Below are 70435 nucleotides of genomic sequence, written 5' to 3'. Positions count from 1 at the left end.
CCGTGGGCCGTTTCCAAAAAAAACGTGGGCCGCAGCGTTCAGCAGCTCCTGTTCGAAAACCGCCACCGCCGCCGCCGCCAAGCGTGCGCGGTAAGAGAGTCGCTCGGGGCGACCGATTACGCTCTGCGGCGGGATGCTGTGTTTTCTCTCCACAGATGTATGGTTTACGCAGCATATTCCTCTTATGAACGTATGAATAAGTCAATTAATGCTGTGGATTTACACACAGCTGAGACACAGAGCTGGCGGCTATCCGCTAATGTTTATACAGCTCGGATCGTTAGACCGCACCGTACATCTATTACAATCTTCTGTGTTCAGCAGCCGGGTTAATATTAAAGGAAACATGGGAAAGTACCCCTCAAAAAGATGATTGAATCTCATGTATCAATTGCGGGAGTATCCAAAGGCCCAATGTGTGTTGTAAATATTTAAACACGCAGTACACACAGGTTTATTTTTCTGGGATTGTAATTAGTCACAGTTGCAGGGTTTGCACCAGGCTTTCTGAGTGTGTGTTTGTGTGTGTGTGTTTTGAGAATATGAGCTCATAAATCAGTCATTCTCTCTCGTCTCCCCATAATGCACTGCTCTCTCTACAGGACTCATTCGCACACATCCTAGATGGGTGATTTCCCCACATCCCCCAGGCTCATTCCGCTCAGCACCAGCTGTGCCATTGTACGCAGTGTGGAGGGGCATTATGGGAAATGAAGGGGAACTTGGAGCCGATGCAGGCGAGCGTGGCAGAGCCGTTCATTTTGTCTTTCTTGCCTCGGGGCGAGGCTCGTGTCTGTGTGTGTGTGTGTGTGTGTGTGTGGTGCGCACTCGCATTTATATGCAAATTTGGACTTGCGTTGAACTGTGTGTGTGTGTATACAGTATGGGTGTGTGTGCGTGCGTCCGACAATAACAAAATAGCACTGACACGCAAACCTACGACGCCACATTGCGTGCAAAGCAGAGTTACAGCAGCGGACAGCGGACAGGCGATAGCGCTTTAAGTACCAAACGGAGAAGGGAGAAGTAGTTCGCATTTTTGCGTTGCGACAGCTGCCATTTTGGTTCCTGATTGGCGCCTGGCTGAAGACTGTGGGCAGTGCCTGTGGATGTGGTAACAGCAGTGCCCGGTTCTTGCTCTGTGGTGTATGTAGCTGCTGATAAATGTTTGCAGGTTTGCAGTCATGCTGCAGGTAGCGGGTCGCGTGGGCAGAGTTTTGGGGGTATGGAGAGGAGGCCCTGATGAGATGCCCCCCAAAAACAGCACCCCTGGAGGCAGACAGAGGCAATAATGGCGGCTTTCTCTCTTTGTGATCTTTTTGCTTTGCTTTCCGAATTTGCAGGTATGCATACAAGCTTTGTACACACTTTTTCTTGGTTGTTCTCTTGCTCCCCGCAGCAATACAGTTAAAGCTAAGGAGTGTGTTTCTTCTTCTCTGTTCTGTGAAATGCTCTGTGACAATTCTTTTGTCAGAAGTATTGATTTGCCTTTTTGTACTTCATTTATGCTTGCAGCAGTTCAGGACGATTTCTCCTGAACTTCTTCTTTCAGAAGTGTTATTTGAAAGATTCCTTTTTGTTTAAAAAGTCATTTCTAAAAGTTTCAAAAAATTTCCCTTGCTGTCCTAATGCCTTTTCTATTCCATCTATGAGCCTGTCCTTTATGCTCTGCATGGCTTATCCTGCGAAGAATCAATGTTCTGCCATGACTCCACCCCTAAACATCTCTGACTCACTGACTGTGAAGGTTCTGCTGTGACTCCTCCCCTCTTTGACAGACTGACCGACTGTGAAGGTTCCACTATGACTCCACCCCTCTCTGACTCAGTGACTGTGAGGGTTCCGCTGTGACTCCGCCCCTCTCTGACTCAGTGACTGTGAGGGTTCCGCTGTGACTCCGCCCCTCTCTGACTCAGTGACTGTGAGGGTTCCGCTGTGACTCCTCCCCTCTCTGACTCAGTGACTGTGAGGGTTCCGCTGTGACTCCTCCCCTCTGTGACTCAGTGACTGTGAGGGTTCCGCTGTGACTCTTCCCCTCTGTGACTCAGTGACTGTGAGGGTTCCGCTGTGACTCCTCCCCTCTCTGACTCACTAACTGTGAACGTTCTGCTGTGACAATTTGCAAGTATTGGATAGAAACAGCTTACCGCACAACCGAGTCATTACCACCACCACCAGGCACAAGCCACGGGGCTTGACTGGACATTTGTCACGTCCACGCTGTAGGCTGCTGTTACACTTTGTGTTCAGGCACCGGAGGATTGGCTGGGGCTGCTCCACAGCGTGACAAACAAGAAAAATCTTACCTCCCCACCGAGGCTGCTCCTCGCTAACGAATCCTCTTTGTTTCAGAAAGAAAAGGTAGTACGAGACTGCACAAATGCAGATCTTTATCTAGAATGAGGAGCGAGTTTGTGTGTGTGTGTGTGTGTTTGTGTGTATGTATTTGTGTGTTTGTATATGTATGTATTTGTGCATGTGTTTGTGTGTGTGTTTGAGTGTGTCTGTGCGTGTGTATGGGTGTGCATGCGTGTGTATGTGTGTGTGCATGTGTGTGTGTGTGTATGAGTGTGTGTGTGTGTGCATGTGTGTGTGAGTGTATATGTTTGTGTGTGCATGTGTGTGGTGTGTGTGTGTGCGTGCATGCATGTGTGAGTGTGTGTGTGTGTGTGTGTGTGTGTGTGTGGTGTGCATGTGTGAGTGTGTGTGTGTGTGTGTGTGTGTGTGTCCATGTTTCCCTATCCTCACACAATTTCCCTGTATGCAGGCTGCAGTAAACACACAGAGTGCTCACACACATCAGCAGGAAAGCCCGTCTTCTTCCACTGCAGCAGTGGTGCCTGTCTCCCCATGGACACAACGCAATAGCCCAACAGCCACAGGACAAACCCCTCAACCCTCACCCCCTGCTTCAATCTGCAGGTACAGCTCCCAGTACACAACCTCACATGACAACAAAAACATATATTATATACCATTTTTCTCTATCTGTGCCATGACATAAATTCACATGACAGCACCTATGGAAAACAAAAATCTGAGAAAAAAGAACAGCAAAAAAAGATCAGGACCGCCACAGGTAATGAAGATTGTTATTGGTTACATTCTCCACATCATCTGTTTGTGTTCCCCCGTTCGTATTTCATCATAGCCAATCTATTCCAGAACTACACTGAGGTATCACAGTCCCCAATCAAGCCAACGGCAACGGCAAACAGCTACGCTACGCTACGGACAACGGCAAGAGCACACGCTCGCCTTCTCTCCAGGAGCCCGTAAATCACGCGATGGCATCGTTTCTCATATAAATGGTAATCGTTGCCACTTTCCAGATGAAAAGGCGCCCGTGGTTACAATTCATTAGTGAACATTCCATTCCATTCCATTCCATTCTGAGAGCTCCTTCCTTAACTGCACACGAACCGCTGAATTCCGTAGGTTCTAGAACTGAGCGTGCATTTGATTGATTGAAAATGTTTTTTTTTTTTTTTTTTTAAATCAATGAGAGATAGGTGAGACCTACCTCAGTGCAGCCAGATATTTCTTTGTCTTCAGCCCATGCAGTGAACCGGTGAAGTGCTGGAGAGAGAGAGAGAGAGAGAGAGAGAGAGAGGGAGGAGGGGAACGCTTGTGGACGAGAGGGGTAGAATCCAGCATCCCAGACTGAAGCATCCGGCGAGTTCAGCTCCCACGCGCGGTGTGATGCAAGAACACAGCCTCCGATCCTGTGGAGTCAGCCCTAGCGGTCGAGAGACAGAGAGCATTAGAGGGGGAGAGAGAGGGAGGGAGAGGGAGGGAGGGAGGGAGGGAGAGGGAGAGAGAGAGAGGCAGATGAACGACCGACTGCACACGTGGTTGAGTGAGTTGATCTGTGTACGCTTCTCCACGCTCTGCTGGTCGTGAGTGTGTGCTGTGCATGTTCCGTACTGATTATGTTCTGAGTGAGGGATCTCTCAATTACGTGCCTGTGTGCGGTTTGACAAAAAATTTTTAGAAGCATAAAAATATATATTTACACATGTATCTGTATGGACCCATGTAGTGCCTGCAGAAATGAAATTCCTATGGGAACATGGGACTGAATATATCATATATTGTAGAGTTTTTCTCCCCTCTCTTCTCACCTTTTCTTTACTCAGCCTTTTCCCTCCCTCCCTCTCTCCCTCTCTCTATCTCTTTGTCGCAGATGGAATTGGAGCTCTGTAATCCCACTAAAGCAGGGTATTTATGCCTCTGCTGCCTCTTTAAGTGTCTCCTGCAAAGGCTAAGCTTTCAGCGACTTTTGAAGTGCTGAGCAGCGACAGCGACTTGCTCTCCTTCTCTTCTACTCCCTCCCTCTCTCTCTCCCCCATCTCTCTTCCCCTCTCTCTCTCCCTCCCTCCCTCCCTCCCTCTCTCCCTCTCTCTCTGTCCCCCTCTCTTTCTCTATCTCTCTCTCCCCCTCTCCTTTTCCCGTTTCTCAGCTACACTACGATGTCGGGGCTGGCTCACGGGGTCCTAGAGCCTGTGGGTTAGCCTCGCTCCCCTTGCATGGGGCACAGTGAGGACCTGGTCCCCTCGCTGATATTCCCACGCAGCTGAGCTCCACCAGCACCGATGCTACCGGCTTCCTCGGCTAACCCTGGACAGGACGACTGACACCGGTGCAACCGGGCACCCAGTGAGCTCTCAGTCTCTGTTTCGGCAGAAATTATATTGAGAGCTGAATACTTTTTTTGTGACAGAGAAACAGCAATTCAATCTGTGTAATAAACACAGCACAGTTAGATGTTTTACGTGTATGATTTATTCATGCTTTGGCAGTACTGGACCAGTTGTCCTGCCAATGCATCAGCATTAAGCCGTGCATGATTTCAATCGTGAGAGAGAGAAAGAGAAGTGAAACAGTCAGAGAGAGTGAGAGACAGCAAGCGAGGGAGAGATAAAGCAAGGGAGAGAGAGAAAACAAGCGTGAGAGAGCATGGGATAGATGGAGACTAAGATAGGGCGAGAGAGATAGAGTGAGGTAGAGAGACTGAGAAAGGGAGAGAGACAGAAAGCAGGGAACAGAGCAAGAAAGCGAAGGAGCGATAGAGCGAGGGAGAGAGAGAGAGACTGAGAGAGACTGTTTGTCTGGATTTATGTTTTTGTGTTCCTTTGTACATGTTTGTGCTTTGGCAATATTAGAAATATCTTGTCATCCCAATAGAGCATTCTGAATTTGAATTTGACTGAGAGAGGGAGGGAGAGTATGAGGGAGAGAGACAGAGAGGGAGAGAAGGGGGGATGTTCGGTAGATGAGAGCTCCGTGCAAGAACGGCTGTACCAGTCCGTCTCGTGCATGCGCCCTGAGCAGACCGAATTGCTTAGTCATTTCGCTAAAGCATAACGCGTAATACGCACTGATGACGTCCTACACTATGTATGCCCCAGAGCGAGTATCCAACACCCGAGCCCTTGAGCCTGTCCGTTGACCCTCCCGTCCTTCACCAGAATTAAGGCTCACGTTCAAAAATAGACGAAGGAGACACGGAGAAGCGCACTGTCCCGTCGTCTCGTTGGCCTGTCCTTTAACTGTCTGCTCCTCTTCCCCCAGAACAGCTCGTGCTCGAAACGCCATTTCTCACGATACCTCATCCGTCCGCAATTACGTTCTTTTTAATTTCAGTTCTTGCTGTTTTTCAAAATTTTGCTTTGGTCTGAATTCTTGATTAGAGCTTCGAGAAACTGCTCGTTCGCTTCAGGGTTACTGCACCGTCTTCTTTGTCGTTAAGATTATTTAGTGTTAACACAACGCAGTCACACGATTTCACTGGTACAGCCGCGTATGCAGTGCGTAAGGCAGCGACTACGCATGGTTAATCCTGCTTAATAATTCTGGTCCTGAAATACATATGATTTGCATTCTGCGAGGAATTGGCCGTTGACTGTCGCTGGTTTTCATCCCACGCCACTTCGTCATCGCCTGCTAGCGTAGAAGATGACGTCGGCTGGGGGTGTCGGTTGGGGGTGTTGGATGGGGGTGTTGGTGGGGGTGTTGGGGGGGGGGGGGTGTCGGTGGGTGGGCGGGGCCATGTGTGGCCTCGTTCAGCAGATTCCGGATGCGTGCGCATCTGCACAACGTTTCAAGGACCGTAGTCTGTTTTGTTCGTCAGACTGTGAGTCATCGCACACACAACCACAAACCACTTCACACTTACGTTATTCAGAGAAAGGGAGAGGGGAAGGGGGAGGGGGGGTTGAGTTGATTAAAATTACACTAAAGCTGGCCTTTATTCGGTCTGTGATAACAAGGTAAATACAATCAGCTGATCAGTTATCTAGACTTACTCCTGAATGATGTTGGTGCAATGGAGTCGTTGCAACATTAAGCCAATCTGGTTAATATTTTAATGCACACGCGTGGCCTATATTTTAAAGTTTACTTTACTTCTGCTGATTTGACAAAAGTGTCGCTCTCACTGTGTGATTTACCTGGTCAATATCCTATCCCAGGGGGTCCCACTCCAGCCCTCCAGGACTGGAGTTAAACCAGCAGATGCTGCAGCCCTCAAGAACTGGAGTTAATCCTGCAGACACAGCGCCCCCTCCAGGACTGGAGTTAAACCTGCAGACACTGCAGCCCTCCAGGACTGGAGTTAAACCAGCAGATGCTGCAGCCCTCAAGAACTGGAGTTAATCCTGCAGGCACAGCGCCCCCTCCAGGACTGGAGTTAAACCAGCAGATGCTGCAGCCCTCAAGAACTGGAGTTAATCCTGCAGACACAGCGCCCCCTCCAGGACTGGAGTTAAACCGCAGACCTGGCCCTCCAGGACTGGAGTTAAACCTGAGACACGCCCCTCAGACTGAGTTAACCTGCAGACACTACAGCTCTGAGATGATTTATGAATGCGGGCCCTGGTCTGGGCGTGCTGTGCTGAGTTGGGTGAGCCACCCGGACAAGCATCCTCTATCAAGCATCCTCTATCAAGCATCCTCTATCATGCATCCTCTATCATGCATCCTTTATCATGCATCCTCTATCATGCATCCTCTATCATGCATCCTATCATGCTCCTCTATCATCTCTATCATGCATTCTCTATCCATCTCATCATCATCTCTATCATGCATTCTCTATCATACCCTCTATCATCATCTCTATCATGCATCCTCTATCATGCATCCTCTATCATGCATCCTCTATCATGCATCCTCTATCATGCATCCTCTATCATGCATCCTCTATCATGCATTCTCTATCATGCATCCTCTATCAAGCATCCTCTATCAAGCATCCTCTATCATGCATTCTGTCATAAATGCTCTGTCATGATCATCTATCAGGTGAGATTTAGGAACACTAATTAAGGCACAACATTCATTTTGGTACAAAGGAAAATGAATGGAAATTGAATGCGCTTCCCTTTGCCGAACTGTGTCCTGTTCTCGCTTTTGTCTTCAATCTGACGCTGGGACGCTTGCTGTGGAGCTTCGCTGGCGTCTGATGTGCTTTATTGCGATCATGACTGATGAGAACTCTGCTCTGTTCCACTCTAATTACCAGGAAGTAAGATCCGAAGCGAGCGGGAAAGAGGAGGAGGAGGTGATGACATCACTGATGACACGCGATCCGAACCGGTTGAGGTCACGCGCTGTCGTAGATCACGCGAAAAACACACAGTATTACAGCGAAACGCTATAGTTCCGCAGAATCCGTACGGCGTGAAACCAACCTAGAGATGATGACAAAAGAACAAAACAAAAAACACTTTGTTTAATTTAATGCAAATGTCAAATATGTAAACAAAATCAAACCCATCCCGGTACTGTGAACGCCTGAGGTTGCTCTCCGCCTCAAGAGCTCAAGAAATTAACTGGAAATGACTCAATACTGGACGTGCACAACCTGACACGCGGGCGTCTGAGGACAATTCAGCGGTCCGGGCACTTCCACAGAAAGGCACTCCGCACACCCATTCTCTGGAACACACCTTACGGATATACCCCCCGGGCTATCGCCAGCCAATTAAAACCGCTCCCGGAACATTCTGCAGCCCTCTGTGCTCGACACAAACGTGCCGTTTGTTTACTGCAAGCTGCACAAACAAGTGAGCAGCACTGTGCCGTTAGCATTCAGTAGATGAACACTATAAAAGAACTGAACAGTTGTGTTAGCATTCAATAGGTGAACCTTATAATACAACATCACTATAGTGTTAGTTGTCCACAGATGAACACTATAATATAACAATACTGTGGTAATGGACCATTTAAACCATCTCAGGTTTCTTACCTGAGAACAGGCCACAAGGGTGCATTTCTACAGACTACAGGTGCGAATGAAGACATGGCTCGTGGTCGTCAGAACGTCACATGACTGTTATAGCTCTGAATGATTACAGAAGGAGCATTTGGAATGTGTGAGGATGCCTCAGACGATCGCGGCTGCATTCTTATCCTGATGACATAGACTGATGACATTTTATTTAAAATGAAAAACAAACAAACACTTAAGCGGCTGGATTATTAAATGAGGCATGTCAGGTTAAGCACCTTACTGGAGGGTTACAGAGACATCACCCCTGCTGGGGAAATTAAACCCACACCCGTTGAGTTGCAGGCCCAGGTCTGTAACAACTCTGCTTCACTGCAGTCCTGCTGGAACTCCAGCGAAGGCCGATGATGTCACAAACAAACAGAGAATCGGAATGATGTCATACCAGGAGAAATTCCTTGCTTGGATGACTGACAGGCATCCCTACCAAGTTTTTAGCAATTACAGGGATTAATGAATAAATATGTCTGAAATTTGAACAACAGGTAATTTAAACAAGCAAACTGTACCGGCAAAATGTATTTTTGCACAAGACTAATGATTTCTAGAATGGCCTGCTTGAGTTGCCAGTTTCCTCTTTTTTTGTCCGGGCTTAATTGGACAGGGCTTGGGAGTGCTTTTCCCCGAGGGCAGTGCCGTTCCTGGTTTTTGTTTCCACCCATTACCACGGTTCAATTACCCGATTAGCCGAGCGCACCGACGCCCGCTCGCTCGCGGATTAGGTCACGGTAAATCGCCTCGCACAGGGAGACGAGAACAGTCCTCGGCTGTCGCTGACAGCTTCATCGGCGAACGTCGCCAAAATGACAGATCGCATAAACGATGGGCTTAATTGCTTAATTAAGCGCAGAGGTAGGCGTGAAATCCAGAAATGGATACGGCGCTCCAGGAAACAGGGCTGCCCCCCCCCGCCACCCGCCCACCCCCCACTCCCCGGCTAAAGGAAATAATCTGTGTGATGAGCGTAGGTTAATTCCACCCCTGCGATAAGCCCCTGTGAGCGCGGTAAACTGCGAGCGGGTAGCGGCTCTAGCGGCTGTACGCTCTGGTCACACCGACCCGCTACCTCCGGCACTCTGAACATCCACCGCGGCACCGCGGCGCATCCACGCATCATTCATTTATGGTCCCGCCCCTCTGTCCTACATTCCCTCGTCACCTAGAAAAAAAAAGGGGATAAAATATTTACTTTGTGGGATTTTTTTTTTTTGAGAGAGAGAATGTTGGAAAGAGGAGCGCTTTGTTTCTGTGGTGCCTCTGCATGCGATGTCATTTCCTCCCAACCTTTATTTCTCCTCGCCAACCTGCTTCTGTGATCTGAAAGACATCGCAAAGGAGTTCTCCATCTTTCTGCCTCTCCCTTCTTCTCTCTGAAGCCCCACGAGAAGAATGAAAACACATGCATACCCATAGCCTTGCACCACGAGGCACACACACACATTCACACACACACACACATTCACACACACACACGCACACACACATTCACACACACACACACACACACACACACACACACACACACACACACACACACACTTGCATGCACACGCACACACACACACACACGTGTGCACACACACACACACACACACAGATACACACACATCACCAGGGCAAGAGAAATCACTAATGAATGAAACATAAGAAATGCTAAATGTGCACTTCCTCCCCTCTCAATGAACGATATCACCAAACTTGCGCTTAATGTAATTAAGTGCATTATTCAGCGAAGTAATTTAGCGCTCAGAAATTTCACCGGCTCAGTGCTCTTGGAGATGTTGCCAAGTAACCATACCATGGATTCAAACCTGAAATGGAATCATGAAACTGAACAGACTGAGAGGCTCGCACTCCAGGTAGTGCATTGGTCCATTACTACTTGTTCTGCATGTTGCCAGGAGAGAGGGATGGAAAATATGGAAAAGATTAAAAGAGAAAGACAAACAGGAAAGAGAGAGAGAGTGAGTGAGAGAGAGAGAGAGAGGGAGAGAAAGAGAGAGGAATTATATTCCCACCGGGGAGGGTTAATGTACTGGCAAATCAATTACACATTGAAGTGCACAGGGAGTGGGAGGGAAGAGGGGGAACAGCGGAGGGGAAAAGAAGGGGAGGCAGGAGAAGAACGAGTGGGCAGAGAAAGGGGGGAGAGAAATGTAAAATTCAGAGGAGAGAGGGAAGGATCACCCTCACGGAAAACGGCGCGTACAGAAATGTACTTACACGCAAGGCATTTTCAAGATTTTGGAACAACTGGATTCGCTATTTATGGGCAGACGGGGGAAAGAGAGAGAGAGAGAGAGAGAGAGAGAGAGAGAGAGAGAGAGATGGGGAGTGAATAAAGAAGAGACAGAGGGGGAAGGGGAGAGCATTAAGTCATTAAATCAAGAAAAGCAAGGATAAAATTAGAAAGCGCTTAAGTGGAGTGTGTTACACTCTGCTAAATATTCATATTCATATTCATATATATATATATATATATACATATATAATATTCCCCGCTCCCTGACATGTGATGAGTGTGCAGGTCTCATTTCCCCTTCTCCTCTGCTGATAGGAGCCATTCACACCTGTGCTAATTGAGAAAATGGTCACACCTGAGCTAATTATGAACTTCTTTCCCGTCTGTTTTGGAGCCTGTAAATGTTGATCTGTCCTCTTTCCCAAGAGCTGGTCTCTTTCACATCCTGCTGCTGTTGGCTGCAAAGGGCACGCAGGTATTTATTTATTTATTTTCTTTTGTTGAACGCTCTCAATTGCCTTAGTGAACTTTCCTCTGTTTTCAGGATTGTTTTAGTTCTTTGTGTTTTGGTTGTTGTAGGCTGGTTGGGGGTGTTTCGGGTCTGTCTTCCCACCATGGGGAGGCCTCAACTACCCCCTTTCCCACCTCCCAACTCGTGCTGTTGGTCCACGTCTGCTAGCATTTGTTTTTTTTAAAAACATTCTTTTTAAAATATTTGCCTTTGGAGTTATTCTCAATTTGCGGTTCTGTGGTATTTATGCTGCAGTCATTGCTGCTGCTTGCTTCCTGTAAGTTGGAGGCTCTGGGCTGCAACGGAGAGGGAAGGAGAGGTGGATGGAAGTGAGGGAATTGTGGGAGAGTCGGGCTGTCCTAGCAGTAGCTCTGAGACGTTCTGTTTTTATTGCAGATCTGGAACGGAGGGGGTGAGTAAAGCATTAATAAGCAATGAAATGAGAGTGGAAGTGGCCATTTAAAGGCATTGCTACAAAACACGTTCCTCCCTGAGACATCAACCCCCCCCTCACTCCCAGCTTGGCGGGGGCGGGGGGGTGCTCTATTGAGACACTGTTGGGTGTATTTGATTTCGGCGATGTATCCAGTTTCAACGGCCCTTCGATCTCCTTTAATGTCCCGCGAGCTGCCGTTATTCAAATCGAATCGAAGACACGCGATAATTTATTTATGTCTCTCTCCGGCTCAGTAGTTCCTGTGGTTCGCTCGGCTTTATTAGCCGTCCGGGGAGATGGAGATTACAGCACGCCGCCTCGTTAGCTGGGCCACACTATGCGGCGTGTTTGACGCCCTGCTAATTGGGGAGCTTGGGAACGCCTTGGATCAAGGCTAATGCCACTATATATATATATATATATATATATATATATATATACGCTATATTGTGCTATATATATAGCACAATATAGCGAAAGACTGGAAGACGACACTCATAACCACCCTGTATTAAAGTAGGCTAAAGTTTCGCCCAAGAATGGAATGATGGTTTTTATTTTTACTGTCTGTGCATGTTAACATTAAAACTCACAGCTTGATCTGAGTAACGCCCTGCTTTGTAAAATAATGCAGGGACAATTTTGAGTAAATCTGTTTCTCGTTAAAAGTATGCATCAGCATTCCTACTATCAGTGGCTTGTCATTATATTCGCAATTTCAAAAGGAGTCGTGTGTGAATACTATCGGGGTTTTTTTGTTTGTTCACTTAATAGCAGTTTTTCATGTTTAGTGCCGGTTAGCCTACATGAGTTGAATAAGCACGTATTAATGTTTCTGAAGTTACTCTTATGTGAAATTGAATTGAGCTTTATGTAGGTAATAAACGCTTGAGTTTAGGTCAGCATCGTACATTGTTCCGGAACGTCCCAACTCATAGACTGCGTTGTTGCCGTTCTCGTTGTTAGTGTTAATCAGTTTAACCTTCAGGGTCCAAGTTGAACTATGCGGTTGTTCCCTGCACTTGGACCGGTACTTCTCTCTAGCGGTTTCGTCATACTTGTTCCTGGTTATGGTTATACTCTTTGTTGTACGTCGCTCTGGATAAGAGCGTCTGCCAAATGCCTGTAATGTAATGTAATACCGGTACGTGACGTACACAATGTAACTTATACCAATGTATTTACACTAATGTAAAATAAACGGTAATGCTTTATGGGTATTTTTGGTCTATCTCATTAAGGATACAAGAAACCAGTGAACTGAGACAAATGAGATCTTCACTTTTACAATTTTAATATTTAATTTTTGGTTGCAGAACTGCAATGACCACAATTAAGACAGGAAATGGTAAATAATTCATTAAGTAAGTGTTGAAAGGGCGTTGTCCCCCCCCCCCTTTGCAATTAAAGTGATTAATATGTGAAACTCGGGCAGAGGGGGGAACCGCTTTATTCAGCGGTAGATTAAGAATAATTGCGGGTTTTCGCAGGAGGCCCACGTCTCCATGGGTTGCTCAGAGAGGGAGAAGAAAAGCAAAGGGGAAGGAGATAAGGATTGAATCATGGGATGGGGGGAGGGGGTCTGTGGAGCATTTAAAAAGTTTAGAGCTTTTTTTCGGTTCTTAAACGCATTCTGCTGTCTGCCCTAAATGTAACCTCTCGGGGTGTGTGTGTGTGTGTGTGCGTGCGTGCGGGCTCTCTTGATGTCCTCACTGAAACTTTGGCTGAATGAACAAGAGCCCCCGCAGGATGGGATGAGTACGAGGAGGAGGAGTAGGGGATGGAGGAGGAAGAGGGAGCAATCAAGAGAAAGTAGCTGCCAGCTGAAGCGGAATCCTGATTTCCGGGGGGGGGGGGGGGAGGTCGGAACGGGAGTGTGGAGTGTGACGGGTCTTTGGCACGGTGCTCCCCACTTAGCCCGAATCTTCCTGACGGTCTGAATGATTTAGTGCAGGAAGGTGCTGCAGAGAAGGGAGAGCACCCAGGTGAAGTGTGGGAGGGGGGGGGATGAGCAGGCGTCTTTCCATTATTCATCACGCTGGAGGAGAGGAGATAGGGAGTAGGGCCAGATTAAAGGGAGGAGAAAGAGGAAAAAGAAGGAGGAGGTGCAAAGGCTGATTTTCTCTCTCCACTATATGCTTTTACCCCCCTCCCCAAATAAATAAATAAATAAATAACAGCGCAGAACATGATCACCAGTATGGGTTCTTCAACCACAGCATTCAGTGTTAAACCAACTCTATGCACAAGTACATACAAAAATTACATTTTACTCTGATTAAGTATGTACTTGACTCAGGCCAACCATTTTTTAACAATCCATTTATTCAAACAATGCACAAATAAGATGCATTGCATTGCATGTGTGAAAAACACGCACATGACTACTTATCCCTTTTGAAGCATTTTGTTGCCACTTTGTTGCCAGTAGTGACTGTCACATCCGCAATAGAACGTTCAGTTTACAACATTTTAATCCCATGTTTGTGATCTTGCTCCTCTAAAGCGTAATGAATAATAAGGATCCCGATACAGGATGAGAGGGCCTGGTCCGGGATGGGTCCCATGGATTTCCTCTGCTGTGGTTCTCCTTTTGAACAAAAGCGCAGTTTCCCCCCCCCCCCCCAGGGCGTAAAGTCGAGTTGATTGATCTGTTGTTTGAAACACGCGGTTATAATGAACAACCCTTCTAACGGCTGCTTTGTGGTCTCTTTTTGTAGCCTGCGAGTGGTCTTTTGTTCAAAGATGTGCTGATCAATCGGATCAGCTGCCCTCTGGCTGCTCCTTTAGAAAAGGGTTATATTTCAGATGCTGATCGATAAACAGACAAATTACCCATCGCGTGAAATAAGAATTTTGACCAGAACACTGGTGAAAACAGATGCTTATTTTAAAACGGTCTGTCATTTGCAGGATCTGTAGGCTACCGGTGCCTACGGAGTTAAAGGATTTCAGATTACTAACCGGTTCAGGTTAGAGAGAGCATGACTACAAATCATCTGACTGTCATGTCCTTTTATACCGCATAAATATTTTCTTAGACGGTATAATTGTGTCGGGGATATTTATAAATGTGTCGTCATCATCACACACGCAAATCAGTCGTATTCATATGCCATTCATTCCGTATAACCCTTAACTAAAGACGACATCATTTTCAGCCAACGAAATCAAAAGCCGTCGGTTCAGGGAGCAAATACCTGTACAGCGGACGCTCTAGCTTACTCCCGAGTCTTATTTAAACCTAAAAGGTTAAATAAGATTACCGTTAAATAGGCTTAACGTTGCGCGTGGAGTCATCACAGAAGCAGCACGCGAATAATACTGAGCTGCGCGGCTGGCCGGGCTTTGTCGGGGAGGTGAGCGCGTGATGTACGCACGCCGTGGATCATTCATCTCACCTGCCAGACCTCCGCGCGCGAAGCCCCCGGTCCTGTTTTGTTGTCCTTTAATAATTAAACGAGGCTCTTGTTGAGATCGCATTAGGAAAGATTTCCCCACCGTTGGTCTGACACAACCAATCTCCCTCAGATGTAATTACTCAGAGTGGTGCTTTAATGCCTCAGGGCTGGCATTCAACATTTATGGTCCCTGGGCGGCTGGGTTCTGAAAGCAGAAGCAGGAGGACAGGCTGTTATTCTGGACGTCGGCTTAAGCGTGCAGGCCTGTGTGTGTGTGTGTGTGTGTGTGTTGCCTACTGTTTATTCGTCGGCGTATCCACGTATGTACTGTATGTAGGATACTTAGGGCCGAATTCGGAAATGCGCTTTAGTGGATTTTCCATGAATTGAGCGGGAAAAGCACTTAAGTGCCGGTCTGAATTCGGCCGTTTTAGGTCTCAACGGCTCGCCATAGAAGCGCCTCGGATGAACGTTCGATCGAGGAGTCTGCGGGTCCTCCCCCAGGAAGTTTTGAGTGTCAAACACTTCATTTCCTGCATTCTGGTGAATTTATATGCACCAATGTGTGCCTTTCTGAATCAATTTATGGTGGAAATGCTTCTTTCATGTTTTGGGGGGACAAATGCATGTGTTCTAAATATTGAGCGGGACGTATCCCCCGCCTCCCCCAGAAATCTTTGCCTGTGCGCGAGGCCTGGCTTAGTTCCAATCTCTTTTTTTAAATGATTATTTTCAGGTGAGAAATTGTATAGTATATTTCATAGTAATTTATTTCATAGTATGTCATTATTTGGAGTTAACAGTAACAGTAGCTTTACTTCTGTGGTACTGGGTGTAAGTGCATATACATGTAATATATAGATGAACGATGCCTTTTATATTTTGTATTGGTTGTGACAGGTTAACCACCCAGGTTCACGAGGGACTGTATTTTTCCCACGGTGTGCAGGAACTGCCGCCATGGGCTCTGCATGGCAAATTGTGGTCACTCACTCACTCACTCACGGACGACCTTTGCGGGACATTTTGTGGGACGCATGCGCAGGTGGTGCCAGATAAAATGTGTCTGTGGAAGTTAGTTGCGCCGTGGGTCTGGACGGTTACGTGCTTGTTTGTGATTATGATTTATGATTTTGGCATTCCAAAAACATTGCAGTCTATTTGGTAAATGGTAAATGGACTGTATTTATATAGCACTTTTATCCAAAGCGCTTTACAAATGATGCCTCTCATTCGCCAGAGCAGTTAGGGGTTAGGTGTCTTGCTCAAGGACACTTCGACACGCCCAGGGCGGGGTTTGAACCGGCAACCCTCCGACTGCCAGACAATCGGTCTTACCTCCTGAGCTATGTCAGCCCCAGGATATAGCCCACATATACTCTTTTTAAATGCACTGCGCCAGAATGCTGCTGTACTTGTCCTTTCTAGGCCATTGTGTTTGGAAAAGAGCCAGAAGAGGAGTTGGCTAGCAGCACACACCGAGAACAAATCACTGACGGCTGGCACGTCCGCATCCACAGTGTATCAAATTTTGCTTTAGCTCTCATGCGCTGGCGCTCGCCAGCTTCTGCTAGGAGCATACAGTAAATTGGCCTTGGGCTCATTCCAAGCACTTATAATCTATCCTTGTCTCCTCGCCTGACCTTGAAACCACGTCGCTTACATAGCAGACACAGCAGGTGGGGAGAGGTGGATCCACAGGTCGATCACTTATACGTTATGCGTTCCAAAAAAAAAAAGAAACTTTGGCAAAGGATGCACTTGAGTTTCCTTGCTCAAGCATCCTTCAGGAGCCTCAGCCAGTGGAAAACCTGTTGCCCTTCTGCAAAAACGGTTTCCTTCGGCTTCCGGTCAGTTCCGGGACTGGTGTGATTTGTACGTATCAACACCTTATTGGAAACAACGCTAAGTATGCGTAACTATGTGGTTATTCACACAGGATCTGCGTTGGACATTATTACCCATTATTAGCCTGTTGGCTAAAGCACTGTACGCTAAGTAGTTAGCTAAAGCGAGTGAACTGTACAAAGGCCTGGATGGTAGGCCTAGCGCAAAGATGAAGCTGGCGGTGCAGCAATACACTGGGGTTGTTCGAAAACCACAATTACTGTAGGACAGGGATCATCAACTCTGGCCCTCGAATCCAAATCCAGCCCTGGTTTTCTTTTTTCCCCGAGTAATTAGTGCTCCTGATTGGCCAGACTGACTCCCAGGCAAAGGGAGAGTGGAAAACCAGCAGGGCTCAGCCCTCGAGGGACCGTGAGTTGCTGACCCCTGCTGTAGGATGTGGTTTGGGCAGTCTTACCGTTATTAGCCTGTCGGCTAAAGCATTGTAAGCTCAAGGTAGCTAAAGCAAGTGAAGTGGCTGGCTTGTACGGTAGGCTTGGTTCAAAGGTCCACCGGAACTGACCAGAAGCAGAAGGCGACTGGTTTTGCACAAGACACATCCCAGCTCCTGGCTCGTAGCTCCTTCAAGGAGCATTTAGAGGTTTGGGATGCCCTTGAAGATGGCAGCCCTCGATCGATTTCCTGCTCAGGCAAGGACCAAGGTGACACGGATGCGTAAGATAAGTGATTGGATTCAGCCCCATTTTTCTTTGATTCCTCCGTCCTTGCGTCCTTTTCTTGCTTCCTTTCCTTGCGTCCTCTGATGGGTGGACCTTGGAGCTAGGAAAGGATGCAAAGAAAGGAAGAAATGAGTTAAAAAAATGACACATTTGCAAAAACACAGTACACACACACACCCACTCTCTCTCTCTCACACACACACACACGCACACACACACACACATACACTCACACAAGGCGCATATGCAAATAGAAAAGGGGCTCATTCCAATCACTTAAAAAATTTTTTTTTGACATTTAAAGCATTGTGCAAAAAAAAGTGCATTTGAATTTGTGCACTTTTAATGTGGAAGTTTCGCTCGAAGCATTTAAACAATTAAAACCTCAGCTCGCGCTTCACTGCACGAGCAGCGGTCCGCTTGCTCGATATACGGCCTGCGCTGTCTGACATCGGCCCCAGAGACTGAATCTGTAGGCCTACGGCCCTGCAGTTCACAGATTATCACCACGTTCAGAAGACAGGTTACCCTCTGAGCTTTCCTCCTCTTTCAAACCTTCCTGTCTTCCAAAACGTTCAAGACAGTCTCTTATAATCACTTCTCTCTCTCTCTCTCTCTCCCTCTCGCTCTCCCTCGTAAAGGATAACCCAAATAGCAAAGCTGAATTTTGCACCATAATTTATTTATTTATTTACTTATTTACACACATTTACGCCAGCAGAAGGCACTTGGATCCAGGCTCTCCTGTCATGTTGAGTAAGTCTCTTGGGACGTCCCGGGTCAAAGAAATACCTTCACGGATAATGGCGAGCGCAAGTCCTCTGCGGCTGCGGCTAAGTGAGAGTGACCGAGCAAAGCGAAAATGGTTGAAAGCCGTTAAAAAAATAAAAAATTTAAAAAAAAGAAAGGAAAAAAGTGGAAACACCGCAGACGGTGGTAAAGTAGCCTACTGCTGCATGTGTCAGCAGGGCAGAATTCCCCGTCCGCGTCGATACCAGTCCATTTCTCCCCATCTCGGTAATAACGGGGTCTCAATGAGGCGTCAAATGAGCTCGGCCGACAGAAAATCGCTGTTCAGCACAATCTCTGACCGCTGCAAACAAAAAAAAAAAACCCTGCGTCGACACATAATGGTGACGGGGAAAATGCGAGACACGAACGTGACACGGGAGGGCCGAGGAAGGAAGGAAGGAGGGAAAATGAGCGCGCGTTTGGTAGCGCGACTCTGCACCTACATGTTTCATAAAAATAATTTTTTTTTTTTTTTTTTTAAGAAGACGTGTTGGTTCACCTCCGGGTGTGTCCCATGAACACCACCGTGCAAATTAATGTGCGTTCGGTTAGGTGACAGTGGACCCGCATGTTTCAGAAAAAAAGATATCTATACTGAGGCCCCAAGCTTGCAACATGAGCACAGCCATGCTTATTAAATTAGTCACCGGTGAAGTCAGCAGACCATCGTATAAATGGGGTCTGCAAGTGCCAACCTATAATAACAAGCAGGCCTATGTTCAATGATAACAGCTTCTTTGTCATAGACAGTGGCAGCTGCGTAGCAAATAGAAACACAATACTGTGAATAGGCTAGGCCTATAATAATAATAATAATAATAATAATAATAAGAAGAAGAAGCAGTTGACTTTTGTGGAGTGTTCAAAGAATGGGGGAGGTATGGAAACTTCAGTCCTTGGACGTCATTGGCTTGTTAAATTATCCCTATATTTAAACCTGCAGTAATTATATAGGTGTACAGGATAGACTAGTATAGGCTAATTGACTTATTAAAGTAGCTACATGCACCCGTGCTCCGCAAAGGGTAAAAACACAGTTAAAAGGATAGTTGTTGAGACACAGTAAGTAAGTGCCTACACACTCCTTGGGTTTTCCATTTAGATAAAAAGTAGGCTAAATAAAATATGAAAAGGCATCAAGAAGAATAAATTAGAATCATACTCTGTCAGACAGTCGGCATAATCCTGCTCATTTAAACAGGTAAGCACCTCATAACAGCATCCCCCAAATATATGGAACTAATTGCTTTTAGTCTATAGGTTTTTTTGTTAAATCAAGCAAAAATTATTTGTAGTATGGCTTAAAATTTGACAAATTGATCACTCCCGATGGAAAACACTAGTAATATCACAAGTCAGTAATATCTGGTGCTTACCCTTTAAGAGACCATATTCGACTCACCACTGCCACCTCCTGGCAGTGTAAAGCTATAGCTTACACTGAATACAGGCCAAAGCCAAACTAGCTGAATGTTCAAGTTCACAGGTGGGTTTTCATGCATTTTTAAAAAACTAATATTCTCATAAATATTTATGACTTATCGTGTAGTTTCTCTGTTCAATGATTCCCCCCCAGCCCCACATTTTCTGGGACCAAATCTGTTAGAAGCAGTTGCTATTGTTCCAGAACCTTTGTCAGCCCACAGCCTCAGTGGTTTTTATCTAACCCCTTTGAGGTGCCCTGGTCTGAGCAGATGGCGTTTGCTTTTCCACGTAGCCCCGCCCTACATTCTTTCCCGGTCCCCAGTCACCTGTCACCTGCTCTTAAATCTCTGGCACCTGCAGCCGGAGGCTTTCGAACCTGTGTGATCTCCAGACTCCTGAGACCGCAGGTCCGCGGTACACGCCCAGTCTAATGATAACCCCTCACACGGAACTCAGCCCTCTTGGGGCGACATAGCTCAGGAGGTAAGACCGATTGTCTGGCAGTCGGAGGGTTGCCGGTTCAAACCCCGCCCTGGGCGTGTCGAAGTGTCCTTGAGCAAGACACCTAACCCCTAACTGCTCTGGCATCAATTGTAAAGCGCTTTGGATACTATAATGCAGTCATTACATTACCTCTCAATCTCCAGCTATGATAACCCATTACACCTGCTCAAATCTCCCAGCTTTATGACAACCCCTCCCACTGAGCATGACTGTCTCAAATCTCCCAGTCTAATGATAACCCCTCACACGGAACTCAGCACCTGGCTGTCCAAGCTCAGCAGCCATATGCATCAATCTCACCTCCCACTGAGCGACTGTCTAAGTGTCCTTAGCAAACCCAACCCCTAACTCTCTCGATGAGAGCACTGTTAAATGCGCATTATAAATGCACCATTACCATTACCCTCTCAAATCTCCCAGTCTAATGATAACCCCTCACACTAAACACGACCATCCCAAAGCTCAAGCTTCCAGTGCTTTGATACTCACCGAATGATACTGAGGGTCAGAATGAGAGGGTGTGATGTCAGCAGGAGAACAAGGAGAGAAGACAGAATTCTGAATCTCCAGACGATTAAAAAAAAAAAAAAATGGCTTCAAGGATAAGTGCTTTTAAAATAAATGAATGAGTTGAGGGAAGGCGGTATTTATAGACACGGTGAGAGAAGCACTTCACAGTGACACGCAATCAAGCTTCGGGCCAGATGATATAAAATGGGGGGAGTGGAAGAGAGAATGGAAGAGAGAAGCAGCTGGTATCTGAAGCGTGACCACAAACAATAAAACGGGAAAAAAAGGCATTACCGTTGTGGATTCAGTCGTTTATATACATACTTGTATAATGACAACAAATAAGAATTATATATTTTGAGAACCTGAAGTGTTGTTGTTGTAGTATAACCTGTAGTTATATTTGTTATCAGATGACCTTCGTGTTTGGGCTGTGGTGTAGGGCCACGGTAACGGGACCAGATGGTTGCCAGGGGGCTGCGGGTTTGCGTCCTAAGTAGAGGCTGTGCCATGAGCTGAAGAAACATTCCTGAAAGTTTTTTTTGCAAGCAGCAGTGTTCATACATGGGACAGGAAACTTTCCTTTCATAAACACTGTATATCATTGCGAACAAAGGACAGACGTTTTTGGGACTTACGTCGTTTATTTATTTGTATTACGGCTTTTCTGTTGTTATTAAAATGCTTGAAAATGTACAAATCAAATTGACCGTTTGTAACAAAGCCCATCATCAGAAACACACACATATATGCACGCACAGCATTCTTATAAGTGCTTAGTACACATCAGCCTCTCAGATGGAAGACAAAAAATAAGCGTCCCATACATTTCATTCATTTGCATGTACACAAGTATGCAAGAGTGCGTGTACGCGCATATATCCATACATATATGTGTTTATATATACACATATATACATATATGTATATATGAGAGACATTTCATACATTCTCATGTATAAATATATGGTCTTACCTTATGGACAGACTGAGAGAAACCTTTCAAAGAAAAACACTAATCTTTACACTGCAAAAAAAAAAAGGATATTAACAGATGAGAATATAAAGGAAAACAGTTAACAGAAGTCATGACAGTGAGATACCCCGGGACAGACAATACACTGCCACTCTCAGATAAAATAATCACAATGTTTTACAAGGAAACCGCACATCTTTTGTAAATAGCCGTCTTATATCTGACACAGATTCTCAAACGGAATGCTGAGTCAGACATCTTGGCTCCCAGAACAAGAAAACAAATCTTAAAAAAAAAAAATACATTGTGTACAACTCACTCGGTCTTACAAATCTGATACTCTGTACAATCAAATTTCCAGCATGTTCAACTCAACACTTCTGAGTCTGGAGTCCAAAAACTGTATTGCCACCTCTCCACAGAAATATTTCCATTTTAACACATTTTGTAACTCAAAATGAGATAAAACTTTGTCACAAATTGCTTTACAGGTTACAAAACTCGATGTTTTTACCTTGTACTTACGATTTGAACACAAAAAAGAAATCATGGTGAGCTGAAGGGTGAGATGAATATTTATACAACAAAATATACTGACATATAGAAACATACTGTAAAACATGGAATATATTTGAGTATTTTGAGGCACTCCATTTGTATTTTTAATGCCTGCCAATCATTTTTTTGTTTCATAATATTTTATATTCAGACATATCCCACTGTATCCAAAGTGGCAATAATTGGCATATTTAGCAATATATTTCTATATATTATTCAATATATTTTGCAGTGCAAATTACAATTGTATATACACATTTAAATTAGTTTCAGTGTTATATCTTGATATCATTATTCTGTGAAGTTAAATGCTGAAAGAACAGCCTTTCCATCGACACAAAATAATGAATCAAGAATGGCAACATATTGGATCTCCATATATGGAAATATATATATATATATTGTAGCATAAGAGTTTATAGAGCAGAGTTCCAGGGACAGCAAGATTACACAGACAAGGTATATCCAGGTATTTCTGTCCAGGTACCTAAACGGGCTGTATAGTTGATAATTCCATGGCAACCAGGTGATGAACCACCTGATTCCACAGAGCGCTGACCTGGGCGAGCCGCCATCATCCTCCTCAAACGCTGAAAGGGCGGGGCTTAAAAAGGGGCGGACAGAACGTCCGAACAGCGGCCCTGGGGGGCTGCAAATGTTCATGTGGCCCCCTGCTTTTCATAGAGTTTATTTTCCTGCTTTTCAGAGCATGCAGAACTAACTGGACCAGTCGATTTCCCAAACCTTGTCCAACCCTGAGCCGTCCTGTCCAATCCTGAGCCACACACCATGAGAAACGAGGGGGGGGGAGGTGCGAAATGGTTTTTGCGGAAGTCTTAATGCTTTCAGGTTAAATATTTAAATATTAGTGCCGAGATGCTGAAATCTTCCAGGGGTTCCAGGAGCTGATGGCATGAACAGGTAGTACGGAAACTGTGCGAAAGGTGACTGCGGGGGGAAAAAAAAAGCTTCGAGATGATTGTGAGATTGTAATAGTGCGGCTCACGGCTTCTTTGAGATGCTGCGCGTGACGCACGGAGAAAAAGACCGTCCACACGCACAGGCCACGCCCACCGCGTGCGCACGCGGCGTTGACTGAGGTGCGTCGCCTGCAAGGGAAGGGAGGGTCCGGAGGGTCTGCGGCTTCTTTACGAGCCGCGACGGCCAGGGAGCGTCCTGCGAGCCGCCATCTAGCACAAGGACTTCGGCCGCACCTTCGGGAACAGCTGCAGGACAGACAGACGGACGGACGGACAGATCGAGGGACGGAACAGAAATGGAAAAGGGAAAAACAAAAGCACACGCGTCAGCTTGACGTCCCTGATTAAAAACCACCCGTCAAATTCACAGCCTTTCCCGAAGCTCAGTTCTTCTGATTCTCGTGCATTCTTATGCGTTTGATATCGAGTGTCCGGTGGAAGCGAATGTTTAAAATCACTGATTCTTTTAGGAAAAATCTCTCTTAGTAAAAATTGCGTAGCTAAACTACAGGAGCAGGAGAAGGCAGATTGAGCCCATTTGAAACACAGCAGCAAGTGCACAGGGAATATAATGCAGAACCATGTGAACAAACACTAAAATAACAACACATTCATTTAATAACAAATTAATAAAACTGAAAAAGTCACTATAGCCCGTGACTCCCGCGGGATCAAAAAATCTCTTGGAACCAAAAATTGCTGACATTTTTGGGAGACACCAAGCACTGGATGTCCAAAATGAGTCAGCATGTTTTGGTTCAATGAACAGTGTCCTGGGGCTCAATTATTTTTGAAATATTTATGCTTGGTCCTTGGAGGTGCCTACACTATGCTATCAACTTAATAAATATGAGTTTGTATCTGAGAAGCACATTAAGTCGCAAACCATTGCATGAAAAGTGCTAAATTAGTGAAGTAATAATTATGATGACGATGATGATACAATGGTAATGATGATAATAATTCTTATTATTACAATTATCAATGTTGTTATTCATTTTTAAACCCTGTAAGTCCAGCTACAGGGAGATAACTTTAGGCACTTTTCCCATCTCTGTCTCTTACTTAAATTTAATATTGTTATTATGTTTTAACCCTGGAAGTCCACCCACAGGGAGATAACTTCAGACATTTTGTCCATCTCTGTCTCTTACTTAAATTTAATATTGTTATTATGTTTTAAGCCCGGAAGTCCAGCTACTGGGAGATAACTTTGGGCTCTTTTCCCATCTCGGTGTCTCTTACCCCGAAGAAGTTGTTTGGGACGAAGCCCTCCCTGCCGCAGAGGGAGGCCCACCACCAGTCGGACCCCTCGGGCTTCTGCAGGATGGTCACCATGTCCCCCTCCCTGAAGCTCAGCTCGTCCGGGGCCTGGGCAGGGTACCCCCAAAGAGCGTACAGCACCCCGCTGTTCTCCACCCCCATGGCGTCCTCCACGCCTGAAATCAGGGGGGGGACACACAAAAACCCCGTTACTCAACCTCTCAGGCTCACACAACAACCATAACAACGCGCGACTTTTACTCATGAATAAAGACTTAACTTACCTACAGCTGCTACAAGCTATCTACAAACTAACTAACAAATCAATGCAGCACAGAGAGTAGGTTAAATAAAAAAATAGATGATTATAAATAAATTATAAATATAGATTGATTTATATTTGGGTACACACATTCAGCAATTTAGGCATTTTTTATTATTTTGTCATTAACACTTAAGATCAATGACTATAACAAATAATTAATAACAAGACCAGGTCGAAACCTAGTATATGGCTGGACCTCTCCGGCCGACCAATGGTGTAACTTCATAACTCAACCGACCAATGGTGTAACTTCATAACTCACTCAGTGACTCAGTCGCAGACATTCGCGTTTGTAGGGCTGGCCCCGCTGTTGCGGTCCAGCCAAAAATGGATTTACTTGTGCACACTGATCGTATATTTATCGTATTTCGTATTTTCGTGTTCGGGTCTCAGCGAAGCGGGCGTGGCCCTCACCCATGAGGAAGCCCTCGCACTCCTGGAACCCCACGGCGTAGGGGTCGCACTTCTGCGCCGCCGTCGCCCCGTCGCTCTCCGTCACCGCCATCACCGCCGCCCCGTTGCGCACCAGGTACTCGCACAGCATCTGGTCGTTACAGGAGGCGGCGCAGTGCAGGGGGGTCCTGGGGACGGGGGGGGGGGGGGGGAGAGGGGGAGGGGGGGGGGGGGGTGAGGGAGGGGGGGGGGTGAGGGAGAGAGAGGAGGGGGGGAGGAGGGGAGAGGGGGGAGAGAGGGGGAGGGAGGGAGAGAGGGAGGAGGGGGGGACAGAGGGAGAGAGGAAAAGAGGGTGGGAGATGAGGGAGGAGAGAGGGAAGAGAGGAGGAGTGGAGAGGAAGAGTGGGGAGGGGAGAGGAAGAGGGAGGGAAGGAAAGAGAGAGAGAGGGAAAGAGGGAGAGAGAGATGAATACAGTGAGAGGGAGGAGGAGAGAATATCATAACAATGAGGGGCAGCAGAAGAACCACCCGAATGTTTTTCTGCGATGCAGTCAAATGTATCAGGCCAGGAAAGCATTTTCAAACGAATGGTTTCTTTCATGAGAGAGAGAGAGAGAGAGAGAGAGACTGAGCCGTGTCTTTACCATCCGTGGCTGTCTGGCGCACTGACGTTGGCTCCGATCCGCACTAGAAATTCCACTACAGCATAGTGCCCCCCGCAGATGGCATTGTGAATTGCAGTTATGCCCTCATCATTGGCCTGGCTGGGGTCACTCATCTACACACGCATGTGCACACACACACACACACACACACACACACACACACACACACAGATTAATTTAAACACAGGAAGCTGAAACATTAGCAGTAAGCCCTAAATGTGCATGGCGCCCCGCCCCGTACCCCGTACCCCGTACCCCGTACCTCCTGCACGGCCCTCTGCACCGTCTCCAGCTCCCCCACCAGCGCCCCGTCCAGCAGCAGCACCAGCGGGCTCAGGTGCGCCCTCCTCCCTGAACCCCTCTGCTCCTTGCTCTTCCTCAGGATGGAGTTCACACCCTGGGGGGTGGGGGGGGAGATGGAGGGGGGAGAGAGAGAGAGAGTGGGGGGGTGGGAAGAGGGAGGGAGAGAGAGAGTGAGCGGGAGAGAGGTGAGAGAAACTAAAGAACGGCTTGTAAACTGTGAATCACCTTGTGCTCGGGTGTGTGTAAACTGTGAATGGTGGGTGTGGTCGGCCCCACCCTCTCACCTTGTGCTGAGGTGTGGCAGGAGTGGCAGGCGTGGGGGTGCTGGGGGCGGAGGCTGCGCTGGGCGAGGCGGCCGGGTCCTCCCCGTCGGACGAGCTGCTGCTCTCGCTCGCCGGCTCCCCCTTGCGCCGGATCTCCTTCCTGCGGAACAGCTTGCTGATCACCTGCTTGTACTGGCCCTTGGCCGCCGGCCGCGATTGGTCGACGGAGCCCCGCCTCTTCAGCGCCCTGGGGATCTCCGCCCGCAGGCGGAGCACCTCCTGCCGGTCGGGGGCCACCTCGATTTCGGGGGCCACCACGGGCTGCAGGCGGGTGGGGCTCAGCGGGCGGGGCACGGGGGCCTGGCCGTCCTCTGGGATCGCGTGTTCCCTCCCCGGCTCCATCCTCTCAAGTTCCGCCTCCACGTCCTCAGGAACCAGCACTAAACACACAAACACGCACACACACAGGCACGCACACACACACACACACACACAAACATGCACGCACGCACACAAACAGCACACACACACGCACACACACACACACACACACGCACACACACACACACACACACACACACACACACAAACATGCACGCACGCACACAAACATGCACATACACACACACAAACACACAAGCACATGCACACAGACATGCATGCATATACACACAGACACAGGCATACAAACACATGCAAACACACGCGCACGTACGCAAACACAGACAAACACAGATGAACACCTTAATGAGATTAAAATGGAGGGCACACGTCCAAGGGTAAGGATCGCGGTAAAAATCGCGGTGAGCGCGTTCTCGGTTCCCCGCCGTACCTTCGCCGTAGAACCCCGGCTGCCTGAGCTCCGGCGGGGGCGGCTGGGGCAGGTAGTCTGAGGTCACGAAGGTGGGCTGCCTGTAGGGGGCGCTGCCCTGCTCGGGCCCCCGGGACGGGGGCTGGGGGGCCACGAAGTACTGCGGGTTCTGCAGCCGCATGATGACGGACAGCGGGATGGGGCGTCGCTGCTGCACCCGGGGGCTGGCGGGCGGGATGGAGATCCGGGAGACGATTGGCTGGGGGCCGTAGCTGGGCGAGCCGTGCGGCGAGGAGGGCCTATCGGGGCCCAGGGTCATTCGGACGTTATGCGGGAGGTAGCCGTACTGGCCAGAGCGGGACTGGGGATCCTGGAGGGGGGGTGGGGGTGGGGAAGAGAGTTTGGCGAGAACTGTTACAAGCCTCCATCAGTATAACAGTATGTAGGTATTTGACCAGAACCGCTATAGTTCTGTGAGCGCAGTAACCGTGGAAACAGTGTGCTCCACACACAGGTGAGGACAAGCACACACCTTTCTGGAAGAAGGGGGCGGGGCATCCAGGTTGGACTCTCTCCAGTTGCTGTTTGGCACCGCGGGCCTTAGCCACTCTGTCTCTGAAACGAAAAGGCCAGAGTTAACACTGATAAACAACACTGCACTCTGAAACACCAGGGACCAGAGTTAACACTGATAAACAACACTGCACTCCAGGAAAACACACAGGACGGACAGAGTTAACACTGATAAACAACACTGCACTCTGAAACACCAGGGACCAGAGTTAACACTGATAAACAACACTGCACTCTGAAACACCAGGGACCAGAGTTAACACTGATAAACAACACTGCACTCTGAAACACCAGGGACCAGAGTTAACACTGATAAACAACACTGCACTCTGAAACACCAGGGACCAGAGTTAACACTGATAAACAACACTGCACTCTGAAACACCAGGGACCAAAGTTAACACTGATAAACAACACTGCACGCTGAAACACCAGGGACCAGAATTAACACTCATAAACAACACTGCACTCTGAAACACCAGGGACCAGAGTTAACACTCATAAACAACACTGCAATCTGAAACACCAGGGAGCAGAGTTAACACTGATAAACACTGATAAACAACACTACACTCTGAAACACCAGGGACAAGAGTTAACACACTGAATAAACAACACTGCACTCTGAAACACCAGGGACCAGAGTTAACACTGATAAACAACACTGCACTCTGAAACACCAGGGACCAGAGTTAACACACTGAATAAACAACACTGAAAGACAAATCAGGGACCAAAAAAAAACCAGCTGATACAAACGAGTCTTGTAATTAACTGTTCTAACTGATCAGTGCTGAGTAACAATGAAAACCAGCAGATCGTGTGGCCCTGCTAGACCGGTTCTGGGGACCCTTGTTCTGCAGTAACATGATAATTCAGTGTTCCTCACATCCTTAGACTAGCAGGTGGCAGATCACAGTTTATGAGTAGTCATGCAGGGGTGTGGCGGCAGAGAACCAGTCCACACCACTGCCGCTTTTATGCTGAGAACACGGTGCTGACTGATCTGATTGGTGAGAAGAATCTGTGCTGACCATGCGATTGGCCTGAATAATCTGTGCTGACCATGCGATTGGCCTGGAGAACCTGTGCTGACTATGTGATTGGTCTGAATAATCTGTGCTGACTACCTGATTGGCCTGGAGAATCTGTGCTGACCATCCGACTGGCCTAGAGAGAATCTGTGGCGGTTCACGGTGGACAGACTAGCCGGATTAACATACGGGGCGACGCAAAGCGGGGGGCTCACTGTCGTAGGTGTGATGCGGCTTCTTGTCGTGGGACGCGTCCAGGTCGGTCTCGTTCCACTTGGCGGGAATCTTCGGCCTCTGAGCTCCGTCGTCTGCCCGAGGACCCGAGAGAACACACCGTTTCGCTGTCAATTTTTTTATTATTTCTTAGGGTTCCATACAAGCCGTCACTTGGTGTGCTGAATTGGCTTACCTGCAAATTTCAGGCAAGCACGCACACGCACGCAGGCAGGCAGGCAGGCATGCACACACACAGGCAAACTCAGGCACACACAGTGGAGCTTCGGTGAATTCATGAAGTAAAATTAAACTCAAAATCCCCTCCCCGAAAAATTGCAGGCATTTTAGAAAATCATTGACTAAATTTGAATTCGTTTCCCGATTAGACTGACCCACTGCAGAACTGACCCGCCCAACCCTGGTAGAGAGCCACAACAGTGTTGCCGGTCGTCGTGACTACCAAAGAAAACACAGGCCAGGTGCGACGGCGTTTGAAAACTTCTTCACATCTGCAAGGGGGCTACTGAGCACGCTCACCGCTTTGCTTGAAGGGGAGAAAGTTTCGCGGAAGCGTGCTGGTCCTCGGAGAGCGCTGGCCGGATTCGAACGCCGAGTGGACCGTGGGGGAAGGGAGGTGTGCGACGCGCGGCGACTGGCTGAAGACGGAGCTCACGTGGGGCCTGGGGGAGGGGCTTCGCTGAGCCTTCTGGGAGCCGTTGTAGGCGGTCAGGCGGGAGGGGGACGCCCGCCTCTGGGTGCGTGGCGATTGGTTGGGCGGGGTCAGCCTACCGTAGCTCACGCCGGAGTCCGAGTCGGAGCGATGAGTGGAGGCGATTTGTACTCTTTGGGTTTTGGGGGAGGCCACCGGCTGGGGGGAGTAGAGAGGGGGCTGGGACGCGTAGTTGCCGCTGGGGGCGACGGACTCCAGGGGGCGGTGGCTCGGCTCGGGGACCTGGGCCGCAGTGGTGGAGGGTGCGGAGACGTACCTGCCGCTGCCCCCGTTATTTGGGGACGTGGGAAAGCTGGCAGCCGGGACATTCTGCGACGTCCCTCCAGAGGAGAATGGCTTAGCCTGTGGGAAAGAGAGAGGGAAAACCTGGTCAAATACTCCATATGAGATCAAATACTTCATAACCTTTTACACGTCACTGCAGTTGCGCTTCAGTTTTTTCCAAGCAACCAAGTACATTCTCAACAATCTGCAGGAGCGTTTTTATTAAATTTTACCGCCATTTTACCACAGTATTGCATGTGAGACAGATCTGACTGAATCGAAAGGACAACACCCCATCTGTGACAGGTCTACACATCAGCGACTGAACTTGGCTGAACTGGACTTAAAGACGTGTTCTTTGTGGAGAGTGTCGGGGTTGTGTGAAGAGCTGGAGAGTTTGGGTGTAAAGAGATGCAGAGTTGATGGAAAAACAGATGTACAGGAAGTGTAGAGTGGGTGTAAAGTGATGTAGAGTCTGTGGAGAGTCGGTGTAGATTTGGTGTTGAGCTGGAGTAAAGTTAGCATAGAGCCCGTGTAGAACTGGTGTAGAATTGGTGTACAGTCTGTGTAGAGTTTGTAGAGTCGGTGTAGAGTCGGTGTACCTGTGTTTCAGGCACTTGGCGGCTGGTGCTGCACTCCTCCATTAGGCTGCTGAATTCCCGCGACAGCTCATCCGCCGTGGCCAGAGAGGCGTTCAAATCATCGTCTATCGACCGGACTGCAGGAGAGTACACACAAACACAGACACAGACACAGACACAAACACAAACACAGACACAAACACAGACACAGACACAGACACAAACACAAACACAAACACAGACACAAACACAGACACAGACACACAGGCACACAGATGCAAACACACAGACACACAGACACAGGCACACAGATGCAAACACACAGACACACAGATACAAACACAAACACAAACACAGACACAGACACAGACAACACAGGCACACAGATGCAAACACACAGACACACAGACACAGACACAGACACACAGGCACACAGATACAAACACACAGACAGACACAGGCACACAGACGCAAACACACAGACACAAACACAGACACAGACACACAGGCACAGACACAAAAACACAGACACAGACACACAGACACACAGACACAGACACAAACACACACACACAGACACAAACACGCACACACTCAATTTTAGCTGAGAAACTTCAACAGACACAGAATACTGCCAAGCCGTAATTGTGAATGGACCTCTTGGGGCTAGCCTGTCCCATAGTGCACACTCACACAGCGTACTGCCGTATTTCATCTGCGACTCCATGACCTCCCCCTTCTGTCAGACGATCGCTCGATCCCGTTCAGCGCTGCAGGGTCACAGAAAGGGATCGGGAAGTGACAAATCAGAATAAAACGTGAACAGTTCGGCAGGTTGAATACTCCTTTAAATCATCTCATGCTCTTGTGTAATCTCTGAGGCTTCACTTTATCATACTTGTCCAGACAAATTAGGTGGTAGATCTGTGTGCATGAGAAAGTGTCAAACGTAGACAGATGCACCGAGAGTGACAAAAAAAAAAACTTTCGCAAGAACGACAATCGGCACCGGAGAGAAGAATTTGTGGCATGCATATTGTCTGCATATTCCACATATTCAAGTGTCGGCAGTTGAAATGCATCAAACAGTAAAATAGCTTTACAAAGCACAGTATTTATTAAGCTGTGAAAGGTGTTTTTTTTTTTCTTTTTTTCCCCGAGATAACCTTGGTTGGACACAGATAATGAAAAGGCCTTTGCGCGTGGCATGGCTCCACACACAGACTGCACACGCCTGTTGGGCTGAGGGGTGGAGCCAGATAGCCAGATAGCACCGATTCCTGGCTTTAGACGAAGTGAACCGGTCAAGTCAGGACGAGTGAAAGAAAGCATTTTAACGGGCTGATGCGACAAGCTCCTGCTTGCGAAAAGATTCCTTTCCTGCTTTCGCTGACAGAGCCCCCCCCGCGGCCACCGCGCGATTACATAACGCACCAGCGCCCAAGGGCCGAGCCTCCCGTCGACACGGGTTCAGAAGGCCACCATCGCCGCCCAATCAAACAGCCCCGGGGCGGAGCGGGCCGGCTGTAATTCAGGCCTGAGAGAGAGGTACAGCACTCCGCTGCTCAGCCTTGCAGGAAACGGAGGAAAGGGGAGCACTGGCAGAAATCTGGAGCCGTTCAGCACGAAAATGAGTCACACGTGGGAAGCGCGGTCACGTTAAACCCACAGTGTAGTATAACGGGTAAGGAACCGGTCTTGTAACCTAAAGGTCGCAGGTTCGATTCCCTGGTAGGACACTGCCGTTGTACCCTTGAGCAAGGTACTTAACCTGCGTTGCTTCTGTATATATCCAGCTGTATAAATGGATACAATGTAAATGCTATGTAAAAGTTGTGTAAGTCGCTCTGGATAAAAGCGTCTGCTAAATGCCTGTAATGTTATGGGCTGAAGCAGTGTTGTTTTACAGTGCCATACTGTGCAGTTGCTACACAGTTTTGTGCGGACTCATTCAAGTCAAATTTCAGACACGTTGAAGCAGAACTGGCTCTAGGCATAGACGACAAGGACAAAGAGGGAAAAAACAACAGCAATAAAAATCCATGCATTGCATCTGTGGTTATTGTGGAGAACACAGCCTGCTGCCTGCCACAACCACAACCCCCCCCCCCGCAGCCCTTTAGCCTATCACAGACAGGCACAGCTGGTAAGCACTTAGCTATGAAACCTGCATGCTATGGGGTTATTTAGCTATCACGACAGCCGCTGTAATCGGATTCTTTAGCCTATCACAGACATGCCAGTGTTAATGTGATTCTTCAGCCTATTACGACAGACACTGCAGTGTTAATGTGATTCTTTAGCCTATCACAGACAGACACTGCAGTGTTAATGTGATTATTTAGCCTATCACATACAGACACTGCAGTGTTAATGTGATTCTTTAGCCTATCACAGACAGACACTGCAGTGTTAATGTGATTCTGTAGCCTATCACAGACACTGCAGTGTTAATGTGATTCTTTAGCCTATCACAGACACAGCAGTGTTAATGTGATTCTGTAGCCTATCACAGACACTGCAGTTAATGTTAATGTGATTATTTAGCCTATCACAGACAGACACTGCAGTGTTAATGTGATTCTTCAGCCTATTACAGACAGACACTGCAGTGTTAATGTGATTATTTAGCCTATGACAGACACTGCAGTTAATGTTAATGTGATTCTTTAGCCTATCACAGACAGACACTGCAGTGTTAATGTGATTCCTTTCACAGAAACTTTAGACTGTCGGTTAGACCTGCAACTCACATTCCACAGCTGACCTCTCAGGCCCCTGCTTGGAGCTTATCTCCGTTTGTCAAGAGCACCCTCCGCAGATGCCACTGCGACTGAATCACACAGGTCATTTAGTGGCACTGACTCACACTCACTCTCCCTCTCCCTTTTATTTTTTTTACTCCGTCTCTCCCTCCTTCTCAGACCCACCATCGTTCTAGTATAGACGGTAGCCGCAGAAGTTTAACTTAAAATGGCCGTGCGACTCCGGTGCGCTCCTATCCCTGAGAAAGGCCCTGCGGCCGCTGGCTTTTTGGCTCCAACGGAAGAACTGCGCTGCAGTCGGCCTGCCGTAACAGAACAATGCCAGCGCCAGACTCCGGGACGATTACAACATCAGGACAATAATGACTCCATTCCTCAGCATGTCAGGGTGTGTCCTCGGAATGTTCTGTTTTTTCTGGCTCTCCCTCTCTCTCACTCACACTCACTCACTCTCTTTCTCTCTGAACTCCCCCACGCAATCTAACTCCCATTACATGTACAGTCTCACCCCCCCCTCCTCCCCCCACCACCGCGCCCCTCCTATATGCTGCCCCACCCATCTCTTGTTTCATCACTTTCCAATCTGTGTTTCCACCCTCTTGCCTTTCCCACCCTGAAAATGGAAAAAAAAGAAAGAAAAAAAGAAAAAAAAAAACCCGAAGCCGCTCTGCAGTGGTGATTGTACCGCTCCCTCTCACCGCCGGCCCAGTCTGCATCTAAAGGCTGCGGCTGATAAAAAAAAACTACCTCCTCCTCCTCCTTTCACTGCCGTTTTCTTTTCTTTCTTTTTTTCCCCAAGAATCGCTCCCTGACGCCGTCTTCACAGCATTCCGTCTGAGCTCCGCATCCAACCAGTCGTCCCACGCAGTCGAGCGAGCTCAGCAGCGGCCGAACGAAAAGGCGGCCCGATCGTCAAGGCGAATCCGAACCCAACTGCGCGTCCCCCCGGTAACGGGCACAAGCTTCCCCCCCTTCGTACTGAAGCTGAAAGTCCTCCGAGGCCTCAGGTCCGTTTGTGTTTTCGCTGTGGCTTGGTTCTCGTTGACTCAGCTGGCACGGGTCCCAGGAGCATTCTCTGAGGAACGCGCCGTGACGGAAAAGCACGTTAGCGAGCGCTCAACCGAATAAACAAACAAACACACACAACACCAGCCCAGGTGTGCTGGAGCCTGCGCGGCGCCAAAAAGGGCGCGAGAGTTCGGCCGCCTGTCCGATCGGCGTGGGGAGCGTCCTCGTTGGACTGGGTAGGAACGTGGAGTTCTGTGGCCCAGGCCCGAACACAGTTTTCTGGCGCAGGTCCGAACCCAGGAGTTCTGTGGCGCAGGTCCGAACACAGGAGTCCTGTGGCGCAGGTCCGAACACAGGAGTCCTGTGGCGCGCACAGTCACTGTGTCAGGTTTCGGGGGAAACCGCGGGACTCGGGGTAGGCAGACTGAGGAGGCAGGCAGCGGCCTCTCGGGGGCTGTAGGGAGGAACGGCGTCTCACAGAGGAAGGAAATCCGAAATCCCGAACGCAGCCCGACGTGTAGAAATACTCAACCCTGCAACAAAGGGGACCATCAAAACTGCCACCACTTTCTCCACCTAGATCACCTGCTAGATCTTTCCTCACCAGGTACTCGGCACATACATAAATATTGAGTATGTACACATACAGCTGTGAATGAATCTTCCCCTGCCCACTCTGTGCAATAAAGTTTTTTTTTTTTTTTTATATATGGTGACTTGAGTGAAACACGAGTTTCTCATTGGCTGGTTTTCCCTCCCATGCCGGTGGCTGTGGTTGGCACCGGCGCGTCAGCCTCAGCTGTGATGCAAGTGAAAGCGCTGCAAGGGTGAACACGCCCCATGGCCCATCCCCGAACTCCCACATCTCACACCCCTTGTGCAAACACACCGCAATGACAACTGTCTCAGACCATCCCTTTCATCGCTCACTACCCCCATGCGGCTCACCTGGGTCGTTTCTACACGTCACCGCCACTCTTCCCAAAACGCACCTTCACACTTACACACACACACACCCATGTTCACTTTCATCACTCACTACCCCCATGCGGCTCACCTGGGTCGTTTCTACACGTCACCGCCACTCTTCCCAAAATGTACCTTCACAGTTACACACACACCCACGTTCACTTACACACATGACTCGTCCTCCCGAAAAGTAGCAAAAGTAGCAGTGATCTGGTTGTAATCAATCAATCAATCAATCAATCAAAACTTTACTTTGGAGTCAAGGTCCACATAAAAGACAGAACATAAGTGAGACAGTACCCCAGGCTTATTCTTATACCTTTACTTATCCTTTATGTTCTCAGGAACACCCCCCATTGAGGTTGACACCTTATGGTTCCATGTAACCAAGATGCATTGGCTACACAGTTATAAAGACAGTATCAGAATGATAGGACACATAATCAGGTGATAAGACAGGCTGTGTCCAAACAGGGCACTCCTCAGTCACAGCACTAAAGATCAAACTTTAAAAATCCAAGATACAAATCTGGTGTATCTTTATGATACTGAGGCTACACTGGTCCTGCTGTCAATGTATACAGAATTGCACTGTCTCCAGATAACCCTTCACCTACCTCCCTGCACACCCCACCCACAATAACGCGCTCTAAACTCCCCCATCGTGCATGGCCGGTGTTTCGTCAGTGTGTCACTCAGGAATCTATCGCCTCGTCTCCACCTCCGAGTTCAGCATTCCAGATGGGTCCCGCGCCCAGCTTGTTGACCATCCCCAAAAAGGGGAGTGGAGGGGAAGGGAGGGGAGGGGAGGGGGGGGTAACATGCAAGGACAGTAATTAATATGGGAGTGAGCCAGGGCTCTGTCAACATCAGCCACCGTCAACACTCAAATATTCACTACTTGGAACCCTGGAACGAATGAGACGCACTAATTAGGGCAATTCGCAAAACGCAACAATTTTAATGCGAGTTCCTTATGTTCATTTTTTCTGTTTTTCCAGGCTGAGGGTTTCGCGTCTTTATGCCAGTGAAGATCTGGGCTTGAGCCCGTCCTGTTTGGCGTGTACCGCGAGGGTCGGCCAGAGCGGGAGGCATCGTCAGCGGTTTCAGCCGAAATACCACGACGCGCGCACCAGAGGAAAAAGCCGTCGGTCAGATCTCGGCACATCAGTGGCAAACTGTGACCAGATTACACCGGAGAGCCGCAGACGAATCTGCGGGGCACGTCTAGCCGAAAAACAGCCCAGGCAGTGCCATAGCCTCACTGCAAAAGCTTGGCCAAAGGGGCACGAACCAAACTTTTACTGAGGGAGGACTGCGTGCATGCATGTGCAAGTGTGCGCAGACATATGTGTGTGTGTGTGTGTGTGTGTGCAGGCGCATATGTAAGTGTGTGTGTGTGCGTGTATGTGTGTGTGTGCAGGCGCATATGTACGTGTGTGTGTTTGTGTGTGCGCATATGTATGTGTGTCTGCGCGCGAGTATGTGTGTGTGTGTGCACGTATGTATGTGCGTGCGTGTGTGTATGTATGTGTGTGTGTGTGTTTGTGTGTGCACGTATGTATGAGTGTGTGTGGTCGTGTGCGTGCGCATGTATGAGTGTGTGCATGTGTGTGTGTGCGTGTGCGTGTGCCTGTGCGTGTGTGTATAAAAGTACATCTCACAGTGATGACACCGTGAACAAACTGTACAAGCTACAGCAAGATCGACGAGAGGCAAGTATGCAGCCCAACTGGTTCCTACAAGCAGCTCTGAGCCTTGAGAAGAAGGCCTGCTCAGTCCAAACCCAATGGCAATTACTCAGGCCCTCGTAAATTTCCCATGTCTGCGCGACTTGTTTTTTCAGACCCTAAACACTCACTTTCTCACAGCACCAGTGTTCCCATTTAGCCGCTGGTTAGGCGAACGCAAATAATAGACGAATCACGGAAGCCCTCACGCAAATAAGATAAGGTGCGTTGTCTAAAAAAAACAAAAAAACAATTCAATTGCAAAAGAAAAAAAAAAAAAAAAAGCTGGTAGACCATACTCCATTTCATTTAGTACATGTTCAAACAAAAGTTAGCTGGATGCAAATAGAAAACCAGATGACGTTCAAGTTGAGTCGGCATATCTGCGATACGTTTGCTTTCAAATCAAACAAGGGAACATACCGCAAAATTATCTCCCTATCATCAGTAAAACCTGAATACAAAAAGGTAATCAAACAAAAACTACTTTCACCTTGTCTCACCTTATGATATTCTGAGCCTGAACTGAGAGCCTCCAACCCTAACCCAGGGGTCAGTTACTTTTCTTCTGGTAAATCAGGACCTTGTGCAGGTGGGGCTCAAATTGGAGGCAGCAATTCAACCGCTGACCAAGAACGTAATGTTGACCAGCCAATCGTTAGAACTGTCTCCAGCCAATCAGACTGCAGAACACCCATCTCAAAAACCGCACGGTCCCTTTCCAGATGTGCAAAGGGCCGAGAGGTCGAGGCTGGGAGAAAGTCTGACTGAGTGTGGACATCCCATCATTTTTCACGCAGGGGAAGGAAGTAGAGGAGGAAGACCTTTATATGTATAAAATCATTATAAGGTGCACTAATCCAGAGCAATCTATATAGCACACATTCTTCTCTTGCATGCAGTCCGTTTACATAGCTGAATTCCCACTGAAGCAATTCAGATCAGGTTCCTGACTCAAGAGCATATGTAGGTAGAGCAGCAATGCCCCCACTTAGGATTTAAACCTGCAAACCCAGTTCCCTACCCATTACACTACAGTTTCAGCAGGAAAAGAGCGGGTCTGAAGCCTTATTTAGAGGGGTGAAGAGCTGGGGAGCATTACATTACATTACAGGCATTACGCAGATGCTCCTATCCAGTGCGACTTACACAACGTTTTACACAGCAATTGCATTGCAGCGTTGCAATGGCCTCCCAATGCAATCAAAAAATAAAAAGAAATAATCAGTCAAAGCTTCACAGTGCCTGGTCCCACTGGACCTGCACACACACACAAAGCACAGGGCTTTCCCTGCACTGTCCGCAACAAGAAGACAAGAATGCAAAACATACGTGCAGAATGTGATACCTGCTTCTGAATAACGATGAGAGCATTCACGTCACACTGGTCACGCAAATACAGTATGTGCTTTACTTGCTTTCATTGGCATACTTAGAACTGCCTCAATATCAAAGTTAATTTATCTCTACAAAAACAAGACTCTCGAGTGACACTCATATTTTCATTATTTGTGACCACAAATAAGGCACGTACGTACATGCTGCACATCGATTGTGCCTGTCCCCGTTGAACGGCTGGAGACCTGCGTTTTAGTCTGTATGTTTTTTTTTTTTTTTGCACACACGTGTTGAGGCTTCACAATTATGGACGCTTGCACGTTCATTTCTTTAATAATCGCGCTGGTCGTGCTGGTTCTGAAGAACACGATCTTACGACGGAATGGGCCTGTTAAAAAAACTGATTTTTCTTATTTGACCTGGCATTCGCTTTCACACCTGAGTCATCTCATTTCATACCTATTCTATTTCATACGCCGTCTGACTGCGTCACTGGTGCCTCCTCTCAAAAAGGCAACTATATTGTCAAAGTTCCACTAGCCATTTCGGTAATGCTGGAAACCATTGCTGCTAGCTACATTTCATGTAAATCAAGAGTAGACTAACCAAATAAGGAACTTACAAAAGAATGGGCCGGTATAAGCGACATCACTGCGGTCACAAAGAAGATGTTGATTTTAAATAATGAATGTATTTTGTTTTTGGAGTAAGGTTGTCGTGTGCAAAATAAATAAATAAATAAATAAATACATTTAAAGATAAAAAATAACGTTACACACTTAGCCTGTTGTTTGAGTATTCCTTCAGGGGGAAAAAATAGTCATTGACACGGTATGCCTAGATACACACCAATCATAGACTCCAATGCACGGTCCTGAAAACCCAGGCAATTTCTCCATTAGTGCAGGATCCTGCAGTTTATCATTAGGTCGACATTTCCATGAAGTTAAAAAATACAGGCAGAGTGTAACTCTTCGAGGCATGAAAATCAATACTGACTTTGACATTTTGATTTATGTTGATTCTGCTATTCAACAGGAAATCTAGGTCACAGTTACTTTTACATTCATACAGTCGAACGTTGCAGGCTACAGTTGAGTAGCCTACAGTTGCAGTTGGGTTAATTCGCAGCATTTGCAGAGACAATGTGCCTCATTCACAAAACTTTTCTTAAATTATTACTTTTGCTCTTAAAAATGTTCCTACAAAAAAAACTTTACGACAATAACAATACGAGATTCATGACACAACTTTGTTTTTGTGCATATCCTAGGTGTACGAAATGATGAATGCTGGCTGTTCATAAATTTTATGCGCAATCATATTCATGTGATTTGCATAAGGAAGGAGCCATGAACAAATACAGATAAGAAAAAAAAGAAAAAAAGATGAATGCCAAAATGTTCTAGGAAACGTTCTTACACGCAGTTCAGAACAAATGTGATCGTACACGTTTCGTGAATGAGGCAATGTTATGCCACTCGGTCAAAGTTAAAGAGATATCAAGTAAGGACTAATGCAGAAGGTTTACCAGCCCAGTTGTGTTTAAGAAGTCAGACCCAAAAGGGGGGGTCTGGTTTAACATCATCTCGTTTCTCTTTTTGCGACCATGGGACAGTGCATTGGTCTCTATGTTCCATTAACACACAAATTATCAAAGTTTTATTCCCATGGCTATACAGTTCGATGCACGGTCCACATCCGCAACTTAAAACAATGCACACAAACAGTCCAAAGTTCCGAACTACAAGCCAGACGCAGCGATAGAACTCTCTGTGTTGTTGTATCCACTCCTCTCAGCACTGCCACTTGGATTTTGTGAGCTACAGAAACATCTGATTCCCATTAGAAAAGTCTCCCCAGCCTTCTCCTCGCTTACAGTTCAGACTCATTGTTCGAGATCTAAAACCGTACAGTAAAACAATCGAACAGATTTTAAAAAGTTTTGAAGGCTATTAAGACAAGAATCCTTACATTCGCATAGTCCGTTTCAGCATCACAATTGCGGGCTTTGATTACCAGTTTGCATTATGATAAAAAAATAATCCAATCTTTCCAATGTGACGTGCAACTACTTAGCAGCGTATTGCGCACACGGCTAGCCAGTTTACACAAAGAAAAAAAAAACGACTTTAACCTCGGTTCGTTTACTTACCCCGATCGGACCCTTGTTCCTACAGAAAGTCAACACAACCGCAAACTTTGTAAAATAATATCGCAAATCTCTTTCTCGAGGTCTACCCGGACCTATGCTACTTGTTGCTCTCTTCCACTGACTCAGTGTGAATCAGTGCGTCTGGCTGATTGCAGGATGGCGTAGCGATCTAGCTCTCACGGCATGCAGTCCAGCCCACTGTCCTGCGCCGCTGTAACTTGAGCCAGGTGTTCACGAAGCACAGCTGGGGCAGGTGTGCAACCCGCCCCCATCCGCGCTCGGGACTTTGACACCTTTGTACGCTCTTTTTTATTTCGCGATTTTTTAAATTCCCCAACCCGTGTAGTATAATACCTCACTAACAAACGCACCAAACGTGGTCATTGTACATTTTATGTGGATACTTTTGATTATAACATTCAAGGCATCCATATAAAATATATGAAGACAGATCAGCATATGTAGATTGCACCACTGAATAAACATATTGGGCAAATGGAAGCTGGGGAAACAAAATAATATATTAGTCGTCACAGTAAAGAAATACAAAAGGTTCCCGATAAAATATATGACGTAGGTATTAGTCAATCAATCGCAAGAGTGCTTCATGAATATTAATAAAACGTCATTTCGGTTGTAACTTCCGCTTCGTGCCGCCCCTTTCATTGAGGTGTTTCCGCCAAGATGGTCGTCGGAGCCTTTCCCATCGCTAAACTGCTGTATCTGGGGGTTCGGCAAATGAGTAAACCTGTGGCTAACCGAATTAAGGCAGGTGCTCGGAGAAGCGAGTTCTTCAAGAATTACGTATGTCTACCTCCGGCACAGCGTAAGTAACCATGGCGTGTTAAAATGACCCACGTTACAGCTGCTCCTTCGGACATACTCGGGTAGAGGAGAGGGTGGAATCGTATTTTTTTTGTAGAGAAGAGGAGGAACCAATCTAGCTTCAGCTCAGCCTTGTGTAACCAATCCGTTGTATGGGCTTGGTTTTGAATCGATGGTATTCGTAGTTTACTTTAATTGACAAGGGGACAGACCAGCTAAAATGTAAATTGAATTCATTGGGCGGGTTCTTGCGTTGAAAATTTAACCAATGGGATTCGAGAAGGGAAGCAATGCAGGCAGTAACCGTGTGTCATTGAGGGTTTTGTAAACTTGAAAGTACAAAGGTTTTCTTACTGTATGTCGGGATCTTTGGGTTGCTGGCTAGTACTGCAGTTGCTCAGTTTGTTTTCTTAACTGTCACTCTATTCAGATCAAAAAAGACATAACGATAGTTCGGCCTTTAGTGAGCGGTATGTGTGGTTTTCCAGCAGGAGTCTTATATTAGACTAGCTCAGTTAAATGTAAAGTAAAAGGTTTCGTCTCGCAGGTGTTACCTTGCTAGCTAGTTGCGTGAGATAAGGTTTATGAACTAGCTGCCATATACATCTCATCATTCCGAGGAGAATTGCTAGTCATAATCTCAAAGCTATCCAAGATAATATTTGCTCCGGTGTTTGGATGTCTTGAAACGTCTAGGCCAGTTCAGCCTCAAATCCTTGATGTGCTTCTGGAAATAATTTAATGCTCAGAAATTATCATACAAATACCAAGAATCACTGCACCTCCTCTCCTTCTCTTGGCAAATTAAATTTACAAATGACCGTGCTGTTACTTTAACAACACCAGAATCGCCAAAATACAGCATCAGTTAAGATCTCTGTACACTAAGCAGTTGAATTTGAATTTATATCAATTTTATCATTTCAACAGTCGCATCCTACCACGGCATAAGACCATAAAGGGCCACGATCAGCTCAGTGCATTCTTGTAACTGGATAGGGACAGGAACGTGAAGTAAGAATGCACAAAAGTGTTGACTTTGAAGAAATGTGAACTTTTCAACTAAAGTAACTGGCTTAATTCTAAATCCAGACGTGAGGCCCTTACGATTCTGGTGTTGTTAAAGTAACAGCACGGTCATTTGTAAATTTAATTTGTAAATTTAATTTGCCAAGAGAAGGAGAGGAGGTGCAGTGAGTCTTGGTATTTGTATGATAATTTCTGAGCATTAAGTTATTTCCAGAAGCACATCAAGGATTTGAGGTAACAATAGCCTGTGTTTGGCTTTCCTAATGCTGAACATTTTGCATGGGTTTTCTTGCTGTACCTGTGCTAAATGAAAAACAAAATCTCTTAACCCACTTGCTTACTAATAAACCCGATTCTGTTTTGCCCTTGCACCTACTATGGCTCCTAACCTAACTTTATGCTGTAAGACTATGTAGGCTACTGCTACTATTATTGGTTGTGACTTGACATACACACTGTTCCTTGCCTAAACCTGTATCTTTGCACTTATGAATATAGCTCTGGATAAGAGTGCCTGCTAATTGTATCAAGGTAAAATGTAAATGTGTGTGCTTAGTTATGAAGACATTAAAGTTGTGTGCCAGGAAGATTTTAAAATGAAAGCCACAGCAGACCTTGTTCAGATACTTTATTTATTTATACTTTAACCCTTTAGACACCAGTTAGTTCCTGCAGATTGCTGAAGCTTGTATGAAGAAACATCGTTTTCACTTTTATTCAGAGCAAAATTCTGGTAATAGGCTATGTTGAGTTGTAAACTGTGAGGTGATGTGATAAAACTTGAGTGTTTTCAAATTCTACGGGCCATCTAAAGCGTTATTTCAAATACGTGTTTGCCCCTGGTCTGCGCTGCAGCAATGTAAATCTACACATGCACAGAGTGGGCTACAGTGGTTGAATGTGTGGACAGAGAAGCAGCTTCTCCCACTTTTTTTTCCCCCCCGACATTCCCACGCAGTGTACCACTGGATCGAAATGCGCACCAAGATGCGGATAATGGGCTTCCGCGGGGCGGGCATTAAGCCGCTGAACGAGGATGCGGCAGCCGAGCTGGGGGCGGAGCTTCTGGGCGAGGCCATCATCTTCACGGTGGGCGGAGCTTGCATGATCCTGGAGTACAGCCGTCAGGCCGCGAACTCCAGGCGGAAGGAGGAGGAGCTCAACCAGAGCATCACCGACCTGCAGACCCAGCTGGCTGAGCTGAGCCTGGTGACCGAGACTCTGGACACGCAGCTGAGGGAGGTGAACAGGCTGCTGTATTCGCTGCCTGCTCCCGCCCAGAAATAGAGGCTGCGCCCCCTGCTGGGCGGGAAGGGAATGGACCGGGTTTGGTCCGTGGAGGGAGGGTGTGCCCCTGCTAGAGTACTGCCCCACACACACACACACATACACACACACACACAGCCCCCCTGCCCACCGTGCTGGGCATTGCTGAATGGAAGCTGAACTACAGGGGATGGCAGTGTTGTGAGCACTGTGTTAGAGCCACTGTTTGTCTGCTAAGATAATTATGAATAATATATTTGGTTGATGCAAGTGTAACTTGATGGAATTGTGTGCTACTGCAAGCAGAGAGCTTGCTAAGGCAACCCGACAGGCCCCCAAAAAGCAGAAATGGAAATGCATTGTTTAGAAGTATGCGTCTCACGTTTCATTACAGTACAATGCAGTGTTTATAAGGTGAAGCTGATGCACTTGTGATTTTTTGTATAATAATACTCTACATTCAGGACAGTAAAAGGGAAGAATTTTTATTCTGCTTCTTCCAGTAGATTTGGTCTGTTTCTCTTTAAGAGTGATTAATAAAGTCTGTCAGGTTTTTGTGGTTTGTGCCCCTGTGTAACCCCCATCCCACAAAATGGCACCAACTGGACCTTAAATCCTGCAAAAAAGCAAAACATTTGATTGTGTTGGCAGGATCCGCAACACATATCAGAAAATCCAGTTTCTGCTCTTGCTGCCCGAGAGCAAATGCTTGGGTTTCTCCATTGCTTGATGTACTGAGTGCATTCAATACATGACATGTTGGTTTCTTGAATATATTGGATAGCAATTGCATGAAGAACATGTCAATGGACTCTTGTAAAATAAAATGTCATTTTCTACATGGCTATTAGTGATTTGATTTGCACCTTGATAAATGGATTGGTAGCACTTGATTAATCCCCATGGGGAAATCTGTTTGTTGCAGCACCATATAAATAACAGAACAATGCAAGAACTTGACAAGATAAAGATGATAAAAACCATAAACAAAAACCCTAAACCCCATGTGTAAAGAGCAACAGTGCAGCATAAATGAACTGGACTTGCAACTATGAGGTTGCAGGTTTGGTTTCAGGTGGGAAACTGCATCAGCAACATGCATAAAGGGGAATTTCACTTTATAACACTTCTGGGGTCATTTTCACACCTACCCAGGCTTTTGTGTGCACCCCAGACAGTTTTTAGGTTGCTTGCTTCAATATTTAGATATTTAGATATACCCGTGTAAGCAAACCCCCCCGTCCCCGTCCCCCCCCGTCCCCCATCCAATAGAAGCCCATTCAACATCAAACTCCACGTTAGACTCATTGTAAACACACGTCCCTGCTTCTCATGACTGATATTGTCCTCCTAATGAATGTGTCGCCCTTCATTTTTCGATTAGCTATTTCATTATAAATGTCTTTAGAAACAAAGACCTATTTTTTTAGCGCAAGACCACATAGTAGTTTCCCATCCCTGATCGTGAATGGTTCTCGCACTGAACATTGCTAGCACTTCATTCTTTCCACCAGGGGGCGCTAAAATATTCGCGTTCTCATTTTGGAAAAAATAATGTTTACTGGTACGGCGGACCAACTGTCAGGTTGGGGTCTCAAATTTAAGTCCTTATGGGACTGCGGTGTCTGCTGGCTTTTAGTGTGTTTCTGCATATAACTGCTGAATATAAGTTATAAACTTCATTTTACATTTAAAGAAAAGGCCCACATGCCTTATTTCTAAGGTCCAAACTGCCTGCCAATTGCCAATTGAAAGGAAAACCCACAGACACGATGGGCTAACGGGAACAGATTGAGGTCCCCGCTATGCATGCTTGTCATTTTTACACAGTGCCACTTGGCCCATACTTTCAAAGCTTGCCCGTCGGCTGTTCATAATGACCGCAGCCATCAACAATACAAAGTGAATTCTGCTTCAATAAAACAGTGCACACAAAAATAACCATAAGGCTCAGAGGGATTTTTCATAAAACGGTTCATTTGTCAGAAATTGATGAACATAAAATAAATATAATCCACAACAACTGTTCTTTTGTCTTTTGTCAAAAGAAAACAAGTTCATTCATAACCAGAGGCGCAATTTCCAATGTACATGACAGGCAGTGAATGAGATGAGATTGTAAAATAAAAAAGAAAGGAAGATGGAAATTAAGATGATGAATGAGAGCGAGAAAGAGAGACGGTGAGTATTTGATTTTGCTAAGCATCACATCACTTTCTACCATCGGTTTTAGTTTGTGAGTCACATGACCGTGTGCTCGAGACTTAATCCGGCTCTTTTCTCCGGTCTTCCTGCAGCCGTAGCTCTTCCATGTTTTCCACCAGAGCAGGTGTAGGCACAGCTGTCGCCTGCGCGCACCTGTTCTCTGAAGTTTCCGGAACCTTCTCCTGCCCTGGAGACGTGGGAGGGGACGGAGCTGCTTTGTCCTGGTAACAGGGCAGTGGACGGGAGGGGAGAAAACAAAAAGCTGTGATTTATCCAAATAAAAATTAAATAAATAACACAAGTGCATGTGCACCAGAACAGATGTAGCATTAAGTTTGACTGGGGTGAATGTCAGTGGAAAGAAGTGTTATTTTTGCCCATTTTGCATCCCACAAACCACCTCAACCCCTCCAACGAACCACAGTTTTGGAATCGGAAATCAGAAATTCTCGTGATGGTGATGTTATATTACCATGCAGAGCTGTGAGAGATTCAGTTGCCAGAAGACACCTACAGATGTCAAGTACCTTCTCAAGAGGGGATCTTGGGGTGTGTGAATTTAAGTTTCCCCCGCTTCTGTCCACTGGTCCCGGGGTCCAGAACCCCGGTTCTGTCTGAGTGGCCCGGTGTGAAATCCGGGAACTCCCCTTCCCATCAACCCAGGGAGGGGAGCGGTCCTCAGCCTGATCTGTTTCCTCACCACGGGGAAAAACAAAGGCGTCCTCTTCTGAGCCTGTTCAGAAACAAACACAGGTTTTCTGTATAGGATGATAGGACATGGAAGCAAATTCATAAGTCTACCTACTGTTTGTAAAGGAGATATCTCAGTGTGCATGCACTGGGTCGGTAACCATGGTAACTCACTCGAGCTGTTTATCTTGGGCCTGGTGTCAGGGTTGGGGGTGCAAGGACAGGAACCCCCAGAAACACTGAACCTCTTTTTGCACTCTAGCCCAACTTTGTCCTTACAGTGTTTGTGACAGTTTATCCCACAGTCTAAGAGTGAGAGAGACAGAGAGATTATGCTGGATGAAGAACTTCAGCAAACGTCAACACACAATGAATCATAATTTCCAGAGAGCTTTATTTAGCAGTCAGTGTGTGTGACCACCTTGCACTAAGCACCAAATGGCTCTATTAATGGTAATTCATTTGCATCTTTACTACTTTACCATTACACTAATTGTACGAATAATGTTTGACCTATGCTTCATTGGTTCAAATGCATCATTAGTTTGCATGTGAAAGAATTTTCCATTTCAAATCGCCATACCATCCTATGAAAAGCGCATTTAGCTGTCAGTATCATGAAGTGCTAGATATAGCAGCCAGTCGGCTGTCATTCACTCTAATCTACATAGACTAGCTAACTGCGCTACGTTAATATTTATAAACTTAATACTGCACCCAAAAAATGCTTAGCTAATGTAACGTGTTGCAACTAAAATATTCGCCAGACGCGTTTTATCCGCATAATCAACCTAAATTACTGGTTTTGTGAATAACCTGTTGCTATGGTTACTTAAACGCATAGTGCCCTCTGCTCTGGGAAGTGGCAGATTAGATCGAGGTGACTCTGATACGTGATAGTAGAACTATTGTCAATTGTTCGAGAAAAAAGTATTTGCTTGTGTCTTAAAAGCAAAGAAGGTAATGTCAGCGGTTTTCCTTGTCAGTCAAAATAATGCAAGGCAGACAATACATCACAACTATAAATAATCTGTGGCAGCTAACATACATGTAACTTGTTGCAACGAAGATATTCGCCCGAAAGCGGTTTTCCCCCAATAGCAGTTTCGTAAATCAACCGTTATATAACCTGTTGCTGTGATCACGTTTTTAGAAGCAGCCAGACTGCATGCTCGGAATCGTATGCTCATTTTAAACAAGCGTGCCAAATTAAAGTTAATGTCAGGCAACGTTATGCCTTCAAAGAGCTCTGCTATTTACTCGTTATCTTCAGCAAATGCCCATATTACAGCTACAAAATTAATTGCTCATTAAGCGTACGGTTAAGTATGTCTGACAGTTTAGAAACGCATGTTGTAAGTTAGAAGTTGGTGTGGCACAGCTGCAGACGGTGCGTCTTACCTCTGCACCGATAACCCTGTTTAATGACCCCCCACAGCTGTAAGAGAGCAGACAGAGAGGGGTGTGGATGAGTGAGGGAAAGCGCAAACATACAGCTCGCACACTGGAGGCCATATTGGAACCGTACTGTACTGTACACTCTCAAGAATATATCTATTTTTACTTTTATTGTGGTTTTGTGTTTTAGGTACTGTGTATGTATTCATGTTTATTGATTTAAAAATAGGTAATCCCTTGATTGTCTTAATGTAGAAATTTTGTTTATAATTTTTTAAAACTATTTTTGTCTTGGGTTATTTTTCTTTATGGATTTTTAACTTTTAAAGGAATGTGTTTTAGTTGTTTTGGAAATTTAAAACCAATAAAGACAACAGCTGTACACTCACAAAGCCTCCACAGGTGTTGCAGAAAGTGGGCCTCTTGTAGGTGACCTCGTGGAAGTTGTGCAGGAAGTTGAGGCCCAGCTTGGCGCAGATTGACATCCCCCTCATGAAGTAGGAGGTGATCTCTTCCCGGCTGATCTCCCCCTCCCTTTTAAAGAGAGGGTAAGAGAGTCAGATCGACAACCATATATGGAGAAAACCATTTATCATCTTCGCACATCTCCTGACTCTATCCACATCCAATTTCTATCCTATTGTCAGGCAGTCACACCCAGTCTTTACTGCCAGAGTACTGTTGCCATGAAAGAGGAATAACAAGGCCTGAGAATGCTTTATATGTTGCTCTTTGCCCTCATTGTACTACGAAAGCTTACCCAAGCTAAAATGAAAGGCTGTGCGCTCAATTCCAAGCTGGATTAGCTTGAACAAGTGCCTAACCTGAATTGCTTCAGTAAATAGCCAGCTGTACAAATGGATTGTATGCAAACCTTTATTCTGTGCAAGTCTCCCTGGATATGAGTATTAAATGCTGAGATTTAAAGTAATAAATGAAAATTGACTTTTCTCTGAAACTTCCTGTTCAGTTTACTGAAGCTACTGTCTCCCATGATGCATCTTTCTCTTTATTGCCCTCAACATTGGAAAAGCCTTGCATTGCCGTATGGAAAAATGCTCATGCTATGCTTTGCCATATCAGAGATCATTGGTTAATTTCCTGTCTGTATGTTTGTCTGTCTGTATCTCTGTCCATTTTTCTCTCTCTCACCTGTCACTCTCATGCTTGCAAAAAGAAAAGGGGAAGTTGGAGGCAATGTTCTCAAAGTCCTCTAAGGAAATATATCCATCCTGGTTCAAGTCATAGTTCTTCATTATGGACTGGAGGGGAGACACGCAACCAAGTGAGCACATTAGTGAGCTACACCAGAACACAGTTTCTCCACCATTCATCAGTACCGAATGCACTATTTAACCCTTTAAGGTGTAACATCACAAATATGTGATTAGAATGTTTTTAACTGAACATTCTAATGCTGTGGTAACAATCACTACAGGCAAGTGAAAGCCATGGAGTTCTAGAACACTGACTTGAAAAAAACATTCTAAAAAACCAACTCTTCAAAGGGTTAAAGAATGAACCATAGCACTGGCCAGTGCTAGGGCCAATTGCATCTCAATTGAGTCAATTCAGAAATTTCATTTTAAATTAGTATACATTACAACTAGTATACATTACTACTAATAATCAGTATACAATAATTGAAAAATCCCCAATGTACTTATTGGGCATTTCCCAATGAATGAACAGAACTTCAATCAATATTCCAGACTGACTGAATTGAAATGGAATTGACTGAGCGATACAACGATGTATTCTTCATAAAGCACGTTCCCATGCTCTGGTCATAAAAGCAGAGTGTCACAGGTTTTGCTGTTTGACACTGCAAGGCTCCTTTTGTACTCACGTCCACCATCAATTTGACGTGTGTGGAGATGGTTTCGGGGTCGAGCCTGGGCGTGACCCCTGACCCCCACTCTCCCACCACAGGGGGTTTCACTGGGGTGGTGGGCTGCAAATTCAGAGAGATAAAGTACAAGCTTCTGTACTATCATATGTAATATGAAACACCATACCTGTTTCCTTGGTGTTCAATGAATTATTATTGTTATTATTTTTCACATATTGGTGACATCCACAGCACCGACAACTGAGCAGACATGGGTCAAATAATTATCTCAAATACTTAAACTGTATGAACACCTTCCTGCTGATATACAATGTATATTTTAACCAATATTCAGAAAAATAATTTTCATACATTTCATAAGTTTCTGTTATAAACAAGTTTTGGTGAAATATTCTCAAGGATCTGTGGGAGTGTTTTCAGCTGCTACCAGCATTAAAGGAATTTTAGATATGCAAAACGAATTATTTAGATCTACATGCAAGAGGAAATGGATGCCCAAATATAGGTAAGGGTTACCCCAATTTACTGTGAGTTTGCACACTTTGCACACCTGGATTTTGGGGTACTTTGGCTCCTTGGCATAGGAGAGGTCGTAAATCTCATCCTCCGTGTAGTACAGGTCCAAAGACAGCTGGGGAGTGGGGGCACAGGTCAAAGGTCACACAGATGGCATACAGACATTGCAGCAAAATTCTCAGTGTTAAAATCAACTCTATGCAGGGACCATGCACATAAAAAAGTCTATAAAACTTTAAATTTACTCTACAGGAGTCTGAACAGCAAGCATAACTGAAGACACACAGCCCATGATGCATTGCAATCACCCTTCATTCACAGAGTGAACATTACACGGAGCGATACACAGATCCTGTTTCACAGAGAACATTTACAAATAATTCCCCATTTCCCCTCCCCCACTCCACTCCCCCCCCCCCCCTTCCCTCACGGTCAGCAGGTGCAGCAGATCCTTATTGGCCTGGAAGGGGGGCGTGCAGTCGTGGACGGCCAGCAGGTCGGCGATGTTGCTGTACAGGTGCTGCAGCTTCCCCAGGTTGATCTTGTCGTCCTCCAGGTAGTCTGGCAGGGCCTCGTTCAGGGAGATCAGGTCCTTGAGGTGCACCCCCAGGATGGGCACCTTGAACCCTGAGCACTCCCTGTACACCTGCCGGTACGCCCTGTAGTTACCGCGAGAGGACAGCAGCTCCGTCAGCTCGCTCAGCGTCTGTGGGGGTGGAGGGAGGGTGGAGTGGGGGGGCAAACCGGTTTAGACCACTAGGACACAAAGAAATGAGAAGAATGAGGCGAGCACACCCAAGAGAGCAGCGCTGTTCACTCCTTGTCCAGGGATCTCAAACTCCAGTCCTGGAGGGCCACACTCTCCGCAGGGTTTCCACATGTCATGCATTGGCTATAGTCACCATGCACCTTGTTTCCAAGGCTGGAACTGGCTGCACTATAACTTGTGAGGTCACAGTGATTAGAATGTTCTTAACTGAACGTTCTAATGCTGATGTAAGAATCACTACTGGCCCTCCGGGACTGCTGTTTGAGATTCCTGCCAGTGAACAGGGAGTGCTGGTTTTCACCGTTGCCGAATGCTTTTGATTGGTCATTTGAAAACAGCTGGTTGCACAGCTAACGCTGCAGGCCTAGCCCATTGAGCGTGAACTGGCTGCTGAATGCAAGCCACACCCTGCGGCGCTCAGGAAGCAACAGTAAACACATCACTGTGCATGAACAATGGATACTATTCAAGATCAAGTTTCCTAATGGGATCAAAGCCACGACTCACCTATACCCGGAGGCAATAAAAACACCATATTCAAATAAAAGCATTTACAAGCTCATTTGTGATTCGTAGCCTTTGATGAAAAAAAGACCACAGCAGCAACGACAACGGCAACAAGCCTCTACTAAGCAATCATTGGTTACACTCCTTACATGACTCACCTCTTCCGAATTAACCATGGCTCCCCTGACCCCCTTCAGATGCCCTTTCTCTCTTTCTCTCTTTGGAGAAAGGCAGCATGCATTGGGCGAGAGGCAGGAATACAACCTGGACAGTTCACCAGTCCATTGCAGGGCATAGACACCATTTCATTCACACACTCATACCTAAGGGCAATTTAGACTCTCCAATTCACCAAACCTGCATGTCTTTCAACTGTGGGAGGAAACCGGAGTACCCAGAGGAAACCCACGCGGACGCGGGGAGAACATGCAAGCTCCACACAGAAAGGCCCAGATCAGGATTTGTACCTTTTTGCTGTGCGGCAACAGTGCTCTGAATAATGTTACAGGTATAGCTATGTTACCTGTCTAGCGGCACTTCCTTTTATCATGATAAAAAATAGCTGTTTCTCAGGTTAACCCGACACTTACTGATTGTGAGTGGGCCTCTGTACCTTTTTGGTGATACCGCATTTTTGTTTTGCCGAGAGCACAAGGACCGTGAGCGGGTTTGGATTAGCGTGTCTGCAAAGTGGGTTTGATGTAGTGTAATGTGATGTAAATTAATGTACAGGCAGACCGCACAGGTGAACAGGTTTGACGGGGGGCAACTGCAGGTCAGTAGCACATGGCAGACCGGGTATGGCTCAGTTACACTCGGCTGAGTATTACAGGAGTGGTACATGATCCTGCAGAAACTAAAACAACCTGCTTGTGCCATCTAATCCTGGATGGCAGTTGGACACAGCACAGAGAACAATACGCTTTTGCCTTTTTGATGATGAGCCATCTTGTTCTTGTTCTAGCAGGAATGTACACTAGAATGCTTCCAGCGTTACTTCTCTTCCCTTTCTGGTTTAGCACAAGCTGAAAGGATAAGCCGGAATCTGAGATTGGTATTTTACATTGGTGACTGACCTTGGTGCCTGACCTTGGTGACGCACCTTGGTGCCTGACCTTGGTATCTGACCTTTGCGACTGACCTTGGTGACATCCTGAGGCAGCAGGCTGGCTGTGTCTTTGAGTCGGGAGATGCAACTGTGGCAGAGACCCCCTATCACAGCCATGAGAGTGTTGAAGTTCTGCAGAGAACGCAGCTTCTAATAAGAGAGACATAAAAGGAGAGACAGAGACAGACAGAATGAGAGACAGAATGAGAGAGAGTGTGAGACATGGGGGTACAAGAGCTGCTTGTTATTTAATCCCAACGATGTGGAAAGTGTGTCAGGAAGGACAAACATACTTTATCCTTCCCATGCATGCATGTGCATGTGCCTGTATGTGTGTTTGCTTGGTGTGTACGTGTGTGTGCGTTGTGTGTATGTGTTGTATGTGTGAGTCTGTATGTTGCGTCCATGCATGCATGCATGTATGTGACTGTGTGTGTGCATGTGTCTGCGTGTGCGTGTGTGCATGTATGCGCATGCGTGTGTGTCTGTGTATGTGCATGTATGTGTGTGTGGTGTGTGTGTGTGTCTGTGTGTGTGTGTGTATGTGTGTGCGTGTGTGTGTGTGTGTGTTTATGTGTGTGTGTGTTTGTGTATGCGTGTCTGTGTCTGTATGTGTGTGTGTGTTTATGTGTGTGTGTGTGTGTGTGTGTGTGTGTGTGTGTGCGTGTGTGTGTATATGTGTGTGCGTGTGTGTGTTTGTGTGTGTGTGTGTCTGTGTGTGTGTGTTTGTGTATGCGTTTCTGTGTGTGTGTGTGTGTGTGTGTGTGTGTGGTGTGTGTGTGTTTATGTGTGTGTGTGTGTGTATGTGTGTGCATGTGTGTGTATGTGTGCGTGTGTTTATGTGTGTTTGTGTGTGTGTGTATGTGTGTGCGTGTGTGTATGCGTGCGTGCGTATGCGTGCACGCGTGAGTGTGTTACCTGCGCCACATGGATGAACTTGGTGAAGACCTGGGCCCTCTGCTGGGCCGTGTGTCTGCTGAGGATCATGAGCTGCACCCACTGAGACACGCCGTTACACAGCATGACCGAGCGCTCCAGGGCCGGGTTATCCCTCACCGAGCCCCGCACCACGTAGCTGTGGAAGTCCAGGTACTGCAGAGCCCGACACACAGAGAGATCAGCGCTCGCTAACCGTAACCAGCGCTCACTAACGCTAGCCAGCGCTCGCTAACGCTAGCCAGCGCTCGCTAACCCTAACCAGCGCTCGCTGACGCTAGCCAGCGCTCGCTAACCCTAGCCAGCGCTCGCTAACCCTAGCCAGCGCTCGCTAACGCTAGCCAGCGCTCGCTAACCCTAGCCAGCGCTCGCTAACCCTAACCAGCGCTCGCTAACGCTAGCCAGCGCTCTTTAACCCTAGCCAGCTCTCGCTAACCATAGCCTGCGCTCGCTAACCCTAACCAGCGCTCGCTAACGCTAGCCAGCACTCACTAACCCTAGCCAGCGCTCGCTAGCCCTAACCAGTGCTAATGCTATGCCTGTGGACAGGGGCGATGTGTGGGCGAGGGGGGTTAGGACAATTACAAGGGCCCTGACTGACTGACATGGGCCTTCAAAACAATATTAGAACATGGGATTTCCTGGGGTGGGCAGGGCCTAATGTGAGTTTTTTTTTCATGGGGCCTTAAATCCCTGGTGGTACCCCTGCCCGTGGATTTTGGTGTGGGGACAGTCATGTTATGAGCACCTTGTGATTGGTTGAACAGGCCTATCTGTTTTCAGCACACCTGTCTATCACTGAGTAAGCGTAACTGTTAAGTGTCCCAGGGAGGGGCTCACATTGGACCCCAGCGCCCCAGAAAATTTGGTGTTCTAATATTTTTTGAGTTTTGACGGCCTCCTTGGAATCGTCCTAACTCTGCCCAACCCCCCCTTACGGCGCCCCTGGTCCCAGGGCTAGGGTCACCTACACAATCCATCTGTGAACTTTTCGTTATATGATAGAAACTCAGCAATGAGAACCCATAGTGTATGTGAGTGGTCTGGAACTTTACAATGCACTTATTTTATATGCTGAGCAGGTTACTTTACTCTCAGGCCTTTTTTTTTCTTTTTTTTTTTTTTTTTTTTTACCAGATTCGTATTTTACATCATTAATAATAACGGATAATCACACCACAACCGCGTTATCTCATACATTCGCTTTACATGGATACACAATTGCGTTTGCGATTACCTGGTTCATTCCAAGCATTATAATAAACAATATTTAATTATCCCTGGTTCATACGCATTTCTGTTAACCGATTGGTCCGTTACTCCTCCCGAAGATTCTTTTGCATTTTACTTCATATGTTGGTGGAGTTGGTGGAGGTGAACTCCAACTGTGGGCGGTTCCCCACTTTTTGCACAGCCTCAAAAAAGGTGATGGGAGGGCGATACGTGGCGCGTGGTTTTAAATGAAAAAGAGACGTGAACTCAAGAACCCGGTTTGGGGGACGAAACAAGCAGTTTGAGTGTTTACTTTAAAGTCGCATTTACGGGTCCATTTAGGTTAAACGGCGCATGATAGGGGGTGGTTTCTCGGTGATGCTGTCTTTTACGTCTCGTTACCAGTCGGGCGCTTGTTTCTCTTTTCATTGCGCATGCAGCACCGACTCAACTCAGTAATGGTCGTCCTCTTCCCCCTTCGACTGCACTCATTCAGCGATTTTCCTACCGTCGTTTGTCCTCTTTCACCAACCAATTAATTCAAAATAACGTCAGCCAAAAAACGACATTGCGTCCCACGACTGGGCTGGAAAGCGTGTGATCTGTGCAGGAACGCCGGTAAGGGGAGGGGGCGGGGCTTTGCTGTTGAATACAAATTATTTTTTATTGTGTTCTGTTTATTTTTAACGATGTACTTCATCCGCATTGTCGTACAAAGTGCATTCACATGAACGCGTGTTCTTTTAGACGCTGTATGAAAAAAATAGTCATGCTAAACCGGTTTATCATGGGCAAGTGACCATAAATGCATTACCATCTAAATCCCTGTGGGGTCAGTATAGGCCTTGGATTGTTACAGTAACCTAACTTCTAGCACATTTGGTGATCAATTGTGATCCTTATATAGGCAATTAGTTGATCTAACACATCAGTTAAAGAAGGGACTGTCAAACACACAAAATGTGTGACTGTCAACAGTATCCTGATACACTGCACACTGACAGAGTCCATTTATTTTGCACAGTTTGCACTGGGTTCATACCAACACAAAAAAACAATACATTTAGCATTGCATAGATTTTTTGTTGTTGTTGTTGTAGCTAGTCAGTAGTATTTATTGCGATGGGACAGTTACACTCACTGAGACTCTGCAGAAGATTTTGAACTCCAGGTAGCTGAGGTGTTGGGCCATCTGGTCCGGCTCCATGTGGTCGAAGAGGAGGGACACCTTCCTCTTCTTCACAGTGGGGGAGGGAACTTGCAGGGGGATCGGTGGGTGGTTGCTGGAGAGTCTGATGAAGCAGGGGTTATTGAAGGAATGTGAGGAACAGAGAGGTCAGGTCAGGCGCCAGAGACGTGGTCAAAAATCAGTTTGATCAAGTGCTTGGAAGATTATTACAGTTCATTTTTAGATCTCACATCATGTATTCTTGTGTTCTACATGGGCTGAACAGCCTGCTCTCAGGTGGAATTATATTTGTTTCTCTGTGTGTCACCTGCAGGTAGAAGGTGCCACACCTGTCACTATCCACCCCCATCTTTAACTTAGAGATGTCACTCATCGCCTGGCCACTCCCTCCGAGTTTTCCTCGCAGGTAGGCGTCACTCACAGGTAAGAGGTGTCGGTCGTCAGGCAGTGTGGCTCCTCCCCTTCTGTGCCCACCAGGCTCCAGAGGTGTGCCATTTCCTGCTCCAGCAGGGGGTCTGCCTCAAAGGCTGCTGGGAACTTGTTCACCCAATGCCTGGATAGGGAACAGTGGAGAGGGTTGCCAGGGTGATGATGCCTCGCCTTCAGCCAGTGAATGGTGTGTGAAACGATCTCTTGAATTTATGAATGAATGAATGAAAAATGACTGAAAAATGACTGATTATATATGTGGTCAGAGGCTACAGAAGTTAATTAGAAGTTAATATATGTAAGGTTTGAAAAATCTGAATGCTTTATAGGTATGGATACTAATGGTATGGATACTAAACAAAATATTTTACTAAAATAAAACATAGAGTAACTTGATGGATTTTTTTTTCTTTTCAAGGAACTGGTTTTTCTTTTTAAATTGTGAGTAATCTGCGGGAGGTTCTTTTAGCATCTAAAGGGTGAGTATTAGGGCCAGGTGTGGCTGGCGGCTCAGTTAGAGGAGTGGAGAGGGAGGTGCTCTTACCTGAGGAGGTGACAGATCTGCGTCCGCCGCTGCTCCCTCATCTCCTCGGGACTCTCCTCGTAGGTAAGGAAGTCAAGGAGGGACGGCGCGCTTCAAGGTGATCGTCGCGACGCTGTCACGCGCGTGTGTGTGTGTACGCGCCGCACACACACGGTCACCTGAGACTCTGTTTACCCACCACACACCGAACGTGCCAGACGCCAAGGCAGCCCTGTCAGGCAGTACTGCGGGTCCTTTACATTCCACCTCTCTCAATGCACAGAACGAATCGCAATTTAGTTCACTGATTACATTTAGCCTCAGAGAGAGCAGTGGCCATTTTTTAAAATTTTGAATTGACTAAGTTCATTTCCTGAATTGATAAAAATTAAAATGGAATTTACCCCCTTCCCTCCCAAAAAAGCTGAATATGACTAATAATTGTATCCATATATGACATGAATTACTGTGGTTTAATATATGACTGAACCAGTGTTGGTGTTTTCCCTATTATTGAAATGGTACCTATTTAAAAACATTACCATGATACAGCAGTGTTAAACAGTGTTGGGAGGTGAAGCTTAGAGAAGGTCTGGCTGGGCTCAGCTCCTTGATTGGACCCTTTTGCAGTGCTAAACAGTGTTGGTGGGTGAGGGGGGGAGGGAGTGGGAGAAGGATATAGAGAGAGCAGCTTGTGGGCAAAGGTGTGGGAGGAAACCACCCAGCTGTGCATCATCAGCGTCATGTGGACCAGCTGCGCCCCCCTGCCCAGCTTCCCCTCTGAGTCTGAAACACAGCACAGGCCAGAACCACACAAACTAAGCACAGCCCAGAACCTCACAAACTCAGCACAGCCCAGAACCACACAAACTAAGCACAGCCCAGAACCTCACAAACTCAGCACAGCCCAGAACCTCACAAACTCAGCACAGCCCAGAATCAAACAAACTAAGCACAGCCCAGAACTAAGCACAGCCCAGAATCAAACAAACTAAACACAGGCCAGAGCCACACAAACTGAGCAGAGCCCAGAACCTCACAAACTCAGCATAGCCCAGAACCACACAAACTCAGCACAGCCCAGAACCACACAAACGACACAAACTAAGCACAGGCGAGAATCAAACAAACTAAACACAGCCCAGAGCCACACAAACTGAGCACAGGCCAGAACCACACAAACTAAGCACAGCCCGGAACTCAGCACAGCCCAGAACCACACAAACTAAGCACAGCCCGGAACTCAGCACAGCCCAGAACCACACAAACTAAGCACAGTCCGGAATCACACAAACTAAACACAGCCCAGAACCACACAAACGACACAAACTAAGCACAGGCCAGAATCAAACAAACTAAACACAGGCCAGAGCCACACAAACTGAGCACAGCCCAGAACCTCACAAACTCAGCACAGCCCAGAATCAAACAAATTAAGCACAGGCCAGAACCACACAAACTAAACACAGTCTGGAATCACACAAACTCAGCACAGCCCAGAACCACACAAACTTAGCACAGCACAGAACCACACAAACTTAGCACAGCCCAGAACCACACAAACTAAGCACAGCCCAGAACCACACAAACTCAGCACAGCCCAGAACCACACAAACTAAGCACAGGCCAGAACCACACAAACTCAGCACAGCCCAGAACCACACAAACTAAGCACAGCCCAGAACCACACAAACTAAAGACAGCCTGGTCTCTGACACTCACACACTCTCTCACACACACACACACACACACACACACCCCTCTCTCTCACCAAAGCTGTGCAGACAGCGCTGTATGAGCTCCTCCAGGGAGAGGCCATGGGACGGGGGGGTGGGACGGGGGCCTTGCAGGGCCTGGTTGATCTCCTGGGGGGTGGGACAGGTCATCCTCCTGTGTGCTGCCCGCTGGGACCCTGCCACGGTCAGGCTGCCCTGCCTGGACTTCCTGAGAGAGAGAGGGACACGCACGCACGCACGAACGCGCACGCGCACACACGCACGTCAATATGTCATATAAAATGATTTTATTATTGCAGTGTTTATGTCATGTCAGACTGCTGAAGTCTAATTGCGTGTAGCCTTGGCTAGCACTTGGATTGGTGATCTGGGCAAACTTTTTTTTTTCTGGGAGTGGTGTTTGTGGGCCTGTAGGGGGCGCTTATCCCTCTGACCCAAGTAGAAATCCAATGAACCAGTGCAGTGATGGGGGATCCTGTGCAGTAGAAGCTTAAATATTAAACCTTTTTTTTGTTGTTGTTAGCTTTCCCAACTTGGTTATATAATAATGTGTTACTGTGCACAGGTGTGTGTATCTGTGTGTGCTCTTCTTCGTATTCGTTTGTTCATCTTGGCTGTGTCCGAATTGCCGCCCGTCCATACTATTGTAAATGCTTGTTGAGAACACTGGGTGGGAAAGTTAAGTAGGTGTAATTTTCTCTCATTTTTTTCACATACTGTTTGTCACATGCTCAACAGTATGCACTAAACGGTACACAGTGGAACACTAAACAGTACAGAGGACGCAGTAGATAGAGCTCTGGTCCGGGCAGAGTTTCCTGTGTGAGGCCTCCCTTTTGTGTGTTTCCTGTTTCCTGTGTGTGTGCGTGTGTGTGTGTGTGTTTGTTCAAGCGGTTATCAGTTATAATGTTAGGGTGTGACAAACTTTGATGGCTTCTTCCACACCTACTGGTACTAGAGATTAAGCGCATGGCAGAATGCTACTCTTAGCACCTGCACTCTGACAGTTGCATCGATCAGCATTTCAGCAATATCTCTAAGTTCTGCAAGGGACACCATTTCTCATTGGTGCCATTAGCAGGAAGCTGAAATGTGGTGGAGAGTTCTTAGAATGACAAGCCTCTGCAAGCCAAGACTTCCCTATTCTCTGAACTTAACTGTCTTTTTTTAAACATTGATCTTCTGCGTTTCTTTGTGTGCTTGTCTCTCTCTCTGTGTCTGTTTGCCAGTCGCAATTCTCTTCCCATTTGCAAAACTCCAAAAAATTTCACAAGTAAAAATACCCATCACAAGACACTAGCTTAACATTAGGTAACATTAGTGCTCTTACAATCAACATACTAAACTAATTGAACAACTACTTGTTTGATTAGTCAACTCTGCAACAACTTTGCGTTGCGTTGGGTTGCGTAGATTTCTGGATTTATGAGCGAGGTCTCCAGACTGCAGTAAAGCTGGCCAGAGTCGGCTTCTGGATCTGGCCCCTGCGTACATCTCTGACCTCAGTGACTGTGACAGAGCTGTGGAGTAGAGGCAGCGTACGTGTGTGTGTGTGTGTGTGTGACCCCAGCCCCAGTGACAGAGCTGTGGAGGAGAGGCAGCGTACGTGTGTGTGTGTGTGTGTGTGTGTGTGTGTGACTGCAGCCGCAGAGACAGAGCGGTGGAGCAGAGGCATCGTACGTGTGTGTGTGCATGTGTGACCCCAGCCCCAGTGACAGAGCTGTGGAGGAGAGGCAGCGTTCGTGTGTGTGTGTGTGTGTGTGTGTGTGACCCCAGCCCCAGTGACAGAGCTGTGGAGGAGAGGCAGCGTACGTGTGTGTGTGTGTGTGTGTGTGTGTGCGTGTGTGACCCCAGCCCCAGTGACAGAGCTGTGTAGGAGAGGCATCGTACGTGTGTGTGCGTGTGTGTGTGTGACCCCAGCCCCAGTGACAGAGCTGTGGAGGAGAGGCATCGGGGGGGGATTTCTGTGTTGGCTGTAGCGTACGTTTGACTGCTGAAGCCCGTGTAAATACTGGCAGTGTGACGCGTTTGAGGAGTCACCTGCGAGCTTTCGTTTGTTCCCCATCGTGAGCAGGCTGTCTTACAAACGGCCAATACCGGGGACCGGAAGACTGGCCCCAATTAATATACATACTACTTTAACTTACTGGGGGCTTGCGTCGCAGAGCAAGGTTACTGACTCAGCTGGATAAGTGCACTGAGTTAAACCTAGAATGGCTCTTTTTATTTCAGTCCATCTTCCAGATTTTGGAGGGTTCTGGGTATATCTGGGTGCAGTTATCCAGCTTTGTGAAACGGGGAGGGGGCGGGGGGGACGTAGGAGGAAAAAGTGAACTTCTGACGGCCTTCCAGCCTGAGCATGGTAATAAGAGCATGTGCCCGGCGATCGGGATGAGGTGTAATGCGCTGTAATGCATCGTAATGTAATGTAGTAAACCCTGTTGGGGTTTCCATGCTCCGTGCTCTCTCTAGGCACTGCATTACATTACGGGTGTTTGGCAGACGCTGTTATCCGGAGCGACGTAAATCAAAGTGTACAACCGTAACCAGGGACAAGTGTGCTGATTACCCCTGAGGGAAGTACAGTTCCGAGAGCAGGGCGCGACCGCGTTGTTTAACTTGGACCCTGTGGGTTAATCTGATCAACACAAACAAAAGCAGCAGCAAAGCAGCCTATGCAAATAATACAAGCAATGATTAACTGCGTGCGCCATCTCTTACTGTTAGCATGTCCGTGCCCTGTCTGCTCTGTCAACCTGTATCGGCACTCTATTTCTGTGCCCCCCCCCTCCCCCTTCTCCCCCTTCTCCCCCCCCCCCCATCCCCCCAGGTGGGGTTACTCAGCTCTGGCCACTCCTCTGTGTTTATTGCGCGCACTCTGTCTCTGCACCCCCCCCCCCCTTCCCCCACGCCCCCCAGGTGGGGTTACACAGCCGCGGCTGCTCTGGCCACTCCTCTGTGTTTACACCCTCTGTCTCTGCACCCCCCCCCTTCCCCCACGCCCCCCAGGTGGGTTACTCAGCTCTGGCCCCTCCTCTGTGTTTGTTGGTGCAGCTCTGTGGCTCTGGTTCTGAACGCAGGGAGCTCTGCAGTCTCTTGGCAGCCTCTAACCTGCCTGACTGCACCCGTCTCTTCTTGCCCCATTACGCTTTCCTTTGTACTCAAAATACTGGGAACAGGGCGTGTACGTCGCTGCACATACTGTACGGACACACATGTACACGCACATACACTCGTACGCGCACTTCCACATGCCCGCGCGCACATGCATACACACTGCAGGCCGCGGCACAGTATCTTAGTTTGTTCTCTTTTTTAAGTAATGATTAGGCTGGCGACCGTGACTATGCTAGGGTGTGTGTATATGCATTGTGCATGTGTGTTTGAGTATCTCTGTGCAGCCTTACAGGAAAGAGAACATTTCGCAGTCTTTGTAAACTGTTGGTCCATTATTTTCCTTGTATGCAACACACATGCACGCGCACACACACACACACACACACACACACCAACACACTCGAACACAGACACTCACGCAAATAATCACAAACACACACGTACTCACTCGCACACACGTACACGCACGCGCACACACACACACTTTCAGCTTGCCTGATTAATATGTGTTGACATTTTTTGTGGTCTTTCTCCCACTGTTCTATAGGGTAGCTAACCGTGGAATGACTGTGTGGAGATCTCACTTGCTAAAACACACCAGTGCCAGCTTCTTGCTGGCTAAAAACCAAACTCTCTTTGGCTTACGTAAACAAGAGCACTTTACCCTCAGCCGTGGAGATGAAGCTGGGCATATTTGGACACGATTATCGATGTGTTCAGAGTGCTGTGTTCAGTGGCAGCTGTTCACTTATCGAACGTGTTAAATGCAGCGTGTTATTTTTTTCATGTCGTTTTGTGACCCAGATCGACCCCCCTTCCCCCCCCCATCCCATTTAAGTGGCTGCCCCATTTCGGAATTTCAATAAATGAAAAGCCAAATGGCCCGTCTGGGTCTCTCTATCGGTCCATCTTGCAAAGGCTCGATTTGCATCATTTACCCTGTCCACCCTAACACCCGCATGAACTCGTTTCCTAGGAATCTGATAAGGCCTTGCAGATTATACGCACAACAGTGTATCCGAACAGTAAAGAGAGAGGTGAGTGTGTCAACAGATGAACCCTTTCTGACACCTCAGTTCTGCCTGCCACCTGCTTTCTCCACACACACACTTGTCCTTTGTCAGAGATCATCTTAAAATGCACAGATGTGTGTATATTAATAGCAATATTACAGTTACAAGCATGCCACAAACACATCTGGCCATAAAATGGCATTCTCAATGTGTCATAAGAATGTTCGCAAAGCTGTTTTCCTTCACATAAAAAAAAAAAAACAATCCTCTTAAAGAACCATAGAATACCATAGAATGTGTAATGCTGTGAATATGCTCTTAAATCCCTTGCCTGCATACCCGGGTGTGCTTGTACATGTTTAATATACAGGCATGTCTGTGTAAGACAACTAATTACTACCTCGCCTGGCAAACACGTTTTCAGTCATTTAAAAGAAAAAAGGTTTTTCGTTTATGATCCAATGCTCGTCATACTTTAACACCCTCCCCTCCCCATGAGTAGGACATCTTTGTGGAACCTACAGAGCTCTATGAAGTCTCGTGTTCCCTGTTCAGACTGGATTATGTCAGCTGCCATTTCACCCTTTACATTCTGTCCATGGATAATTTGGGGTGTAGCGTGCGTGCAGTGCCCCCCCCCCCCTCAAAAAAAAAAAAAAAAACAGAAACTCAGTCTTACCCTGTCTGACCCCCATCCCAGTACACTACAAGTCTGGATAGGACATCCCAGGGAACGCAGGACGCATTTAACAGGTCCAACATGTTTTACCTGAGGATGGGTTTGGGTGCAGAGTGCAAATGCAAATTGGGGAGGGGGGGGGGTGGTTTGGGGGTGAAATTAGACTCTTTAAAATTTAGTTCATTCTGTTTCTACACAGGTTACCCATAATATTAAACCTGAGGGTAATATAAAATTTATAGAAAATGAAACTCTGTAAGAGGAACTCTTACCACAACAAATTATTCAGAAAAGCGTAATGAGGAATTGAGGATGGTGCAGTGGATTGTGGTCCCTTCTGGGAAAGATGTGCTGGCAAGCACCATGTAGACAAACAGCTCAGTTAACCCTTTAATGCCTGAGATCGGAAACACGTGATTAGAATGTTCTTAACTGAACATTCTAGTGCTGATGTAACAAGCACTACTGACGTGATATTCTGGAACACTGATTTAGAATTTTTAAGAAAGCTTGCTGAGAAACCTTCTCTTGGAAGGGTTAAAGGTCAGTGCCACTGCAATGCACTTCTCCGGGGCAAGCAAATGACAAAATAAATAAAATAAAAATAGGGAACACACTATGGCAGAGAGGGCCACTCCCACCCAAAGGCGTTTGCGTTTGTGTGCAGACAGAGAAGCGTGCGTGCATGCGCTGGCGCTGACTCTCCGCGTCTCTGCCTCCACCGTAACGGGATGCAGAAGCCATAGTTTCCTCCTGAAACGCGGCACGTGAAGAGAGAACCACCAGGACACCCTGCGTTACGCTTTGCAGCTTACTGGACTGAGCAAGCACACGCGCACACGCACGCACGCACGCACACACACACATACACACGCGCACACACACACGCACACATACACACATACACACACACACGCGTACACACACGCACGCACACACACATACACACACACACGCGTACACACACGCACACACACACACACGCGCACACACGCACGCACGCACACACACACACACACGTGTGCACACGCACGCACACACACACGCACGCACGCACACACATACATACATACACACACACACGCACACGCACACGCACGCACACACACACACACACACACACGTGCGCACACACACACACACACACACACACGCACGCACACACACACACACATACACACACACACGCACACACACACACACGCGCACACGCGCGCGCACACATACACACACACACACAAAGCACACACACGCACACACACGCGCACACACGCACGCGCACACACACACACACACACGCTCACACACACACACGCACACACACTCACACACACACACGCTCACACTCTCACACGCAAACGTTTACACACGGACTCGCACATAAACACATATACACGCAAATGTGTCTGCGTTCACACGCTGTCACACACACTTGTTTATACGCCTGTCCTTGCACGCAAACGTTTACATTTTACGCACTCACACTCACACACACACACATACACACACACACTCGCACTTATGCATGTCTCTGACACACTCACAAATGTACACAAATGTGTATACTCCCAAACACACACTGTAGACACAACCTGTGCACGTTAGCCTGTTTCCTCCCTACCTCTTGGTCTTGCGGTTCATGGCAAGGCTCCAGTCATCCACGCAAACTCCTTATCCTCTTCCTCCTCTTCCTCCTCTCGTCTCACTGGGGCATTGAAGGGGAACCCAGTATCCTACAGCTTCGCACCCTGCTCCGGATGTCTGGGACTGGACCCCTTCACTGAGAGTCGGGGATCAGGGGGACAAAGATATCCACACTCTTCCTCAGCTGCCAGTAAACTGGAGAGAACTGTGCCTCCCCAGCACACAAAAACAGAGAAGAAGACTCGGGCAGCGACGGACACAGCAACTGCGCGGTCATGCGGAGAGGAGAGATGTGGTGTGTGTGACAGCTTGTGTGTACGTATATGTGTAAAAAACAAACAGACAGACGCATGCATCAAAGCAGTCACCCGACCTCGGACTGTCTCCAATAGAGGAACTGGCTCCGTGAGATAGGGGAACTGTGTGTGTGTGTGTGTGTGTGTGTGTGTGTGTGTGTGTTTGTGTTTGTTTGTGTGTGCGCGCGCGCATGTGTGAGAGAGAGAGACACAGAAATAGGGTGCGAATAAGGACAGGAGTGCAGAGTTATGTGTGAGAAACGCTGTACTGGTTAGCAGTGTGTCTGTACTTGAGTGAAGCTGAGGGATTCATCAGTTGCTTGTCACCAGTACTAATGAGGGTGTGGAGTGAGAGAGAGATGTGGGGGGGGGGGGGGTTACTGATTTTTAAAGATTATGTCAGTGCAATTTAGTGAAAAATGAATGGTGCTCATTTCTCATGGTTTCTCCCTCTGTAGAGCATACCTCTCTTCCCCTGCCCCTCTCTTTCACACGCTGTCTCTCTTCCCTCTCTCACTCTCACTTTCTCTCTCTCTTCCTCTCATCACACAGTTAGGTAGTGTCTGTGGATTTTTTACTCCCAGAGCACGCAGCTGGCCAGTGGAACTCAAAGACACCCTTGTTCCTCCACGGCCCTGTAGTGAGTGTGTGTGTGTGTGTGTGTGCGTGTGAGCATGTGTGTGTTTGTGCTTGTGTGTCCTTGCATGTACGTGTGCTGTGTATGTGCGTACACCTGGTGGATCCATGGGTGTGAGGAAAGAGTCCCCACTTTTCATTCAGCATGGTGATTAGTAATCGTATTTCAAGTGAACATAGCGAGCGAACTCAGCATAGCGAACAAATGTGGCGAGTTCCGGTGATGTCATGTCGTCAGTACTCTCCCGGTACCCTGGCTGAATACTCGCTCATTTCAGACTGAAATCAGCCAACTGCGTTTTCCTGAGGTTTCTGATTACATCATCGACTGCTCAGAGACCGGCAGAAATGATCGATCACGATCAGCGATTGTTGCGCAGAGGTGATCGATCCGTGTACAGAACACCTGTACTGATCACCTGTGTGCAGGGCCTGTTTATTGTTTAAAGGCACTGGCAATGACAGCGCGTGCGGTGATAATGCCCTCACCCATAGACAGGTGGCAGTCCTGATTGCGCCGTGTACGTGCAGCTTGCCTCCCTCCTCGTGTTTGATTGGCCCTCCCTGTGGAGCGTGTGCTGCTGTAGGACCATGTGACCAGAGAGAGAGAGAGAGAGAGACAGGGAGCACTGGCGCTAGCCTAATGTCTTGTCTCATAGTCATTTCTTGGTGAATAGTCCTGCATTCTGACCCTTTATCACAAAATGAATGATGATGATTATGCAAATAGACAATGCAGTAGGATTTCTCTATTATCAGTTCCATTTGTGTAAATTTAATATTCTTGCCAAAATAATTAATATAATAATTTAGAGTAGAGTACTTACTGTATCTCATCCTTCACCAAAAAGGGGGGGGGGGGGATGCATTTTCTTTGGCTGAAGATGAAGCCGATCTGACTTCCTACTGAACCACGCCAAGGAATTAAAATGAACTAGCAAGTCAAATAAAATGTATTTCAGTGCACACAGCCATATTCAGCTTGGCTTTCCAATTTCGTACCAGATCGCATCACTGAAAAGTTCACTTCAAAGTTCAAAAATTCATTTTTTAACAGCTAAACTGAGAAAATCCCGTGGGCCTATGTGATAAGTGATTATAGTTCTGAAAGACTATAATCTAGACTTTTCTTCAGAGCGCTGATTGAAAGGTGTCTCCAACAATATACTAAACAATAGTCCAAATGTTTTACTCTGTTTATAGAAGACGAAGTCAAAAATGTACTTGGGGAAATTGACCGACTGTATGCTCTCAATTAAGCATGTATTGATTATCATCCAATTAAGGTTGTAATTGTTAGGGAACATTAACTTCTGTCAGGTCGGCCAAGTTTGTCTCTGCATGATGCAAACATACAAACAAAAAAAACATTAATTGTTTTATCAAGCTCTCGTATAATATAGCTAAAAACGCTAAAAAACCTGTCAAATATCACATCTCAGATTTCCTGTGTCTGTAAATGAGGTATATTGCATATGTATGCGTGTGTGCATGCGTGTGTGTATGCGTGCATGCTTGGGGGTGGGGGAGGGAGATATGGGCTGGTAATTTGTTGATCTGCATTTTTGTCATTGCAGAGAGCCTTCAATCTATCTGACTTGCATAAGAAATGCCAGCCTCTCTTGTTGTAGCAACTGTGAAAGTAAACATCTAATTTCTTGGCATATCAGTACAAACGTCCATATTTATTGTTTATTTGTTGAATGCTTCTCAAATCACTGTTTTGCCCACAACATTTATGCTTCTAGGTGAATCTACTAGTAGACATTTCCATCTAGTGGTGGGGAATGGGAACTGCAGATCTGATGAATTTGTGGTATTGGGACGGGAGAGCTAAACAACAGAACTCCAATTCCCAGCATACCTTTCAGTAGTGGGAGCTAGGTTGAACTCTCCCCTCCCCTCCCCATCCCATCTCCAGACAGAAACTTCAGTGAGCATGCTCAGAACTTGCCTGTCAGCCCTGCCGAGCACATCCCCCCACCCCCCCCCCCCCAAAAAAAAGCTGCTAGCGCTCGCAGTGCTGCCCGGACATGGTTGCCAGGGGCGATGGGAGCGAGGGGGATAGAACTGGAGTGAGGGACGATGACACTTAGATGGAGATTGCGGAGGTGAGGTGATGCATTCGTCTGTTTATTACGTGCGTGTGTTTGCTGGCCGGCTGGCTGGCGTTCGGTCACTGTGAGCCTCTGGCCTGTGTCGTGCCTGGATCTGTGTCTGCTGTAAAGGGGTGTGTCATTCCTGCAGAGTCTGGCCTTTTCCTCCTGAGCTGAGCTGAGCGCTGCTCCAGTTGTGCTGATTAATGTAGGGGGATGTGAGAGAGTGAATTGGTCAGAGCCTTTCATGTTTTTTCTCATTTATGATTGGTTTTTGCTGTAGTTTTTGTGCATGCAGATATATTGTCATGGGGCAGCAAAGTATATGCGCACATGCACACGTACACATGCATGCACTCATGCGCACACGCGCATTCTAAAATTGGAAAAACCAAAGCATGTGACATAATTGATGCACGCTCACCCAATTACTGGGAAAGCAAAATGGAAAGCAAAATGTGTTGTTTGCAACATACTTGTGTGCAAATAATTAATTTGGCAAAGCAAGACGCGCGATACCTTTCCACAAAATCCAATGTTTGCTGTATGTAGGTTTTTCAGTGGTAGTGACTGGTGTTAAATGGACATGCACAGTAAAAAGTGTCTTCATCCGGAAGACACCGTTTTACAGCTAAGCAGGCCTGGAAATGGCGGCTTACGTTAAAAAAAAAAAATCCTCTTCATCTTCTGCAAGGCTTCCGAAGAAAGGGAAACCACCCCACACACTGGCCATTTCACTGACTCTCAGAAACACACAGATATTATGTTTAGACTTGGATGAAAAGATAAGAGAATGTACCTGGATAGGGGCTGCATGGATTAGATTGCCTGAGAAAGCTCTTGTTTAGTAGAATGTGTAACGCCTTTTGGCTCAAATGATAGAATTGGAGGAGGCCTTTTTTCTAAATAATGACATTACTATTAATAAACGAACAAAAAAAAAAAAAATTTTGAAATTGGAAAAACGGCAGTTGGCAGGTGATTTGTGAGCCTCTTAATTCGCTGGAACGCTCCACAGAAAGATTGTTCACTGTGTTCTCAGCACGGTGTTCCAGCGAAGGACACGGACGTTCCTTTTATCAGGCTTTACTGCCGCAAGTTATAAATTGGATTCGCTGAAACTTGCAGCTGAGTGCATGTTATGGAATTTATGAGTGACAAGCGGTATTTATTACAATGGGTTTAACACTGTATGATTGCTGTGAACCTCTTATATGTCGGTCATCAGACTCTCATTTGAAAATGTAGCCCCTCAGGTGAAGAATTTCTAAGAGACCACGTTTTTAGGTTTAATAGCTCACGAGTGCTGGTTGTTCAGGCTCGTCTGTGTTTTTAGGTGACTGCAGTACTACAGAGAAGCAGGTATTCATTTAACCACAGCTTCCATAATGGGCCACAATAAACGGAACTCACAAATCTTCTGAAAATGTGTTGAAATCAACCTTCAAGTCTTGTAGGTGATAGTTAATAAGTAATAAGATGTTTTACAGGCTGTCTTAAGATCTTTCTCTACCCTGAGTTCAACATTGCACATTTGAACATCAGTGTTGTAAACAATTTAAAATCCACAGATTGACAGAAGTCACAAGATGGTGTGTAAACCGTAGATAACTTCTCCTTTCAAAATGCACATTTGAAAGTCGAGGGAAGTCAACTATAAACACAAGTGTTCCATAAGCAGTTATTGAACGCTCAAAGGTCACGTGTGATTTTTAATAGACACGTCTTATTTGATTGAGAGATCATTTCCGTGGGAGAGCGCAGATGTTAAATCAGCAGTCCTGACAGAACCGTCAGGGGCTTTCCATTTGCTTTCCTTTTATAGACCCCCCAGTCAAGGAGGGGGTGGGGCCTGTCAGCCGGGAGGGGCGTGGCCAGGTGCCGGTGGGAGTGGTGTGAATCCCCGACAAGGTGTTTAGCCCCTCCCCCTTTTCTCGGCCGGCCGTCCGGCCAGCTGGGGAGGGGAGCGGTTGCTGTCACTCTGGCACGGACCGCACACCGCTCACACGGCTGTCCACCAGCTCACCCGCACACACAGGCACTGAGAGAGAGAGAGCGGGGGGGTTAACGAGAGAGGGAGAGTGAGAGAAAGAGAAACGGAGGAGAGTGGGGGGAGAGAAGGAGAGAGGGAGAAGAGAAGAGGAGTATTTTTCTAATTTCTCCTGAGGAACTGCAGATAA

General features: G+C 46.9%; 4 protein-coding genes and 1 long non-coding RNA gene across 7 annotated transcripts in view; 3 read left to right on the top strand and 2 right to left on the bottom strand.

The window, feature by feature from the left end:
* Nucleotides 1-10447: 10447 nt before the first annotated feature.
* Nucleotides 10448-24745, top strand: LOC135235560 (uncharacterized). Of its 2 annotated transcripts, XR_010324407.1 has the most exons (3): nucleotides 10448-11013; nucleotides 11446-11461; nucleotides 24454-24745. It is a non-coding gene; the product is annotated as an uncharacterized LOC135235560 (long non-coding RNA). The 2 variants fall into 2 exon arrangements; XR_010324408.1 differs by lacking the exons at nucleotides 11446-11461; nucleotides 24454-24745 and adding an exon at nucleotides 21082-21389.
* On the bottom strand, nucleotides 21309-40994 carry ppp1r13l (protein phosphatase 1, regulatory subunit 13 like). Of its 2 annotated transcripts, none has more exons than XM_064301085.1 (13): nucleotides 40585-40994; nucleotides 31313-31389; nucleotides 30641-30756; nucleotides 29582-30116; nucleotides 29044-29136; nucleotides 27754-27836; nucleotides 27243-27591; nucleotides 26432-26850; nucleotides 26107-26241; nucleotides 25824-25957; nucleotides 25201-25367; nucleotides 24444-24637; nucleotides 21309-23444 (listed from the first exon to the last, which is right to left on the bottom strand). In XM_064301085.1, exons 2-13 carry the CDS (start codon nucleotides 31344-31346, stop codon nucleotides 23409-23411), a joined length of 2295 nt encoding a protein of 764 aa, XP_064157155.1. In that variant the 5' UTR covers nucleotides 31347-31389; nucleotides 40585-40994; the 3' UTR covers nucleotides 21309-23408. The 2 variants fall into 2 exon arrangements, with proteins under 2 accessions (XP_064157155.1, XP_064157156.1); XM_064301086.1 differs by lacking the exon at nucleotides 40585-40994 and adding an exon at nucleotides 40404-40547.
* Nucleotides 40995-41228: 234 nt separating this feature from the next.
* Nucleotides 41229-44543, top strand: opa3 (outer mitochondrial membrane lipid metabolism regulator OPA3). The gene is made up of 2 exons (XM_064301123.1): nucleotides 41229-41410; nucleotides 43397-44543. Exons 1-2 carry the CDS (start codon nucleotides 41269-41271, stop codon nucleotides 43723-43725), a joined length of 471 nt encoding a protein of 156 aa, XP_064157193.1. The 5' UTR covers nucleotides 41229-41268; the 3' UTR covers nucleotides 43726-44543.
* A 1118-nt stretch (nucleotides 44544-45661) lies between these two features.
* LOC135235556 (RAS guanyl-releasing protein 1-like) lies at nucleotides 45662-65645 on the bottom strand. Its single transcript, XM_064301126.1, has 17 exons — nucleotides 65205-65645; nucleotides 58810-58982; nucleotides 57719-57824; nucleotides 57060-57122; nucleotides 56508-56639; nucleotides 56039-56189; nucleotides 53668-53841; nucleotides 52783-52899; nucleotides 50796-51071; nucleotides 50400-50480; nucleotides 49847-49951; nucleotides 49150-49259; nucleotides 48387-48531; nucleotides 48001-48037; nucleotides 46774-46905; nucleotides 46437-46642; nucleotides 45662-46130 (listed from the first exon to the last, which is right to left on the bottom strand). Exons 1-17 carry the CDS (start codon nucleotides 65222-65224, stop codon nucleotides 45969-45971), a joined length of 2190 nt encoding a protein of 729 aa, XP_064157196.1. The 5' UTR covers nucleotides 65225-65645; the 3' UTR covers nucleotides 45662-45968.
* A 4576-nt stretch (nucleotides 65646-70221) lies between these two features.
* Nucleotides 70222-70435, top strand: part of ryr1b (ryanodine receptor 1b (skeletal)) — a 94588-nt gene continuing 94374 nt past the window's right edge. The window contains exon 1 of the mRNA XM_064301124.1: nucleotides 70222-70435. This exon is cut by the window's right edge and continues 67 nt beyond it. The gene's annotated coding sequence lies outside the window, so the exon portion shown is untranslated.

Source organism: Anguilla rostrata, chromosome 12 (assembly GCF_018555375.3).
Source record: "Anguilla rostrata isolate EN2019 chromosome 12, ASM1855537v3, whole genome shotgun sequence".
Taxonomy (NCBI): Eukaryota; Metazoa; Chordata; class Actinopteri; order Anguilliformes; family Anguillidae; genus Anguilla; species Anguilla rostrata.
The sequence above is the reverse complement of the archived record's forward strand: the minus strand, read 5'-3'. Positions and strand labels throughout refer to the sequence as shown.

Bases quoted from the DNA above. Each gene is read 5' to 3' on its own strand.
- ppp1r13l (XM_064301085.1), bottom strand. From the start codon at position 31,346: ATGGAGTCGCAGATGAAATACGGCAGTACGCTGT. The intron at 30,757-31,312 runs GTGAGTGTGCAC...ACTCTCCTGCAG, and splicing joins GAAATACGGCAGTACGCTGT to TCCGGTCGATAGACGATGAT. The intron at 25,368-25,823 runs GTAAAGACACGG...CCCCGTCCCCAG, and splicing joins GCGCCAGACAGCCACGGATG to GACCCCCCTGCACTGCGCCG.
- opa3 (XM_064301123.1), top strand. From the start codon at position 41,269: ATGGTCGTCGGAGCCTTTCCCATCGCTAAACTGCTGTATCTGGGGGTT. The intron at 41,411-43,396 runs GTAAGTAACCAT...ATTCCCACGCAG, and splicing joins ATGTCTACCTCCGGCACAGC to TGTACCACTGGATCGAAATG.
- LOC135235556 (XM_064301126.1), bottom strand. From the start codon at position 65,224: ATGAACCGCAAGACCAAGAG. The intron at 51,072-52,782 runs GTCAGTCGCAAA...CCACCCCCACAG, and splicing joins TGCCTCAGGATGTCACCAAG to ACGCTGAGCGAGCTGACGGA. The intron at 50,481-50,795 runs GTGAGGGAAGGG...CCCACTCCCCAG, and splicing joins ATCTGCTGCACCTGCTGACC to CTGTCTTTGGACCTGTACTA.